This window comes from Cryptomeria japonica, chromosome 5 (assembly GCF_030272615.1).
Source record: "Cryptomeria japonica chromosome 5, Sugi_1.0, whole genome shotgun sequence".
Lineage (NCBI taxonomy): Eukaryota > Viridiplantae > Streptophyta > Pinopsida > Cupressales > Cupressaceae > Cryptomeria > Cryptomeria japonica.
In genome coordinates, this window is record NC_081409.1 from 662,986,514 (window position 1) to 663,058,602 (window position 72,089).

Sequence of the window (72,089 nt, forward strand, 5' to 3'; positions counted from 1 at the left end):
CACTTCAGTAAGAAAGAAACAAAGTTTCATTCTAGTGTCCATCCCAATTTAGGACATGGTGGTTAAATACATAGAGAAGGGTGCCAAATAGAAGAAGTACAAAATAACTACCAGATTGGATGCTGATGGAAAGACTGGGAGGTGGAGTGCTGAAATTGCTTCCTATAAGCCCAAAGATGAGAATAAGGAGGTGAATGCAAAGGATTTTGAGGTTACCAAAGTGGACCTTGAGAACATGAGAAGAGACTCTGACAACCACCTTTTCCAAGTATCAACTAAGAAGATGCTCACCAGGTTAGAAAAAGATGGGCAGGAGAAAAGAGAGTTGAAATGACATATCAAGATTCTAGCTCAATTCATTGATAGCATAGGCTGTTTCGAAGCACTTCCCATATACCATGCTCTAGAATTCTTTGACCCTACTTCACCAGAGAACAAAAAGCTAATGAATCAAGTTCAGCGAGCTAAGAGCATCATAGGGGTTGTAGAGAAATGGATTGAAGGAGTGATTAAAGATGGTGAAAAATATATCACAAGCTCCAAGAAGATATGCGACGAGATGCAAAACCTCACTGCGGAGATTTAGAATCAAATTGTGCCATGTGAAAAAGAAGAGAATAAATGGGAAAATGTATTACCCATGCTTACCAAGATAGAAGAATATGGAGCCACAAAGTTTATAGCAGAAAATTCAATTAAGCCAGTAACTGATGAGTGCCAACTCTTCGTATTGAAGAAAACTATAGCATGGCAGGTAATGACATTCAAGTCTATGATTTTTGATGCTAGGGCCTCTATTTATGAGCTTCAAGAACTTCAGTGTAGCTTAGTCAATGACAATAAAGTGGTTAATCTAGACCATGATTGGCAACTAGGACTTTGCAGGCTGAACACAAGATGCAGTGAAGGCATTTAGGTTGCACATGGAGAAAGTTAAGGCCAAAGGCAATTTTACTCGCGAATATATAACACAAATTGCCTGAATCGAGTCCATGACATTTATCGATAACGATCAGTTACCTAAGCATGCCAAGAAATTGGTGAAGCACAGGTGGGCAAAGGAAGCCCCAAAAGCAAAGATCAATGCCATGAAAAACCTGAGTCAGACTATAATTTAGGAGCTTGTAATTGCCCATGATGCCCAGAAAAGGGGAGAAGAGGATAGTGATGGAGAAGAGGCATAACAAGATGATAATGCATTGTTTTTATTTGTTATGTTTTTCATAATCTGGCAATGACTTTGGGACATCTGTCCCTCAAATACTCTGTTGGGTTTTATAATTATTTTAGAGGAGGTCGGGTTTTCAGGGAGACCTCCTCTATTATTTAAAGACTACTATAAATTAGATTAAGACCGAAAGAGAAGGGGTTAGAATTAGATACTTAGATTGTTAGAAGTTTTGTTTGGTTTGGAAGGAAGTAATCAATTTTTCACAATCTGAAGTTAGAAAGAACTTATACATGTATTGTTATGTCTTTGTTGGATGGAATACATATATAAAAATCATATGCGTTTTGAGGAGGAAAATCTTTGAGTTTTGAATCTGTGGAGTAGTATTTCTATGTAGATATTAATCTAAATCAAATGACTATGGTGACCTTTCTGATGGTAGATGTTATTGTTAATCTAGATCCCCCTTTCTATGTTGTTCTAAAAGGATATATGTTTGAAAAGAGACTTTATTTCTCTTGCTTATTTTCTATGAAGTGCTAAATTGGTATTTTTGAACTTTATTTTGATTACCTCTGGTTTACATGGTGAAGCATCTTGAAGAATAGTTTTTTTTTGAAATATTTGTAAACTATTAGCCTCTCATTTAAGAATGAAGTAGGCAGCCTTATGTGCTTTCAGGTTAAAAGCGTACCAGTTTATTTAGTTAGATTATTCCCTGAATAACTAATGGAGGGAGTTGTACCTATCAAAAATTTAGAGGGAAGTGATGCATACCATTACCCAACTGTTTAGTTGAGCTTTTGTCTTTTGAAGAGGGTGGCAGAGCTTTGAATGAATTTAATTAGAAGAAGGACAAAATCTATTCACTAACAGATTTTTGGCGACTCTACTGGGGAAATCATCAACATTCAATAGACCAGTATGTTATATATTTGTAAAACCTAAGTAAGTCAAGGTTGAACCTGCTGATAGACTGGATAACACTTACTTCAACCTGTATCTTAACCTAGCTTACATTTTTAGAGACCTTAGAAGAAATAGCACTGGATACTCGTCCATATACTAGATCACAAAGGAGGGAGGGAGTTGTTGATAAAATTTTTGAAGAACTACAAGGGCTCTCATCCTCTATAAATTTCACTCCCAAGAGGAACGCCAAGAGTAGACCTTCTTCCCCTACTAAAGCTACTCCCCAAGTACCTCTCTCTTCTAGCCATTGGCAAGCATTAACACTCTCTGGAATTCAAGCTCCTCCTCTTGTAACTATTTACCCTATTTTCATCATGGCCCAACCATGTGGTGCTGCAGTCAGCCCTCTTTCTCTCGATGCTCAAAATCCTCTCCTGAAAGGGGCTAGAGATGTTTTACCTAGGTTTAATGGAGATGGGAAAGTTTCAGTTGAAGAACACTTGAACTCCTTTAATGTAGCAACTAGGATACTGGTTGTGCAGCACGAAGATGTGGCTGTTAGGCTTTTCACCCAAACTCTTACCGAGGGAGCAATAGATTGGTTTAGTCATCTACAGGAGAGAACTATAACTAATTGGCAAACAATGAAAACTACTTTTGAGAAATGGTTTTAAAGCGCTGATGATGAGCATTCACTTTTAGCTCAGCTCACACAAATGAAAAAAGAGATTCATGAGCCAATGAGGGATTATGTGGCTAGGTATAATAAGATTATTTATAAGATTCCCCACGATAAAAGACCAACTATTGATAACCAACAATGTTTCTTTATCAACTCTATGCCTCCTGATGTTGGTTTCCATCTTAGAAGAAATAGGCCAGCTGATCTTGACACTACACATAATCAAGCTATAGAGCTTGAGGATGATTTAATAATAGCAGGGAAGTGGAGGAAAGATGTGCAAATCCCTCAAGGTCAATCTCAAGCTTCCACCTCTTCGACCAATCCAGATGTTCAAAGACTAGTCAATGATATGATTGCTTTGAAGAGGCAAATTCTAAAACCTGGAGTTTCCTACCCACAACCCTATCAAGATATAATTAGAAAACAACCAAACCAGTATAATTATGGGCAAACTTTGCAACTTCCCGCTGCCCCGCAAAGATTGCAGATAGAGGCCCCTCTCGATAAAGGCACTATGTGCTCTTTTCACCTAACCTCAGATCATGATGGGGAATTCTTGTCCTGATATGATAAGGCATGTTCAAATGGGAAGCACTAAAGATGAACTTGGAGAACTCACCAAAGCAGAGAAGATTCAAGAAGTACCTGGCGACTCTAGATCATTTTACCTTGAATTTGAATCAGATTTAGAAAGAGGTGGTAATATTTTGGTAACTCTTGAAGACCTTGCATGTGCAATCCTTACATGGAATCAACGAACCTCCCAACCTACTCCTTTTGCGAGTTTTGCTAGAACTAGTTTCAAGGGTAAGAGCCTTGCGAGTAATGATTCCTCCTTTCATGCAAAGACTCTTGAAGTTAAAATTTTGCAAAGAGATATTGAAAGTAAAAATAATTCTTCTCCTTCTCCTTCCTTTGATATAATTGAATTTTGTAAAACTTAAACTATTCAACTTTCCACTGCTGAATATTTGAAACTAAACCCAAGGGAATTAGACAAGTTGGTCAAATATGTTAAAGGAGATCCTACCTCAGAGTCCTTACTGCATAAGTGTCTGGTTGATAATTATTTTTTTGCTGTTGAAACACCTACATCTGCCACTTTCCCTTCCACTGATTCGATTAATCCCTATTCCTTCCACAATACTGAGGATAAGCTTGACATAGAAGTTCTGAAGCCCGAACCTTTTTATATCTCCCTCCTCCTGAATGGTCAGAAGCTTAGTAATTGTATTATAGATTCAAGGGCATTAGATAAAATAATGCCATCGTCTGTTGCAAGAGCTTTAGGTTTGACACTTACTAAGAAATTTGGGAGATGTTACTCAATGGATGGGAAGCAGGTCCCTCTCATTGGGCAAGTAAAGGATGCTTAAGCAATACTTGTAGTATGTCCTAATAAAAGGGTAAAGCTGACTATTTTGGTTGTTGACATTCCTGCAAGTTATGGGAAGCTCTTAAGTAGGACTTTATGTAGGGATTTGGGAGGTGAGATCAAGATGGACTGGTCAGAGGCTGTCATTCCACTGGGAAAACAAAAGATTAAACTTGAACCCAAACTGAAAAATAAATATACAATTTTTCCTTCCAATAATCCCAAAGCCTAGATTCTGTTCCAAGAATGTGAACTTGGAAATTATCTCATCCTTGCACCCGATAAAAAGGAGTTAGAAGAAGCAGTTGATGAACAAGGCAAACTATGGCAAATGGAATTTGATGGAAGTTGCACCAACTCTCGCTCTGGCGCGGGAGTAGTTCTGCTTTCGCCTAATGGTAATATTTTTCCTTTTTATTTCAAACGAGAGTTCAAGAATATGAATAACACCACGGAATATGAGGCCTTACTTTTAGGGTTGAATGAAGCTAAATGTAAGGGCATAAAATTGATTAAGGTGAAAGGTGACACTGAATTGATTGTCAAATAGGTGAGGAATGTTTATTCTGTTAAGAATGATAGACTAAAACATTATAGAAACAGAGTTTGGTATGAGATAGAATTTTTTTAAGCTTTCTCAATTGAAGCTATACCAAGAGAGCAAAACACTAGGGTGGATTCCTTGGCCGTGTCACCTTCTCTCTTGTTACCTCACCTGGACTTTAAGAATGATTCTTATAGAATTGAAATGATTTACAGACCTAGTGTTCCTGACAATGTGAATCCTTGGAAAGTTTTTGATACAAATGCTCAGATTAAGGATTTTCTGGAGTGTACCCTTTCCTTTGTCCAATCATATTTTGAGGGTTTTGAAAATAGTTGTAAATAATTTTGTCTAGACCTTGGTATTGATTCTTATAAGAATTTCATTCAGCTAAAAGGGAACAAAATCCTGAAAGGTTTGGTGACTCTAGAGAGGTTTTTCACCTGTAATGATATGTTCACTGGTAAGAAAACTCCTGATGAAGACAATAAGGTAGGTTGCTAAAAGATAAATATTGATGATGAATCTAATCCTAAAATGGTAACAATTGGCAAATGTTTCTCTTCTGAGGAGAAACAAATGCTCAATGAGTTATTGAAAGAATACATTGATGTGTTCGCTTGGTCTTATGATGATTTGAAGGAATTTAGGAATGGTCATTTTCAACATCGAATTCCATTGAAGCCTGGTGTCTCTCCTTTTAGGCAAAAACTGAGAAATTTCAACCCCATAATAGTAGAAGCAATTTTCAAGGAAGTAGTTAAAATGCTAAAAGCTAGGATCATATATCATATTCATCATTCTACTTGGGTGGCCAATACAGTGCCTAAGAGGAAGAAAAATTTAGAAATTCAGATTTATGTAGATTTTTGCAATCTGAACCAAGCAAGTCTTAAAGATAACTATGCTTTACCCAACATGGACCATATTTTGCAGACAGTAGCTGGGTTAGAAAATATGTCAATGTTAGATGGTTTTTCTGGCTACAATCAAATTAGTGTTGTAGAAAATGAACAGTATAAAACAACATTTGTCACCCCTTGGGGAACATTTGCATATAATCGTATGCCTTTTGGTCTAATTAATGCCAAAGCAGCGTTTCAAAGAGCCATGGATTCTTCTTTTAAGGATTTTCATGATAGGATTATTGTAGTCTACCTAGATGACTTGACCATCTTCTCCAAAGTAAGAAAGAATCATCTTCAAGATCTAAGGGTAGTTCTGCAACAGTGTCGAGAACATGGTATCTCCTTGAATCCAAAGAAGTCAGTTTTTTGTGTAATTGAGGGTAAATTATTGGGGAATATCATTTTGAAAGAAGGTGTCAAGATTGATCTAGAAAGAGTCAATGCAATCCAACACCTCAGCTTGCCTTCAAACCAGACCGGAGTAAGGTCATTTTTTGGTCAAGTAAATTTCTTGAGAAGGTTTGTACCCAAATTCACAAAAACTACTAAGCACATCATCAACTTGCTGAGTGAGAGGTACCCTTTTAAATGGTCCGTTGAAGCTAAATAAGCTTTTGGAAAGATTAAGAGCTCAATTGCCAATGCACCAACTCTCATCACCCCAGATTTTAAAAAGGATTTTATCATATATTGTTATGCCTCAGAACATACAAAATTGGGAATATTGCTATAGGTAGATGGATCTAGCGCTAAAGCACCCATAGCATTCATGAGTGTCCCCCTTAAGAAACATGAACTTAAGTATTCACTCTTAGAGAAACAAGCCTTTTCCATGGTTAAAGCTATAAAACAATTCTGATATTATATTTTGCATTCTCATTCTGTGGTTTTTGTTTTAGATTCCACAGTAAAAAGCATTTTGACTCAACAAGAAGTTGGGCTTAACAAAAGAGCAACATGGGTAACCAAAATTCAAGAATATGATTTGGATATTCATCCTACAAAGATGGTCAAAGAGTAGGGTTTATGCAAATTGATTGTGAAAAATAGGGTAGAAAAAGATGAGGGGCTACCATTGACTCTATTTGTTGGTTTGCAAGATACATGGTTTTTTGATGTGGCTTATTACCTGACCTATGGTAGCTACCTAGGTCATTTGTCAACCAAAGAACAGAGGAATCTCAAATTAAAAGCAACTAAGTATGTTATCTGGCAAGATGTTTTGTATAAGAAGGGCTTGGATGGTACCTATTTGAGATGTGTAGATAAGCCACAACAGCGAAAACTTCTGGAAGTTTATCACAATGAAGCCTGCGGTGGACATTTCTCATCCTTAGTAACCGCTTTCAAGATTTTAAGAAACAGTTTTTTTTGGCCTGGTATGTTTTGTGATGCATATACTTATGTTAAGGAATGTGAAAAATGTCAACTCTTCTCTGGAAAACCACATTTAGTTGCTCTACCTTTAAGGCCTATGGTAGTAGATGAACCTTTCAAGCAATGGGGTATAGATTTCATTGGTCCAATAAATCCTCAATCCAACGCCGACCATATGTATATTCTGATAGCAACAGATTATTTTACTAAGTGGGTGGAAGTTGTTCCCACTAAGAAGGCAAACTTAGAGTTCATATGTGATTTTCTCAAGGATTGCATTTTAGTCCGTTTTGGGGTCCCTTAGAAGATTGTAGTAGATAATGCATCATATTTCTCCTTTTGAAGAATTGACTATGTTTTGTTATGAACATCAAATTACTCTTTCACATTCCTTTGATTTCTTTCCTTAAGGTAATGGGTTGGCAGAATTGAGCAACAAGAACCTGGTAACCATCATGAAGAAGCTAGTTGATGATAATGCTTGAAACTGGCATAAAAAGGTATATGAAGCCTTATGGGTGGATAGAGTTACTCCCAAAAGAGAAATTGGAATGGCACCTTATGAACTAGTGTATGGCATTGGTGCAAGGTTTCTTTACCTTTGGAATTGGCAGCGACAAGGCTTCAAACTATAATTGAGGACTCCTTTTTCCAAAATGCTCTAGAAAAGAGAGTCATGTATTTGATGAGGTTAGAAGAGGAAAGAGAGATGTTAGTGGATAGAATTATTGAGCATCAGAATAGGGTGAAGAGAATCTTTGATATGAGAGCTCAACCAAGAGGTTTTCTAAAAGGAGATGAAGTACAATTGTGGGACAAGAGAAGGGAACCAAAGGGTGCCCATGGAAAATTTGATTCACTATGGAAAGGTTCATTCAAGATCCATGAAGTAGTGGGACTGAATGCATTTAGACTGAATTATTCTGATCGAATGGTTATGCCCTATACCTATAATGGGAAATACTTGAAGCTCTATAAAATTTGAAATTTGTGATCAAGAGTTCCTTTACAATAGTAGGTTAGTGGTTTGTTTTGTGTCTTTTTGGTGTGCATCCTGTTAGGTCCAATATGGAAAGGTAGTGTACTGAGAGGGGAGGGGTGAATCAATACTTCAAAACTTTTCTTCAATAATAACTTTACTGAAAAACATAAATTGAATATTGCTGAAACATGATATAAAGCTAAAACATAAAAATAACATTCATACGTGTTTCACTCCATAACACATATATTTTGGTTACGGAAAAACTCTTTGTTAGAGATAAAAACTGCAGTGGGGATGGCACCCACAATTTCACTACTGCAATAATAAAGGTTGCTCGGTTAGAGATACATGTTTAGCTATTTCTGATAGCTTACCCTGTTAGGAGTATCAAGATCTTTAGATCTACCTTGCTAAAGGATTTTACAACACTTATACTAAATGTTGTACCTGGTTAAAGGCTTTACAATTTATAGACTTTGTTAGAGTCTTTTACCATGTTAAAGGTTTCTTTTACAACTCAAAATAATACAATCAAAATCTTTACAAAATATCTGCAACTTCACATCTGAAATGTTATAGCAGATTCTATGTGCTCAATATTAAATTACCTTGCTCATAGTATACCTCGGTAATTGATAAATCAACTCAGTAAACCCTTCTGTTTACTCTGTCCCATAAAATGTTCTTTGAAGACTCTCTCGGTGACCTCTGAATATCTCTGTCAGTCGTAACAGTCACAACACATTGTGCTTTCTCATGATTTTGCCTTTCAACTTATCTATCACACATGTCTTGCTTCATACATTTTGATCCTCATTTCATGTTGTATAAATAGATCTCTTATGATGGTGATCTATTCATGATTCGATCTTACAAACATGATTCATCGAATGAATAACCATACAAATTATTTCATTGGATAGATGTCCTCAAAATCATACAAAATCTTAAGGTACAATTTCCTATGTGATAATGGTTCCCTGTTCCTCAATCTTGTAACACGTTTACACATATGTGTCCAGGTTCAATGAATCTGGTAACACATTTCACTTGGTTCATATTAACTTGGTATACCATCTTTGCTGCTCGGTAGACATAGAGCATTACTCGGTAGACAGCTCGGTGTATACTAAACTCTGTGACTTCTTTCTTCTATAACTGACTGCTTTAGTGCTTACCGACTAAGTATTTTGGTAGTATTAACCGACTAGAGTATATAGGATGACTTTGGACATAAAACTAATGACAACTTAGTAAATAGTAACAATCTCCCCTTTTGACATTAGTTTGGTATGTTTGACAAAACTCTTTTCAAAGTCATAACTCAAAAATCTATTTACTTACAAAATTTGACTAAATTGACAGTATATACAATTGTCAATAAATAGTATAGTCAGATATACTCCCCTTATCAATATACTATACATAACTCTAATTTTGCATGCAGCTTTATTGTTCTGTATTCACTACTCGGTGTTCACTACTCCCCCTGTCAAAATTACCTATACATCTGGATACTCTGATCTGCTCAGCATACTTCTTCTTGTATACACTATACTCCCCCTTTTTGACAAACATCTAAACTAGTTACCATTTGGTGGAGGTAACTGATCAAAAATAGATTTGTACTTAGTTCAAGCATCGGTGAGAGCATTGGTAAGGGCACTCTTGACACTGTCTATTAGGGAATTCTGAGTTGTAATATCTGCTAACAGTGAAATCAGACCATCTAAAGTGCTTCCCTCTTGTTGAGTGGATAAATAGGTAGCTCGGTTAATCTGCTCTTGGATGGAGGACAAGTGTGGAATGAATAAGGTTTGAAGAGTCATGACATCCATTCTTATTTTGTGCTCTTCATTCCGAAGTTCCAACTATTGAGCCATGAGAGATTGTAACTTGGTATAGAAATTCTGAATAGAATTTGGCTTGGTGGTCAATTTATTTGAGAGATCGGTGATCTAGTTTTCAATAACTTCGGTTTTATTCTTGATATCTTTAATGAATAAAAAAAATATACAGAGATTTTGAAATAAATAAAGAATATGTTTGAGTTGAGGGGACAACTCAGCAATGAGTCCGGCTAGCTTAACTTTACTGATAGCAATGGCTTTCTATACCTCTTCAATCATTTTGGCAGTGAGCTCTTTGTCCTTCAATTTTCTCAGGTATTCAGATGCGTCTACTCCAAATGCTTCTATTTTAGTGAGGAGTTCATCTAGTTGAATATGGATGCCTACATCTTTTGTCACGGTAGCTTCAGGTAGCATTTTCATTAATAATGCTTTAACCTTCTAAAGTACTTTGTTTTTCTTCTATATATCCATTTGTCTCTCTTGTTCTGCTTTGGCTTTGCATAGTTCCCCGAATTCAATGAGTGCTTGCCCTTTCAGTTTTGAAATTTCTACATTTGGCAACACAATTGGCTTTGACAGATCTAGCTTGAAACTATCCTTCTTCATTTTCTTCTCTTTAGATGATGAGGCTTTCATCGGTTAAACTATTACAATGTCTTGGGAGGCTTGTTCACCCTTGGTAGGTTGCTCGGTAGAGGCAACACTTTTGTCGGTTCCTTTAGCCTTAGATGTAGCCTTCGGTGATTCCTTGCTTGGGGTCTCGGTGGTAGCAGTTTCAGTGCTTGTTGGGGCTTGAGAAGTATGTTCCCCAGTGGTCTGAGAAGTAGCTTCTCCTTTGGTAGACTATTGAACCTCTTTGCCTTGTTCAGTGTCCTCAGGTGTCTCAGTTGAAATGTGTTGAGTTACTAGAGGATAGGACTTGACTTGTTCCAAAACTGAGTCACTTGATACCAGTTTGGCATACGCATTCCCTTATATCATCTCCTATTCCTGTACCTCAGTGTCCATGATATCCTCATCAAGTTGTATAGTACCAGCAGGATCTTTCTCGGTGATATCAACTATTTCAACTTCACCTTGCTCATCAACACTCTTGATTCAAAATATTTCTTGCCATTTTTCTTTTGTCTCTCTCTCTACTTCAAGGTAAAGGCCACTCATTAGTTTCAAGGCTCTTTGCTTGACTAGGAAGTTTGTCTGGTAGTTTTTCAGATGTTCACTTATCTCATCTACTGACATGTTTGGAAAGAGATGTACTAGACTTCTTTCTCTCATCTTCTTTTCCGAGTCCATAGCATATTTCCACTTGTTATCAATGTGTAAGTACAATGCTTTTGGAAGAGAATTAGTTACTTCCAATGGGACTAATTGGAATTTAAGCAATGTACATACAACTGACTCTTCTATTTGCCTCTTTTCTTCTTTTGTCCGAGAGTCATATTTTACATATCTGAATGCTCCAAATCCACCATATTGTTTCAGATTTGCACAAAAATTATCAACACTATGTACATCTTCCTTTGTGCTCTTGACAATCTGAAATTTATTTTTGTCTTCAGATTTTGTGTCACTTGACTCTTTATTCAAAATGAGTCTCTGAGTAGACTTCTTATAAGTTTTTGTTACCTTAGGCATTGCAACATTTTTCTGCTTCTTACTCGATGACACTGCAGATGACCTAGTATTGGGGCGCTTCACTGGAGGAGTAGGTGATACCTGTGATGTATCCTATTTCTTCCTTTTCAAAATTTTGCCTTCTGGTAATTGCTAACAGACTTAGTCCTACATTGATTAGATGTGTGACCATACTTATTGAAATTGTAACACTAACCATTAGACCTAGTGACATTCAGTTGCATACCTTTTCTGATTTGGTACATGTTGGCAGTATGTCCTTGTTTTCCATAGTAGTTGCAAATAGGCTTCTTTCTTTTGATGTTCTTGTTTCTAGCTTGTTTTGATGATTCTCCTCTCTCGGTGATGTGGATTCCTTTCTTGGTAGAGTCATTTCCTTTGAAACTGAGTCTCACATCTTTGTTGGGTCTTCTTGTAATCAGTTGCTCATCCAACATCTTTGATGCTTCATAACTTTTCTTTAGTGTTTCTTTTGAATTCTTTTCTGCTTCAAGTTCATTGGTCAATCTTGATAGTTCAAGTTTCAATGCTTGATTCTCATTTTCCTTTAGATTTGCTTCATGATGTGCATGACCCAATTGATCAGATAGATTTTATTGAATTCCAATCATCCTTGTGATTTCATCATTCTTTTTAGACACTAATGCTTCAAGCTGTTGTTTTTCTCTTTCTGTATCTCTTATGTTATCCTCAGCTGTCCTCAATGCATCAAGATTTTCAGTCATCTATGTGCTGAAATGCTCATGTTCTATTTTCATTGCTTTTAGCTGATCAATCAGTGCTTTGTTCTTTTTTTAAAATACTCCAATCATTTCTTCAGTCTCTTCAGATATACTGTTCTCAGATGATGTCTCAATTTGTTCCACCAGCTCTTGTGAGTCCTACAAATCATCAGACGATCTTCTTCTAACTTTTAGTGATCTTTGCATTTGTTTCTGCATGTCTACAATCACTTGAATAGCATGATCCAATTCATTTTGAAGATTCACAATTCTCCGAGATTGTTTGTAGCCTTCCATTGATAAGATCTTTCTCTTTAGGTAGTTAAACCCTTTTCCAGAATTAAAGCTCTGATACCAATTGTTAGGTCTAATATGGAAAGCTAATGTACTAAGAGGGGAGGGGTGAATCAGTACTTCAAAACTTTTCTTCAATAATAACTTTACTGAAAAACATAAACTGAATATTGCTGAAACATAATATAAAGCTAAAACATATAAATATCATTCATACATGTTTCACTCCATAACACATATATTCTGGTTACATAGAAAGTCTTTGTTAGAGAGAAAAACTGCGGTGGGGATGACACCCATAACTTCACTACTGCAATAATAAAGGTTGCTTGGTTAGAGCTACATGTTTAGCTATTTCTGATAGCTTACCTTGTTAGGAGTATCAAGATCTTTAGATCTACCTTGCTAAAGGATTTTACAACACTTATACTAAATGTTGTACCTGGTTAAAGGCTTTATAATTTATAGACTTTGTTAGAGTCTTTTACCCTGTTAAAGGTTTCTTTTACAACTCAAAATAATACAATCAAAATCTTTACAAAATATCTCCAACTTCACATCTAAAATGTAGTAGATTCTATGTGCTCAATATGAAATTACCTTGCTCATAGTATACCTTAGTAATTGATAAATCAACTCAGTAAACCCTTCTGTTTACTTTATCCCATAAACTGTTCTTTGAAGACTCTCTCGGTGACCTCTGAATATATTTGTCAGTCGTAACAGTCACAACACATTGTGCTTTCTCATGATTTTGCCTTTCAACTTATCTATCACACATGTCTTGCTTCATACATTTTGATCCTCATTTCATGCTTTATAAATAGATCTCTTATGACAGTGATTTGTTCACGCTTCAATCTTACAAACATGATTCATCGAATGAATAACCATACAAATTATTTCATTGGATAGATGTCCTCAAAATCATACAAAATCTTAAGGTGCAATTTCCTATGTGATAATGGTTCCCTGTTCCTCGATCTTGTAACATGTTTCCACATGTGTCCAGGTTCAATGAATTTGGTAACACATTTCACTCGGTTCATATTAACTCAGTATACCATCTTTGCTACTCGGTAGACATAGAGTGTTACTTGGTAGACAACTCAGTGTATACTAAACTCTGTGACTTCTTTCTTCTATAGCTGACTGCTTTAGTGCTTACCAACTAAGTATTTCAGTAGTATTAACTGACTAGAGTATATAGGATGACTTTGGACATAAAACTAATGACAACTTAGTAAATGGTAACACATCCTTTTTTCCCCTTTCTATTTTTGTTGTGCAAAACCAGAGATTTAGGGTTCTTTGCCTTTTTCACAAAATACAATCCCCAGTCAGAGCCAATGTCATCTCATCATTCATCCCTCATAGCAAGAGTAAGTCACCCTACAAAATTTTAGTTCAGTCTTTATCTTGTTGAAAATTCCTTGGTTCAATCCTTAATCCATTTTTAAATCATCTTTTAATTTGTAGCGCCAAGTTTTAATGGTCTGTTTGAACCCCATGAACTCATTGAACCATTTTGAAGGGAGTTCATAATGTTCATTAACATATCATGGGTTCAAGGTTATGTCTAGAATATTTCAGGCTGACGTTCACTCAAGTGTTTTGCAGCAGTTCTATTTCACGGTCACGGATAATGTTTTCATATCCTCTTTCCCCGGATCATGAACCGTTTGAACCTAGTTCAAATAGTTCAACAATGTTCAACATGTTTGATAAAGTTCAAAGGCTAACGACGGTTAACAAAAGTTGATCTTTTCAAAGTACAATTTCCTTGGCATGGCATATGCTTTGAACTACCTGAACCTTCATGAAGTTAGTTCAAGTTGTTCATGCATATTCAAATCAGGTCGGTCCCGTGGACTAAAAGACATGATGGTGCATTTATTGCTAAGTATGATGAAGATTGAACCATATCTCGGGTGACATCAACTGGTCAATTTTTCAAGGAAAGTAATTATTTTTGGGAATTGGCAGTTACTCCGAAAACATCTCCATGCATTCAATGCACATGTGTGATGTGAAATCCCAATGCTCGGCATATTTGAGTTGACAATCAGAATTAATGCACTAAATAAGTTCATATCACTTCTTTTCCTATAAGGTATGAAGTGATTGATTTTTGAAACTTGTTCTTCATTGCTCCAAAGTGTTTGATAGAAGGTTTGTTTGTTGGTAGTCGTCCGATTGGTCTCAACTGTGAAGGTGAGTTTTGTTTCCGATCTCCTCCAATGACTTTTAGCTGCTTTTCTCTCTCGTAGTAAAATTTGCTAGGGAAAGTAAGGGTTGTTGTTTATGAATTATGAAGTCCACTTTGCACCTTTTTGGAAATGTTTTCAGTCTTGCTTGCACAGAGCCTATTGTCAATGATACAAACTTGAAAGCGTGTTTAAAGGAATTGATAGTTCATTTGGTTTAGAAATTCTAAGTAGTGGTCTTGTAGAAGCAGCAACCTTTTCTCCTGCTAGCCCTTGCCCAAAACTAGTTAGGGATTGCATTGCGAGGTATGATCCTATTTCCAAAACTATCAAGAGAGATAATGGTGAAACCCTCCTCGCGATTAACAGGGAAGTTATTTCCTCTGTTTTCAAATTGCTTGATTACTAGTTCTCAAATTTTTCTCCCATCCAATCAATCACTGAGTTCAATGCAGATAAAATTGGACACCAAAACAATATAGCAAAGCATTGGTTGAAGGTTCCTCAGAGGGGTGGCTCCAGGTTGCCTGAATATCCCAACAAAAATAACATTCTTCCGCACATCCATGATGTTATGTTATTGTTGCATTGAGTTAGAGGTTCAGCTGAGGCCTACAACTTTGAGGTCAGAAAAAGATGGGTAGGAGAAAAGAGAGCTGAAATGACATATCAATATTCTAGCTCAATTCATTGATAGCATAGGCTGTTTCGAAGCACTCCCCATATCCCATGCTCCAAAAAGCTAATGAATCAAGTTTAGTGAGCCAAGAGCATCGCAGGGGCTATAGAGAAATGGATTGAAGGAGTGATTAGAGATGGTGAAAAATATATTACAATCTCTAGGAAGATATGCGGCGAGATGCAAAACCTCACTGTTGAGATTCAGAATCAGATTGTGCCATGGGAAAAAGAAGAGCATAAATGGGAAAAAGTATTACCCATGCTTGCCAAGATAGAAGAATATGGAGCCACAAAGTTTTTAGCAAAAAATTCAATTAAGTCTGTAACTGATGAGTGCCAACTCTTTGTATTGAAGAAAACTATAGCATGGCAGGTAATGACATTCAAGTCTGTGATTTTTGATGCTAGGGCCTTTGTTTATGAGCTTCAAGAACTTCAGTGTAGCTTAGTCAATGACAATAAAGTGGTTAATCTAGACCATGATTGGCAACTGGGACTTTGTGGGCTAAACACACAGGATGCGGTGAAGGCATTTAGGCTGCACATGGAGAAAGTTAAGTTTAAAGGCAATTTTACTCCCAAAGATATGACATAAATCATTTGAATCGAGTCCATGACATTTATCGGTAATGATCAGTTACCTAAGCATGCAGAGAAAATGGTGAAGCATAGGTGGGACAAGGAAGCCGCAAAAGAAAAGATCAATGCCATGAAAAACCCGAGTTGGACCTTAATTCAAGAGCTTGTAACCGCCCACGATGCCCAAAAAAGAGGAGAAGAGGATGACGATGGAGAAGAGACATAACGAGATGATAATGCATTGTTTTTCATAATCTGGCAATGAATTTGGGACATCTGTCCCTCAAATATTTTGTTCATTTTTATAACTATTTTAGAGGAGGTTGGGTTTTCAGGGAGACCTCCTCTGTTCTTTAAAGACTACTATAAATTAGATTAAGATGGATAGAGAAGGGGTTAGAATTAGATACTTAGATTGTTAGAAGTTTTGTTTGGTTTGGAAGGAAGTAATCAGTTTTTCACAATCTGAAGTTAGAAAGAACTTATACGTGTATTGTTATGTCTTTGTTGCATGGAATACATATATAAAAATCATATGTGTTTCGAGGAGGAAAATCTTTGAGTTTTGAATCCGTGGAGTAGTATTTCTCTATAGATATTAATCTAAATCAAACAACTATGGTTACCTATCTAATGGTAAATGTTGTCATTAATATAGATCCCCCTTTCTATGTTGTTCTAAAAGGATATATGTTTGAAAAGAGACTTTATTTCTCTTGCTTATTTTCTATGAAGTGCTAAATCAGTGTTTTTGAACTTTGTTTCAATTACCTCTGGTTTACATGGTGAAGCATCTTGAAGAATAGTTTTTTTTGAAATATTTGTAAACTGTTAGCCTGTCATCTAAGAATGAAGTAGGCGACCTTACATGCTTTCATGTTAAAAGCATACCAGTTTTTTTAGATAGATTATTCCCTAAATAACTAATGGAGGGAGTTGTACCTATCAAAAATTCAGAGGGAAGTGATGCATACCACGCTTACCCAACAGTTTAGTTGAAATTTTGTCTTTCGAAGAGGGTGGAAGAACTTTGAATTAATTTAATTAGAAGAAGGACAAAATTTGTTCACTAACAAAGTGGAGGTGCTTTCTACCTAGGAGACCAATTAGTATCATGGCACAACAAGAAGCAAGATTTAGTATCACTATCTACTACTGTAGCATAGTATATAGCAGCTGCTACATGTTGTTCACATGTTCTATGGATGAAGTAGACACCGAAAGACATACAAGAGGAGATACCGAAACCCATCCCAATCCGATGTGATAACTCAAGTCTAATCAACATTTCCAAGAATCCAGTAATGCACTCAAGAATAAAACACATTGAAATCAAGTATCACTTCTTGAGGGAGAAGGTAGCAGATAAGGAGGTCATAGTAGAATATGTTCCCATTGATGAGAAGATTAGCGACATATTTACCAAGCCACTTCCATTGGGTCCTTTTGATTACTTGAGACAAAAAATGGGATTTGTCTCACCATCTGGTAGCACTTAAATGCATAAGAAGATGCATGATTCAGGGGGAGTCATTTATGACTCTTGAATCATGAAGCATGGACATAAGGGGAGAGTGTGTCTTAACCAGATGCTATCAAGGGAGAGGTTATTTTGGTCAAACTAAGGTTACCTTTGCCATTGCTGTCAAAGGGGGAGAGAAACCAGAAAAGAAAATGTTGACGTCAATGCCAAAGGGGGAGATTGTTGGCATTGAGTTATCATTGATGTCAACCAGTATTATAGGAAGGCTATCAGTAGAGGTATGTCATCTAGTATGAAGGAGTGTGTACCGGTATGGTGAAAGACTTGTCAAATCGGTATGGTGGAAGACAAGTAGTTATTAAGACTATCAGTGACATCACTGGTATGAGGTGAAATGCGCATGTGTGTTGGCATGTTGAGTGATAACTAATAGACTTTAAACCGGTCTAGGTTTTCACTACCTATTTATGATGAAGAGGCGGAATGTTAAAGTAATCATAAATCACCAGAGGTGAAAATGTGCTACCAGTGTAGTGTGAACTACCAATTAGCAGGAGTAGGTCTCACTGGTAAAGGCATGTACCGATATGAGTTTATTGAATGTTCAAGTACGAATCGACTATGTGTCTATGAGCTAAGTGATTGACCATTGTGATGCCATGTGGAGCTGAGGTGGCAAACATGTAGAGGTCAGTGAATCCTCCATCGCCATGGTTATTGAAATAGCTAGTTGACATTAATGAAACAACCATAAATCACGGGCTTGTAGCTGACCGATGTGGCTTGAGGAAGAAAGAATAACAAAGGAAGATCAAGGAGCAATTGGCACCTGTATCAAAGCAAAGAAATCAGATTGCAAGAAGATCTCGAGAAGGAAACAACTGAGTTTTTTAAGAGTTGATAGATTTCAAGGTAGAAATTCATTTGGGTGAACTCACAATACTGGTTCCCACTTTTGGACCAACTTTGACACTTAGATGAACATTTTTTAAAAAAATTTCACTTTCCGAGACCTATAACTTCTAAATCGTTAAGAATTTGGAGATGATGTAAACTAGTGATTTGTAACATCTTGTTTGCACATTCTAAATATACTTTTTTCAATATTTTTAATAAAATTTAATTGATTTTTTTTGTCTCCCTCGAAAAGTAGTTTTTTACAACAAACAACATTTTTTAAGAGTGATGTGCATCTTGAAATGGATAACTTTTTTTTCTATAAATTATAACAACTTAATTCTTTTGAATTTTGGTTTTTAACATCAATACCCAGGGTATCCAATCGGTTTGATAGTGATATGTTGAATATTTTTTATTTTTCATTTTTCATTTTATTAATGTTGAACCTACATTGTGTGTTCACCCATGTACAAGATTGCTATCTTTAGCAAGTATGCATTGGATAATTGAAAACATGTACAGATTCATGTTGGCAAATGCACACTCCAATGAGAAATTGTAGGTGATTGAAGTCATTGTCATTGATGGCAACCTTACAACCATATGATACCAACAGGCACTGGCACCAACAGACTCTACAATGGTATACAGTTCACAGGCACCGAAAAGATTGATTACCGACACCCTGGCCGACATGATTTTATTTATTACAAAATGTAATTAATTGTAATATCTTTTTGTAAAGCCGACAAGGCATATTGCAATAAGGCTCATATATAAGTATGAGATCTTAGAGAACATTTTTAAGTAGGATATATGAGGCGGACATGGTTAGATTGTTGATGCGAATATTAAGGAGAATTTGGTATAAGGTTTTGGAAGTTGCAGAGCTTAAACCGGTACTAGATCTGGCATAGCAGATGCCCTTTTGTAGTAGTACATGACATTGGATTTTCATAATCCACTTTTTTAACTCAGTGAGACTTCTCTTTTTGTATGTAAGCAGTGAGCTTTAGGTAGTTGGCCTTCCTGCATGTGCAGGCCCCTATTGTAACTGTAATATTCTCTTATTGGCTAGTAAGCAAATATTGTGGGTCACAGATCCCACCGAGGTTTTTCCCACACCGCGTTTCCTCGTTAAAATATTTTGTTATGGTGTGATTTTCATGTTGTTCTTAGTGTTCTTATTTACTGCATTAATTTTGGTTTACCGGTACATAGTTTTGATATGCTTTTCATATAATAAGTTCAGAAAATTCATTAACCAGTCAGATACTGATTCACCCCCCCCCCCCCCCCCCCCCCGTCTCAGTATCTTTGGGAATCCTAACAATACATTTTTGGAGTACAGGTGATCGATCCAAGACAGACTATATTGGATCTCATGCAGATTATGTTGAGAAAAGAAAACCCTAACCACTCTGAGTTTGAATTATTTCTTGGCGAGAAAGCTCAATTTTAAATATGATGACTTGAGACTGTTGATTGTGCTACTGTAGAGTGAAGACAAGTGAAAATTTGTTGTCTGAAAGTCGAAGAGAAAAATACTTCAAGTGTTTATGAGTAAAGATCTGATTGATAAGGAGAAGAAGTATAAATCGGTGTAGGGAACAACTAGTAGAGTGTGCATTGATCATAGAAGGGAAAAACCGGCAGAGATTGTGCCTGATTAAGAGTTATCAAGTGTGAGTTGAGGTTGAAAAGACATTGTGAGAAGGGAGTTGTAAAAGTTATCAGCAAAGTCAAGTTGCAGAGTGGGTGGAGAGAATATGAACCGATAAGGGAGAAACCAATAGAGGAGAATATTGTAAGGTTGTAAAACTTCATTTGCAACCATAATTTCATTTGTATATTTGAGATTAATTTTGTTGTCACTAAGTTGTAGCGTAGTGCAGGGGTTGTAGCTCCTTTAGGTTGTAGCCTATAAATTGTGAAGGGGTTGGTGTTCCTTTGAGTTGGTTCTCATAAATCATTGGTTGGTGCTCCTTTGAGTTGGTGCTCATAAATCATTGGTTTGTGCTCCTTGAGTTGGTGCCCTAAATATTGTAATTAGAGTTTCATTGTGAGACTGGATTGGAGTAGAAGATCTCCAATAGCTATTCTTACCAAGGTTTTTCCCACATTGGGTTTTCCTTGTATATATCTGGTGTTGTGTGATGTATTCTTATTCATATGTGATGTTAATGTTTTATCTAGACCTATCACACACTCCACTTGCATTATTTAAGTTATCGCTTAGCATTCAACTTGTCCTTTACTTTACTGGTATCTCTCTGTTAAAGAAAAAAGAGTTTAAATCACTGATTCACCCCCCTCTCAGTGATCCATTGTGTCCAACATTAGGAATGAAGGAAGATGCCATGTGGGTCATGAGGAAGAGTGTCAAGGAGGAATATAAGTTCAAATAGAGGCATTCATGACAATGGCATGGTTAGGGGAAGTATTTATAGCCATAAATAAAAAAAATGGATACATTCGATTAAGTTCATACCACCATTGAGGCCCTTTCTAATTTGGGGGCAGCAATAGACTATTAATGTCAAAGGTAGGAAGCACACTCATTGGTTGGGAGTACATTATGGACTACCTAAGAAGTAGAGAGTAGATGGTGAATGTGTTGCTGCCAGATGAGCTGAAGAAATAAAAGAAGAAAAGTGTGTTCAAGAAGGAAGACTTCTAGCAGAGTTGTAAGAAACCAATGAATTATATTTTCATAGATTTTTGCTTCTTCCTTGCATAATGCTTAGTTTAGACTATTAAAAGTTTGTAATTTGTATAATATATTAGCAGCAGAACATGGTGTGTATGTATGTTTATATGTATGGAGTCAGTTATGGTGGTTGAATTTGGTACTCTTTTATGCCTATTGGGGTTTTCAATTTTCAAAAACTATGAATTGCTTGTAGAAATTTTGATGATATTAATAGACATATAATATTTACTGATATTAAAAAAAAAAAGATTTTTTATTTTCCAATTAATTTGAGTACACCCCAAAACTATCTCCCTTGCTAATGATTTGAATTCTAAAATAATTTTTAAATTTTTTTTTTTTAATAACATAAAACACACTCTACTTGTGGAATCCTTTCAATCTCTTCAAAAAAAAAATGGAAATGTTGGAATCAATGAACATTGAGAGGGGGGGGCGGGTGAATCAATGTTCTGCAATTTTTAACTTTGACAATCTATTCTTTAAACCACTTAATGTATATGAAGGAAATTAAAGTGCAGGAACACAAAGCAAAGATCAACAACACCATTATTGGCAAGAAACACTGTACCGGTTGAGTTAAGTGCTTATGAAATGTTTTAGGATTGTCATTGATGGAAATTCATATCAGAGATCACATCCGTTATGTGCAAAATTGTTCTATCGAAAGTTTGATATTCATTTTTCTTAAGTTTGGAAGGTGGAATACAGTATGTAGAAGACTATGAGTACATTGAGAAAAAATAAATTTTGGTTGTATAGTTTTGGTTGCGGTGGAAGAGTTATGTAATTGGATGTTTGAGACATCTTATTTTGCAATCCTAGTCTTTGGTATTGATTCTCATGCAAGATAGAAGATCCAGTATCTGATATTTAAAGAAGGACAGAGTTATTTTCGTGTAGTGTGTTGTGCAAAATCTTTGGGATGATTTATGTGATTGGTTTTGAGTTCAAGGAGGTCGTGCCAACATGTGTGAAGCATATTATCAATATTTTTAGGTCCGCATATGGATTTGTAATCAGATTGAGCCAACTTATTCTTACACATTTCATATTGTGTGTTATGCAATTTTCAGGCTGACATGGAATTGATTTAATCTGATGGTGCGAATATATAAGACTAATTTATTTAAGAATTTTGATGATAGATGCGAGTATGTGAATATTATATGAGCATTGGTGCGAATTTTTGCATGTGCTATCCTTGGACTGGTGCTCTAGTATTTGATAGAGAAGGAGAAAATATCAATTTGACAGATAGTGGAAGATAGTTAGCTTGCACTTAACTAAAACTGCATTTTGGCATTTGTAGATGCTACTTATCAGTTTAGGCACTCTTGTTATCATTTGTAAACATTTTTAGGATAGTGAGTCCTCCAAGGTTGTAGGCCTCTTTTGTAATTGAGCAATGAGCTCTAGGTAGTGTGTCTGAATGCATGTGCATTCCCCTCTTGTAATATTATTATACTCTTGATCATAGTATTATAATATTGTGGGTCTCAATCCCACCATAGTTTTTCCCTTTCTATCTTTCCAAGTAAAAACTTTGGTGTTACTATTTTGTGCTTGTTTTCATTTAGTTTCTACACTTTACTTTTACTCATTTGCATCTGACAGTTTAAGAAAGTTTTTAATTATAGAACATTGATTCACCCCCCCTCTCAGTGCTCATTGATTTGGACAACCATAACACCAATATTTCTACCTGGAAACTTGGCTAAGGGAAAACCATGGTGGGATTGAACCCACAATATTAATATAATTTGCTAAAAGTATAGAAGTATTACATAAGGGGGACGCACATGCATTTAGGCACACTTCCTAGAGCTCACTGCTCAAATTATAAGGGCTACAACCTCAAAAGTATCACTACCTCACAGATGTTTTTAAGAGATTACAATGAAGTTTGAACTATGAAGTAGCAACAACAAATACCTGGGTATAGTTTTGATTAATCACAAAACATATTCTTACTCTGCTCTACAATAATATTGTATTATGATATTTTGCAGCATACCAAAGCACCAATATTTACCTTGCACATGTGAAACTATGTACAATCGATCATTCACACATCCCACACAATAATCAATCTACAAAATAATCAGATAAACTTGTCTTATATATCTGCATCACCAATTTAGGTCACCACTATGTCAGCTCCAAGAACACGTCACAAAAGATGAAACATGTACACAAGTCCGCTCAATCTGATCCAAAAGAAACTAAGTGAACCAAAACAAAATGTCCACACAGTTCCCACATATTGGCTTGTACCAACCTTGAACATACAAACAATTGCAAAAATCGATCTGCAAGATTTGCATATTGAGTTACCACACATTACCATAGATATGCACTGGTCTTGCCAAAACATGATTACCAGATCTTCTAACTTATACAAAACTTATCACCAGAGACCACAAACTTGGAATAAAGTAAATTGCACATCCAAAACACATCTCCTATATCCACAAGGAGAAATACTCAACCAAAATAATCTGCCAACCAAAAAACTATACACTTCAATGGATACATTATTCTCACCGAACCTTGATCAATCTTTAATCAATCTTATGGAATGATGAAAAAATGAAGCACAGATTCCAACTTTGATATGATTTTCCATCAATTAAAACATATCAATGTACATGTAGTGTCTCTTGCTAACAATCTCCCTCTTTGGCATTGATGGAAACACTTAGTGAAAAGTGACTAAGTTGTTAAAAGTGTGGTTGTCATTGCACCAAAAGATTGACCTATTAATGTCTGATACAACCACTAGACTTATAGAATCCACAAGAGGCAGCTAAGCCATGTCACAAACCCAAGCGTTGTGCTGCACAACACAAGGAGATTAAAGGCGCACACCTTGCAATAATCCCCCAAATGCAACTGAGGGGTTTGAACCTGTGACCAAGCTATGATACAACTTGTTACAAGTGTGGTTGTTGTTGCACCAAAAGATCGACCTATTAATGCTTGATACAACAAATAGGCTTATAGAATCCACATGATGTGGTTAAGCCATGTCACAAACCCAAGCGTGTTGCATAACACAAGGAGAGCAAGAGCACACACCTTGTAACATAAGTGTCGGATCAAAACCAAAATATATACACTGCAACCAAAAATCTAATCACCAGATTCCAAAGAATCAAAGAATAAAATATCTCCTTCTAAGATCAAGATTTTTCACTTCTACACTCCCCCTTTGATATCAATGAAAAAGGTATGATACCAAAATATCAAGGATTGAGGCCAAAAATGCTATACAGTCTTCACAAAAACTTGAAGATATCTTCATATAGATTCTTCAAAGAGTCCAAGTGACTATCCCAACCCTTTTGCAGATTCTCAAAAATTGTTATAAACCCACTGAGAAGATAAGAATGTGCTTTTGTGGTCTTGAGATTAACAATATCATCAGTCTTTAGATCACTCTAAGCATCTTGAAGAACATTTAGTATTGCATTCAACTTAGGGACAATATGACTCCTAAGTTCTCCAACTCTGCCAATTAACCTTTCCCGATCATAGCTTAGACTCTGAATTTTCTCAAGCAATGAAATTACCTAATTTTCATGCTGGCTTAATGAATTTGACAAAGGATCAACTAACAGAGATAAGATTTCCAACTAATCCTTATACTCCTGAGACTTATTCTCAATATTCATGCAATTAACTTGTTCAGGGATAAGCATGATTTATACAAGTTTCCACCTATAGTTATTACATCTTGCATGCTTTTCACACAATTACTTTGTTGGTATTATGGATGTGTTGCATTGATTTTGTCATTGATGTCAACACTTATCAACACTTTTCCTTTTGAAAATCTTTGGTTATGTTGAACCGACACATTATGCTCACCGACAAGTTCAGTGACTTATGCATAGTCACTAGTATATCATTCATTGACAGGTTATATTGTTCACTGACACTGAGGATGACTTGTTATCATCTAGAGATCACTTGGTTATGTCAAAGACATGGTTTGGACACTTCATTTTGGTATTTTGGTTATTGGTCTAATCGAGTTGGCATATTTTCTGGTACTAACAAATGGGTCTAGGTTATGGACCGACATGCATTATCTATTCCAGATCAACGCGACACATTATGGAGATGATTTAATTAATTGGATACTATTGTAAATGTATTGAGCCGACATGATGCATTGCATCTTGACTCGTTTGTAATTTATTTAATTGTAATATTATTGGTAAGATGACCTACACTTTTGGTCTTAGGTTTTGGTATATATGTAAGATCTCATTTGTGAGATGATAGAAGCAGGAATAGAATAGAGAGACGGTATATGGTAATGATATTGTAACATGGTATGTGTCAATATTAAAGACCATATAAGAAGACCATAAAGAAGGTTCAAGGAAGGTTTGAAGGTGATTATCAGAGCTTAACTGGTACTGAATCCAGCATTGGAGATGCTACTTTGAGCAGTACATTATGATTGGATTTAATCATCCAATTGTAGTCAGTCTGACTCCTATTTTGTGATTGAGCAATGAGCTCTAAGCGGTTGGCCTTTTTGCATGTGCATACCCCATTTGTATACACATACTATCTATAGTAGTATCATCTCATTGTGGGTAAGGTTTCCCACCATGGTTTTTCCCCTTATAGGGTTTCCACGTACAAATCTCTGTGTTATGTGTTATGGATGTTGTTTCTCTTCATTTTTCATGCATTAAGTTTCACCGGTATTGATATTAACTGTTAATCTATTAACTAGCATTAAGTTTGGTTTACTAGTATTATGTATCGAGTTTTGATTAAGTTATATTTGTCTTGAAATTAATAGACAACTGATTTGCCCCCCCCTCTCAATTGCCTTTGGGTCCTAACAATTGGTATCAGAGCTATGTCCTCTTTTTGCAGAAGTTTAACAGCTTGAGGAGATTCAATGGCGACAAACTTTTTCAGGAAGGATAGTCTAAAACTTGATGGAACAAACTATGGTATATGGAAGATTAGAATGGAGACACATTTGAATTGCATTGGAAGAGACATATCAGATGTTTCAAAGAATGGCTATGTTGGTCCTACACTGAATCAACCTAATCCACCAACATTGGGTAAGGATCAAGAGAATGATTGCAAAGAAAGAGAATCACTCTTGAGCACCTTGTCAGATCAACAAATCATGGGATTATTAGACCGATCTACTACTAAATCTATTTAGGATAAATTGGAGACATTGAATGAAGGAGATACCACTGGAAAAATTGCAAAACTGGAATGCTTCTGGATCAGGTATGAAAATCTTAAAATGGAAGAAGATGAAAGAATTTTTGCTTTTATGGAAAGGGTTAATGAAATTGTTTTAGGAATACAATGTTGTGGAGGCTCCTTAAGTGAAGATGAAATTGTTTCTAAAGTTTTAATAGCATTGCCACCAACATACAAAATCAAATTAACTGTTATTAATGAATTGAGAACAATGCCTAATACATTAGTATCTAGAGATACCTTGGTTGGAAAACTTTCAACATTTGAGCTTGAGGAATTTGGTCCTGTCGCTACAATTAAGACAGATTTGGCCTTCAAAGCATCATAATCTATAGCATCATCATCATCATCTGATAAATCTGATTGGAAAGCACTTTATGCAAGAGAACTTGAAGATATCGGGAAGGAAAATGAAGAACTGGAAGAACTTGATGCACTATTTGCAAGGAAAATGCCTAAAGGTCCTACTGGAAGTAAGTATGAAGGTAAAGCACCATTTAAATGTTTTAACTACAATAAAGTTGGTCATATGGTATCTCGATGGCCTGAGAGACATGCAAGATTAAGAGAAGAAGCTAAAAGAACATATAAGACTAACCCTGAATATCAGAGATACAAATTTAAGAAGAATAGAGACAAATCATGTTAGTATGTTGATGAAGGAGTTACTGATGATTCTATTGAAGAACTGATAGACAATGGATGGGATTTAATTGCAATAAAAGAAGATCAACCAGAACCTACTGTTCCACCGGTAGAGCAAGCCCTGACAACTAAATTTGAATAAAAAGATGAATGGATTATAGATTCTGGATGTTCACATCATATGACTGGTGATAAAAGTAAATTCTTATCTTTTGAGGAATACAATGGAGGTCTAGTAAGATTTGGAGATGACAAAGCTTGTTTGATTAGAGGAAAAGACACTATATCTTTTGATAGTAAGCACAATATTGACAACGTTTATTATGTTGAAGGTTTGAAACATAATTTTTTTAGTTTTGGTCAATTAGTTGAAAAGGGATTTCAGTTACAATTTAAGAATGGTAAATGCATAATCATGAATAGAACTGGTTTGGAGATTGCAACCAGTAATCAGACTAGAGGTAATATCTTTCATTTGAACAACAATGAAAAAACATGCTTGATTGCACATATTGATGAAAGTTGGTTATGGCATAACAGAATCTGTCATGTGAATTTTGATTGCATTGTAAAGATTAGTTCATCTAAGGAAGTAAGGGATTTACCTAAGATTGTAAAGCCTCATAATTCGGTATGTAAGGAATTTCTAATGGGAAATCAAGTTCAAACAACTTTTAAAAGTATTTCTCAGAAATCCAATAATGTTCTTGATTTAATCCATATTGACTTGTGTGGTCCAGCATGAACAAGAAGTCTACAGGGAGATAGATACTTTATGCTACTCATTGATGATTATTCTAGAATGTGTTGGGTTACTTTTCTCAGGGAGAAATCAGAAGCTTTTGGGAAATTCAAATTATTCAAGGCAATGGGAGAGAATGAAAATGATAAGAAAATCAAATGTTTAAGATCAGATCAAGGAGGTGAATTTACATCTAAGGAGTTTAATACATTTTGTGAAGTGAATGGAATTAGAAGACAACTATTAGCACCTCAGACACCTCAGCAAAATGGAGTTGTGGAAAGGAAGAACAAAACTATTCTGGATTCAGCTAGAAGCATGATAACATAAGAAAATCTACCTCATGTATATTGGAGAGAAGTAGTGAATACATCAGTTTACACTTTTAACAGAGTTCACATCAAAGGTGAAACCAGTAAGACCCCTTTTGAACTATGGTTTGGTAATACTTCATAATATTTGGAAGCAAATGCTCCATTAGGAGAGATGAGTATATTGGGAAATTTGATCCTAGAAGTGATGAAGGAATATTTCTTGGTTATTCATCTAAGAGAAAGGCATATAGACGTTTTAAAAAAAGATTGCAAAAAATCATTGAGAGTGTAAATGTGAAGATAGATGAACAATTTAGAGGAAATTCAAAGTCTATGGATTCTGAATTGATAGTTGAGATGATCATAAATGAACCTATACAAAGTGCACCAGTACATAATGTGGATCCAATCACACTGGCATCATCGGAGAATTCTAGAGTGATTGAAGAACGATAGCAAGTGAACACACCCAGGTATGTAAGACTGAATCACTTTGAAAGTCAGATAATTGGGAATAAGTATCAAGCTGTTAGGACAAGAGGAAGACTGGCAAATGAAGAGTTATGTTTAATTTCTTAAATTGAACCAGCATCTGTTATTGAGGCATATGAAGATAAACAATGGATTAAACCTATGGAAGATGAATTAGAACAAATTGAAAAGAACAATACATGGACATTGGTTCCCCAACCTAAAGATAAAAATGTAATTGGAACTAAATGGGTATTCAGAAATAAACTTAATGAAGATGGTAAGGTAATCAGAAATAAAGCAAGATTAGTGTGTAAAGGATATTAATAGAAAGAGGGAATTGACTACAATGAAACCTTTGCACCAGTAGCTAGAAATGAGGTAGTCGGATTATTTCTTGCATTTGCAGCACACAAGAACTATAAAGTATATGAAAAGGATGTAAAATGTGCATTTCTGAAAGGTGATCTTGAAGAGGAAGTTTACATTGGACAACTTGATGGATTTTCATTGACAAATGATAAAGATATGGTTTGCAGATTAAGGAAAGCTTTATATGAATTGAAGCGAGCTTCTAGAGCTTGGTATGCTAGACTTGACAAATATCTTTTGAAGCTTGGTTACACTAAAGGTAATGTTGACAACAACTTATATTTCAAAGTGACTAATGAAGACATATTGGTTATTGAAGCTTTTGTTGATGACATCATTTTTGGAGGAGAAGATGGATTATGTATAGACTTTGCTAATAAGATGTAGGAAGAATTTGAAATGTCTATGATTGGTGAGATTAAATTATTTTTAGGATTGCAGATTTCACAAACTGATAAAGGTATATTTATATGTCAAACAAAGTACCTGAAGGAACTACTGAAGAAATTTGGTATGGAAAACTTTAAACCAGTAAGTACAAATCCGACAAGATACAAATCTATGATTGGAGGTTTACTATATTTGACACAAACAAGACCTAATATAATGAATGCAGTATGTATTGTTATAAGATTTCAGAGTAATCCTAGAGAAAATCATGAATCAGTAGTGAAAAGGATTTTCTGATATCTACAAGGCACAACAAATCTTGGTTTATGGTATCCTAAAGATGAAAATTTTGATTTATGTGCATACACTGATGCAAATTGGGTAGGAGATGTAGATGATAGAAAGAGCACCACCGGTGAGGCATTCTTTCTTGTTAGCAGATTGATTTCATGGTTGAGCAAGAAACAGAGTTGTACATCATTATCAATAGTAGAATCAGAATATGTTGCAGCAACAACTAATTGTACTCAGGTATTATGGATTAAGCAAATGTTGAAGGATATACAGGTAAAATTCAAAGAACCTATAATCATTTATTATGATATATCTAAGAATACAACGTTTCACTCTAAAACTAAACATGTTTCTATCAAATATAATTTTCTAAAAGAGAATGTTGAAGCAAAAGAAGTGAGATTGGTTTATGTGAATACTAAAGAGCAGATTGCAGATATCTTTACTAAACCTTTACCTAAGGAAACTTTTGAATATCTCAAAGAACAACTTGGGGTTATACCCTCACTGGTACAGACTTAGACAGCTAATGATTGGCATCAAATCGGTAGAATTTACAGAGAAAATTTTTTCCAGCTTTGATGAAGGAGAGCTACTTGTCAGGGGGAGAAGTTGGATATAACAATTGGTCATTGTAATTGGTTCTATGAATTGGTTGTATGTTCTAGTACTTATATTTCTTTGGCATTTGATGTCAAAGCAGTAGAGATATCTATGGAAAAATATACATTATCCTTTGGGGAGAGATTACTTATTGGGGGAGTGATATATACTCTCTACATTTGTATTTTGATTTATGGTATTGATCTATTCTGGAGATTGTTGGTTTTTGGTTTTTGGCATTTTGTTTTGGCACTTAGATGTTTTGCCATCTTGTGTTGCCATCAATGCCAAAGGGGGATATTGCTAGTATTATGGATGTGTTGCATTGGTTTTGTCATTGATGTCAACACTTATCAACACTTATCCTTCTAAAGATCTTTGGTTATGTTGAATCGGCACATTATGTTCACCAACAAGTTCAGTGACATGCACAGTCACTGATATATCATTCACCGGCAGGTTATATTGTTCATTGACACTGAGGATGACTTGTTATCATCTGGAGATCACTTGGTTATGTCAAAGACATGGTTTGGACACTTGGTTTGTGTATTTTGGTTATTGGTCTAATCGAGTTGACATATTTGTTGTTACGAGCAAATTGGTCTAGGTTATGGACCAACATACATTATCTATTCCAGATCAGCATGAAATGTTATGGAGATGATTTAATTAATTGGATATTGTTGTAAATGTATTGAGCCAACATAATGCATTGCATCTTGACTCATTTGTAATTTGTTTAATTGTAATATTATTGGTAAGCCAACCTACACATTTGGTCTTAGGTTTTGGTATATATGTAAGATCTCTTTTGTGAGATGATGGAAGCAGGAATAGAATAGAGAGACGATATATGGTTATGGTATTGTAACATGGTACGTGTGAATATTGAAGATCATATGAGAAAACCATAGATAAAGTTGAAGGAAGGTTTGAAGGTGATTATCAGAGCTTAATCAGTACTGAATCCAGCATTGGAGATGCTACTTTTAGAAGTACATTATCATTGGATTTAATCATCCAATTGAAGTTAGTGTGACTCCTATTTTTTGATTGAGCAGTGAGCTCTAGGCAGTTGGCCTTTCTACATGTGCAGACCCCATTTGTATACACATACAACCTGCAGTAGTATCATCTCATTATGGGTAAGGTTTCCCACCATGGTTTTTCTCCTTACAGGGTTTCCACATACAAATCTTTGTGTTATGTGTTATGGATGTTGTTTCTCTTTCTATTTCATGCATTAAGTTTCACCAATATTGATATTAAATGTTAATCTATTAACCGACATTAAGTTTGGTTTATCGGTATTATGTATCAAGTTTTGATTAAGTTATATTTGGCTTGAAATTAATAGACAACTAATTCACCCCCCCCCCCTCTCAGTTGCCTCCGGGTCCTAACATAATTAATGTGGGTCTGTTATTTGAGATTATTTTCTTCAAGGTGCAAATCCTTTTAGCATCAAATTCATTTATGATCTTCACCTCTGTAGATTTCTCAAAAGATTCAAATTGGGAGTCAACAAAACCAATTGGACTTTTGAATTTCTTTGTCGAATGAGGGCATAAACTTCTTGAAAGCACTAACTTTCATGTTCATCAATAACATATCTTCAGTGTGAGATTTTAAAAGATCTTCACTGGCTCTGGATTGAGAAAAAAATGCCAACTAAATATTTTGTATGGGAGATAGGAAAGCAAGGTTGATTGTTCCTTGTATAAATTTTGGGTCATCAATGACCTGCTTACCTTTCATAGTCTTTGCAGTGTCTCTTGTTTTAGTTCTGACTTCAAACTTGATCTCTTTCTTCTCCACATTTTCTTTCTCAACTACTTCCTTTTCAAGTGTTGGGGGGATCTCAACTTTATCTATTTTATTGGCTTCACCCACACCTGCATCATTGTCCACTCTAACTTTTTCCAAAACATTGACTTCTACATGTTCTGTTGATTAAACTTCCAGAACATAAGTATCACCCACTGTCTGCTCAACTAGTTGCACTTATAGAATTGAAGCTATATCCTCCTTGGTCTACTCAATTTCCGGATGAGTGTCATCTTGTTCCTTTGCTGGATTGACTTCATATTGATTTTCTTGCAAAAATTTTCTCCAAATTTTCTTTGTTTCCTTAGCAACTTCATCAATTTTATCGAACATGATCTTATTTACTCTATGCTTACCTCAAAACCTATCCTTGGATAGCTGGAGTAATCTAACTATCTCCTCCTTAGAAATAACTGAGAAAAATTTGACTAATATATATTCCTTTAATTTCTCATCTTCTTTATTTTTTGTTAGTCTCCGAGCATCCAAAATGTCATACAAACTCTTCAAAAATTGATAGAAGCAAATTTCACTTGATCGCCTTCTTTGCAGAGCTATCTATAATTCTTCTCTTAAATCACAAAGTGAGAAATGAAGATTAAAAGTTACCTTTTATTCACCGCAAACCTAACTTTTCACTGCAATAAATGCACTCTGCCCTAATTCTTCTGGATGATCTATGTCTGTAAAAAATTCTTCACCAGATCTTCAAATAGGTTCAAATCTTCTACAAATCTACCACAAACATCTGCAATCAAAGACACTTCTTCAACCTATAGGAAACACACACAAATCTTCAAACATGGGGTTTGAAACATTTTCATTATAGCTCCCCTAAGGTCAGATGCCTAGGTTCATTTACTAGATGTAGTTCCAACACTAGAATCAGGTGCATACCCACTTTCTACTTCTGAATAGATCTTCTTAACCCATGTCTTCTTCATTTGATCTCTAATGTCCTCAAATTTTTCTTTTCCCTTCTCTTTTGGCTTCTCATTCTTATTCTTGTCTTCTGATCCTCTCTTATTCACATTTCTGCTTCTCTAATACTTAGCAATGTGACTAGATTTTTTGCAAGCATAGAAAATAACATTTCCTTGCATAGGTCTGAAATTCATCTAATTTCTTCTTGATCCGCATTGATTGTCAACATGTCCAAACATTCCACATGCATAACATTTGATATTTCTCTTGTCTTGAAGGTTATTCATCATAAGTCTATATATATTTGCCTTATGATCATACATATTGCATTTTAAGCATTGACCGGTAAAAGATGGACCATTATTGATCATCTTATTTTTGTATTGACTATCCATATGACTAGATTTATTGGAAGCAAAACAATTGCCATTGAATTTATGAGCATTAGGTTGTCATACTAGAGGCCTTCTTGAATTGTTCTTCTGTTGTTGAGTCTTAGGATTTCTTTGACCAAACCCGGAGCTTTCTCCTTTCTCATATCCAAGACCTTGAGTGTCATTAGGATTCTTTTGACTTGCAAGCATTTCATCAAGATTAGCTGAACTGATTCAGAATATTTCCTTGTATTCATTTGAAACATTAAGTTCATATTTAATAAGAATGATTTGTCTTTCAATATCTTGCTGATGTTGTCTAACATCTTGTAGATCAAGCTTCAGTTTTCCATTCACACTCTCAAGTCTGCAACATTCTTTAGATTTGTCCTTCAGGAACTGAGAAATATTTTCTTCATTCTTCTTACTTTCTTCAATCTCTTTTGCCAATCTCATCACAATAACATCCATTTCATTTTTCTGGACTGTATTCTCTCTAGCTAGTCTATCACATTCTTCTGTCTTTTCCCTCAAGGCTTCTTCGTCAACACTCTGACTTTCCTTCTTCTTAAGTTGATCAACAAGTTCCTTTCTCTTTTTCTTTTATTTGTTCAATTGATCTTTCAATGTTTCAATGTATTCTTCAACATCTTTGAGATTTTCTTTCACTTTTCGGTTCTCATCTTGTGCATGATCAAGATCTTCAAGCGCAACAACCAACTACTTTCTAAGACTACCAGAATCCATTAATTCACCTTCCCAGATCTTCCTCAAGTTGTTAGACTTCCTCCGAGGAACAAGGCTCTAATACCAATTGATGGAATCAATGACCCCTGAGAGGGGAGGGTTGAATCAGTTTTATGCAATTTTTAACCTTAACAATCTGTCATTTAAACCACTTAATGCATATGAAGGAAATTAAAGTACAGAAACACAAATCAAAGATCAACAACACCATAACACCGATTTTTTTACATGGAAACCTAGTAAAGGGAAAAAACACAATGGGATTCAAAAATATTAATATACTCTACTAAAAATATAGAAATATTACATAAGGGGAATGCACACGCAATCAAGCACACTGCTTAAAGCTCACTGCTCAAATTAAAAGTAAGGGCTACTCTGTATGTGAAAAATGGACCTGTATCTGTATCTGAATACACAATACTTCAATTAAGTCATTACATGTATGGTTAGATAGATATAAGCATGAATAAGAAAACCATAACAAAGCAACCCATTTCCTTCTAAAAGATGCGAGTATAAGATTGCTCTCAGATTTGTATAAGCAATACCAGTGACTAGACTACACCAATACGAAGGATTTAATCTATATGATTTAAGCAATAAATGAATATTTAAGCTAAATGATTTAATGAAATATGAAATAACTAATATGCAATATCTCAATTCACAAATATCAATGAACCTAGAGAAAAAACAACATGATAACAATATATTCTCCAGGATCTTTTTGAATGAGAAATGAGAGCCTGAATTTATAGAAAATTCAGAAAGAAACCAAAGGTTGAGATCAAATGATGATGAGCGGTCAAGATTTTCCAAGAGGAAGCATAATCCAGGTGAAATGATGTGATTTGATGCTTTTCTCAGTTTTAAAGGAAATTGAACTAAAATTAAGATAAAATCAAGAAAAAACTGATTTATTCTCTATTTCATTCAATCTTGAGATTTAATTGTTTTAATTGCTTTCTTTGAGATTATCTATCACTTTTTAATTTGTTTTTTTCAAGATTATCTCCAATTGATTTCTTTTCTCAAATTTTATTTCTTTTTTTGTCAATTAATTCCTTTTTTTGATTTATTTCATTTTTTGAATATTTGTGCTCATAATTTCCAATTCCTCTTTCTTGATTTGTTTCCTTTTTTGAAGATTTATGGCAATTTTTATTTATTTTTCAAATTAATTCCTCTTTTTGATGATTTAATGGAAAATTGATTTATTTAATTAAATATGCTAGGATATTTAATAAAATAAATAAGATAATTGTTTAAAATGATTTACTTGGAATGATCAATTAATTAAATAAATATTTAATTAATATTGGTTTATTAATTTTTCCATGTGACATTTGATGATTAAAGAATTAATTGTGTGCTCAAGATTTATTTAATTTCCTTTGGTTAAGACCTTGGTGATGTTGTCGAGACTAGGGACTCATGGTTTAGATGACCATTTTTAGGGTATTACATTTTCCCCTCTTTAGATTAATGTGCGAGCAGCACGTTGGTTCAAAGAAAATTTGATGTCTAGGAGATACCAATTCTGAACTTGATTGATCATGAACCAAATGAAGAGTGAGGTGTTCATCTTGTTTTGAAGCGATGAAATTGAACAGAGATGATTAAAGCGATACCGATCCCAAACTTGATTGAACTAGGAATGATAGAGAGCAAAGATACCGAGCTTGAACTTGATTGATCAAGAAGCGGATCTTACTGATCTAGAACTTGATTGAGCTAGATAGAGTGAGTGAAGATAAAATCTATCTTGAATTTGATTGATCAAGACATGATGACAAAAGATAAACTGTCTAGCTTGATTCAATGTGATGAAACTGAACACCTCCTTAGATTGAGTGTGATCAAAGATACTCTTTAAACCCTTGATTGAGTTTAAACGAATAATCAGCTTGATGAAAAGTGATTAAACTGATTAATGTTAAGAGATTGATTCAGATGAAAACAAATATTAGCTTGATATGAAGTGATGAAACTGATATGCCCCTAGCGATTGATTTGATGAATCTTAGCTTCTTGAAGATTTGAAAATTTTCTCGATATTTGATGATGTGAGGTCATAAGGTCATGAGTATGGCCCCTCAGGAGCGAAATCGAAAGATGGCAAAGGTCACACAATGGTTGTAGGCAATTTTTTGTGTGTAGCAATGACAAGTTATTTGAGCAAAAAGATTAATGTTGAATATTTAAATCAAAGTTAATGTGAGAATTCAATTGAGATTTAGCATTGATTAACGAGAAACTGACCGCAAATTGAAGAAGAGAGTTAGAAGTTGATGAAAGCACTAAGTGGTCAACGTCATGAAATTTTGATGAGAGAATTGATGTCAGATTTCGATTTCAATCCCAAAAATGGACTCAGGATAGCCGATTTACGAGTTCTTGATTTGATTTCATCATACTTGTGTTGATTGATTATGATATGTTGTTCTATATGCTTTATTCTATATGTATGCATATATTTTCAGTATAGATGAATGAATGCAAATGGAATATGGATGTTTATTTTTGTTTCTTTTTATGCAAATAAATGAGGAGAATGGGTAATGAGTAATGCAAATGTTTATTTTTCTTCATGCAATAATATGAATGCAAAAAAGTATAAAATGAAAGGTATTGGTCTATAGTGTTAGGATTCCCAAAGATATTGAGAGGGGGGGTGAATTAGTATCTGACTAGTAATAGGAATTTCTTAACTTATAACATGAAAAACATATTAAGACTATGTACCGATGAAGCAAAAATAATGCAGCAAATAGGAATAACAAGCACAACATGAAAAGCACACCATAACACAATATTTTAATGATGAAACCTAGTGTGGGAAAAACCTTGGTGGGATTTGTGACCCACAATATTTGCTTATTGGCCAATAAGGGAGTATTACTCTTACAATAGGGGCCTGCACATGTAGGAAGGCCAAGTGCCTAGAGCTCACTGCTCAATTACAAAGGAAGTCACACTAACTTACAAAAATGGATTAAGCTAATCCAATGTCTTGTACTACTTCATATTAACATTTGCTATGTCAGATTTAGTACCGTTTTAAGCTCTGCTACATACATAAACCCGTATCTAATAATTCACATATTAGGTCTGCTACCTTTACATCATATTTCGCATCATACCTCTACTTACAACATTTAATGATATACAATGATCTCATATATATATGAGTCATATTACAATCCACCATGTCGGCTTACAAAATATTTTACAATTACAAAATATATTAACACAAAAATATTGTTGGCCAGGGTGCCGGTATTCTTCTTTTTCGGTGTTGGTGTTCTGTGTGCTGATGTAGAGTCTTCTTGAAGGTATCACATGATTGCAAGGTTTCCATCAATTAAAATACCTTCAATCACCTACAATTTCTCATTGGAGTGTGAATTTGCCAACAATCTCCCCCTTTGGCATTGATGGCAACACTCATGAGAAAAATTCAAGAATGTATCCAAAAACTAAAGTCCAAAAGTCTTTCCAAAAAAAACTGTGTCCAAAAATGTGTGCTCCCCATGAGAAAATAATCTCTACTTCCTTCTGACCATTTTTCTCATCACACTACTCCCCCTTTGACATCAATGACAAAGGTTGTCATTCGCTATCAGTGGAGTCCTGCCTAGATTCTTGTAACTGGTGGGTTACAATTTGAAAAATGTCTGTCAAAATTGAATTTGAACCATTACTGAATGTTATGTTGTCTTTTATTGCCTCTTGAGATCTCTGCACTGTACTAGTGAGTATGTGCATTTGATCTTCCAGTGTCTTCAGTCTAGGAACTAGAGCCTTAGATATTTATTTTCTCAAAGAAATGAGGTAATCTAGTTTTGGACCAAGTCTGCATTTTAAGTCCTTTGCTTTATCCTTTATTCTTTCTTTGTCCTTTTCTAACTGCTTGATTTTCTCTTCTTGCTCTGCAATCCTCTTCTCTATCTCCAAAAATGAGTCTGATGTACCTATTAGATTGTCAGCAATATTGATTATATTATCTTGTGCTTTGTTGATTTCCTTGTCTAGATCCTCTATCAGAATGTTTGATTTACAGGAATCTCTATACAGTTTCTTGAAGTAAAAAATTATCTCTCCAAGTTCCAATAATAAGGTATCCATTTTCTCGTTATTCTTCTTCACAATTTCTTCAAAGAATTTCTCTTTTTCTTTAATCATCCTCTCTTTAAATGTTTCCTCATTTATTTGATCAATAGTCAATATGTTGTCGGTGATGAACTTAGACAATGTGTCTGGTTGACCTTAAGAATCTTTGTTATCTACAATGCACTTTGGTGCTATCAATTTGAGAATGGGAATTGTATCATCAATAGCCTTATAGGCTTGTGCATTACATTCTGTGATCTTCTTTATTGAATCCAATAAGACCTCTATTACATTTTTAGGTCTGAATTCTACCATAGATGTACTAGATGTTTGTCCAACTTCCTTTACAATAGCCATGCTACCAGTGGTGGTAATCACCTTGCTTGATTCGATCTCTGGTAGGTCAGTCTATGTTTGTATTTCTACAAACAAAGGTTTAGGCTTTTCAGCCTGGGCTGGTGGCATTGTCTCTGTCTGAACCTGTGCTTCAACCTGTATCAGTTTCGGTTTCTCTATATCTGTCTTCAATCTCTTTACAAAACCTCATAGTCATATCTTGCATCTCATTCTTTGTTGTACTGATTTCTTGTCTTAGCTTGTTTACCAAATCATTTAGAGTTTCCTTTTCATCTTCATCATTTTGCATCTTTTCACAAAGTTCTCTCCTCTTGTTCCTTGCAATAGTAAAATTATCTTGAAGTGCTCAAATGATATCCTGAGCAGCCTTTAGATCATCTTCAAGTTTGATATTCTTCACCTTTTCTGCATCATAGTTTGAAAGAGTTGTTTCCAATTGCTTTCTCAAGTTTTCCATCTTTGCCAGTGTCAAGATCTTCCTCAAGCTATTAGGCTTTTGAAAATAGAGGACCAGGCTCTGATACCAATTGTTAGGAATCCCAAAGATACTGAGACAGAGGGGGGATGAATCAATATCTGACTGGTAATAGGAATTTCTTAACTTATAACATGAAAAACATATTATGACTGTGTACCGGTAAAGTATAAATAATGCAACAAATAGGAATAACAAGCACAACATGAAAAGCACACCATAACACAATATTTTAATGAGGAAACTTGGTGTGGGAAAGACCTCGATGGGATTTGTGACCCACAATATTCGCTTACTGGCCAATAAGGGAATATTACTCTTACAATAGGGGCCTGCACATGCAGGAATGCCAAGTGCCTAGAGCTCACTACTCAATTAAAAAGGAAGTCATAATGACTTACAAAAATGGATTAAATTAATCCAATGCCTTGTAATACTTTAGATTAGCATCTGTTATGCCAGATTCAGTACCGGTTTAAGCTCTGCTACATACATAAACCCTTATCTAATAATTTGCATATTAGGTCTGCTACCTTTACATCATATTTCACATCATACCTCTAATTACAACATTTAATGATCTACAATGATCTCATACATATATGAGTCATATTACAATCTGCCATGTCGGCCTACAAAAGTTTTTACAATTAATTACAAAATATATTAACACAAAAATGTTGTCAGCCAGGGTGTCGGTATTCTTCTTTTTCAGTGCCAGTGTTCTGTGTGCCAGTGTAGAGTCTGTCTGCTGGTATCACATGATTGCAAGGTTGCCATCAATGACAATACCTTCAATCACCTACAATTTCTCATTGCAGTGTGCATTTGCCAACATATAGAAAATGCTCATGTATGCAGCTAACATCTCAATACACAAGTACTCGATCAGAGAAACAATGATCATTTTGCATGAGATGCAGAATGAGATGCAACTAAAACCTAGTCACTGGATTTGAAAAGCTTAATTTTCATCATTGAGCATTTTACAAATATAGCAGGCAGATTAGAGATCCTTTCTTTTCATGTGCAATATTAATTATCTTGTCCATAATGACCCTTTTTTCGTTCATATCCTTGGACAGATTTCGCAAGGACTTAGATTGCATGATAAAGAAATTCCCTCAAAATAGACAAAGAAATGATGGGAACCTCCCTATAGCATACAAATAAGTGAAGTCGAGGTATGTGTGGCAATTTCACCTTAATGTGAAGGCACTTATCATAGACACCTAGCTGATTACATGTTTTCAGATCATCAGAATCATTCCTACAAGCATAAAACAAAGAAAATATTATGCCCCCAATCCTTACTCCTCTTAGTCAAGATATAATTCTTGGAGTTACTCAAAGGGAGTATTAAGTGAAAGCCAATGTAAAAGACATCACACAAAGAAAAATTCATGCATATCTCAAACAATTTAGTGATTGTTTTCAGTTTTGTTTTGCTTGTGTACTCAGTGATAAAACTCTTTAGTAGTCAGGAGACAGGTGACTGACTCAGAGTGAATGACCGGGTATCACTGATGTAAAGATGGCCTAGTTGATACTTCTTATGACATGTAAATTGATCAGTCGATTACCCTAAGACTAGGGCATTGATTAGTTTCAATCCATGAGGATTCCAACAAACCAGGATGTCACAAAAGTGACTGAAATATGTACAAGCAAAAGAAAAGATGCATGAAAGTGGGAATGCCAATGTTGCATTCATAGATGGAGCACTTGAGTACAAGAGGTACATGTTTGCCATGTTTTCACCTGCTTGGCAAAGATTTCCCTTTTTTTAAGGACTTTTTCTGATTTTTAGGATTTCTTCAGGACTTTTTATGATTTTTAGGACTTTTTCAGGACTTTTTTATGATTTTTAGGATTTCTTCAGGACATTTTATGATTTTTAGGATTTCTTCAGGACTTTTTATGATTTTTATGATTTTGTTGTTTGCTCCTAGTGTCTAGCAAGGTAAAAGGGATTTTGAGTACATGAATGGATAAGCAAATGTTGGTGGACGCTTTCAAGGACTATCTCACAACGTTGATCCAAGAACAGGGTCCAGATATAGCAATGTAAACCAAGGATTTTAGCGATGTAAAGCAAGGATTTTAGAAATGTAAAGCAAGGATATAACGTAACGAAGCCATATGGTCCAAAGAAGTTGCCATGTCAAGAGGTTTGTGGAAAACATGTTTTTGCATTTTGTCCATGGTGTTGATCAAGATCAAGGAATAGATCTGGAGAGGGGATAAATAGGATAATCAAGATCAAAGATGGTAATGAAGGATGTAAGCAAGCAATGGATAGGAGATAAAAAGTCTGGATCAAGTGTAATAGATAGGAAACATGAAGCCTACAAGGATCCTTAACCTTGTCAAGATCAAAGCTAGAAAAGGGATATGAATGTAGATAGAGAAAATGAGGGATAATGGAGGATGGAGGATAATGGAGGAAGAAGGATAATATATGGATGTACATGGATGGAACTTGCCCCCAGTGTAAAGTGTAAAAGGATAATGGATTACACATGATGCCTGTTTGCTAGGTTTCCATCATGGTACATGCCCAAGGCACCACAAGAAGTGGTTTTCACTCGTGGACAAAATTATTTCTCTTTACTTATTTTTTCATTTTTTCATCAATTTTTTTTTGGAAGATAATGGAGGCATGATAGGGGATGGAAGAAGGACCCAACTTCTCACTGCTTTGGATGGTACCCTTAGAATATGAGTTATTGTTCTTATGCCCCAAATTCTATAACCTTTCCGAGAAATGTCCCTAAGGACATGACCTTTAACATTTTATTTTATATGGAGGGGTTCTTGCTTGTGGAGATTTACCCCTTTGACTCGGAAGGTTTCGATGGAGGAACAATAATTTTGGATGCCAATTTTGATTTTTCTTTAGACTGTTGTGCTTCAAGCAGCCACTTACAGATCCACATGGTTTTTGATTTTTCATGCTTTTGTAGTTCCTTAGAGCACATTGCTTGTACAAGTGCCTTACGAACCCATATAGCTTTTCACTTTTCTTCTTTCTTTGTGGGCCTTCGTGGCATTTTGTATTTTTCTTTTTCTTTTTGGATCATATTTTGCTTTGTTTTGATATGTCAATTAGATGGGACATGTTGATCCATGAATACATGTGGATTGCTTGATTTATGACTTTTATGCTTGGCATCCAAATTGCTTGGAGGGAGAAAAGAATGTGTGGATAAATAGGAATGATATGGAGGTATTATAGATGGATGGAAGGTACTCAAAGATGTGTGCCTTTGTTGGTCTCACATAAGGGAGGAAGGGATATAGGGACCTAGAATGGATGGAAGAAATGAAGGGGAAGGTGTGTATTTGGATTTAACTGGAGAAATGTAGGTTTTATGAGGGATACCAACATCTTGAGAAATGTCCCTAAGGCCATGACCTTTAACATTTTATTTTATATGGAGGTGTTCTTGCTTGTGGAGATTTACCCCTTTGCCTTTATAAATATTTTGACTTTGATAACTTAATGATGAATGAATAGTACCAAATAGGTACTAAGAGAGGGGGGGGTGAATCAGTACATGCAAAAACTCAACCTTAAACCGGTTTGTCAACTAACACTTATGCACTGACAGACAAACAACAGCACCAGTGCTTCAACAAAGTTCAACCGGCAGAACCTAGTGTAACTAAGATGAGAAAAGACTGGTTGACACTTATCTTCTCATATAATCTAACTCTTCATTCCCATTTCACTCTAATGCATGAACAAGAAATCTACCATCAAAGATGTACATATTACGGTAAGATCAACATGCATCACAACTTAATCAGAAAACAATCATAACATCACACATGACACACATATTTTTCACATGGAAACCCAACTGGGAAAAACCATGGTGGGGATGAATACCCACAAGCTTGTTTTTGAACTCTTTGGAGGTCTGCTATTTTAGGATCCTTGTCTGGTTAAAGATAGATACAATAGGTTCTGTTAGGAATTGATCCTATTAGGGATCACCCGGTTAAGGGATGGCTACAATACCTAGTTAGGGGTTAAACCCTGTTAAGGGTACCTTGTTAGAGGATTTCAAGAATTCAATAGCTAAAGGATATCAATGACTCAGTAGGTTCAAGTTGCCTTGTTAGAGGATTTTCAACAAGTCGGTTAAGGCTACCCTGTTAGGGGATTTCACAACTGTTGAAGTAGTTAAAGATCAACAGGTATATCAATGACCTGATAATAGCACTCAATGCCAATGCAGATCCGCTTAAGCTCCTCTTCACCTTCTGCAGATATGACTTCTCTCCTCTATTCTGGCAAGAATCACGTATCTCTTCTCTTAGATACACACACACACAACTTTTTCCAACAAAACTCTAAAAGAATCACAACATCGACCTTATAGAAAACAATTAGGTTGGAAGCATAAACCCTAAACCCTAAACCTAATAGGTTAAGAAATTCAAACGGTTCAATCCTGACTATTGATCATAATTTATTGAATGCAATAGTCTTGGTCCAATCTCAAGACATTCTCCATTGTTCGTTTTCCACCGATTTCATGGTGGCTGATAACCCATCACACGTTATCACCGTTTACAAACTTCGCACATTCCCGAGCTAGATAGGAACACTCTTCTTTATGCAAGATCCTTCATGTGCACAAGGCTTACATGGAAACACTATCTGTTCTTTGTTATCATGCTAACTTCATCACATAAAGATCACCGATTGAGTCACACAGGCTTAAGATACTCCAACCGGAAATCCTGAAGTGGAAACTACCTACCAACCGGTAGTCATCCAATGCTTCCATGTGTCGGTTCCCATGACTACATGCTAGTTCACCTTGACATGTCGGTTCACCTTGAACAAATATACTGCTTTACTTTGGCATATATACCGGTTCTCACATATGTCGGTTCTCTCTTCATATCACATATTGACATCAATGACAACATACAATATCATTATGTCCTCATACTGGTTCACATAACGCCAACAATCTCCCCCTTTGGCATTGATGGCAATATACAAAGATGTCTTTCTGCAAACTCATCTTCTCCCCAATTTCTGCAGATATCTTCTCCATCTTCTCCGCTACACTTCTTCTCCCCCTTTGACAACAATTCCAAAGTGGAGGCACAAACATCCCTGTTCCATTATACTGCTCCCCCTGAGGAGTAGCATCCTTCAACACATCAATAAAAAAAAAATGACTGTGCAGTACCTGACTGATGTGGAGCATATGCTTTTAGTTCACGTCCTGAAGGGGCAGTACCCCTAATTCACCTCTTAAGTATGTAAATGTAGTCTTTGGGAGAGACTTGGTGAATATGTCTACTAACTGCTCCTTACTGGAAACATGTTCCAATGCAATCTCTTTGTTTTGAACCTCTTCCCTCAAGAAATGATACTTAAGCTCAAAGTGCTTGGTTCTAGAATGTAAAACCAAATTCTTGGAGATATTAATTGCACTAGTATTGTCACAAAATATGCTTACCGGTACAGATATAGGAATTTTGAAGCCATTCAATACATGCTTCATCCCAACTGTCTGAGTGCAGTTCATGAAAGCTGCAACATACTCTGCTTCCACTGTAGATTGAGAGATACAACTCTACTTCTTACTCATCCAGGAAACTAGTCTACCACCAAGGAAGAATGTACCACCGGTTGTGCTCTTCTGGTCATCTACATTACCAGCCCAATCAGCATGTGTGAAGACTTTCAAGTTGAAATCCTTGCTATATGGATACCACAATCCATAGTCAACAGTTCCCTTCAGATACCTAAGAATCCACTTGATTCCAACCAAGTGGGATTCCCTTGGACTTTTTTGGAACCTTGTAGTAATGCCAACTGCATGTACAATATCCAGTCTGCTATGCACTACATAATGCAATTTACCAATCATTGATCGGTATTCCTTCTCATCAACCAATGTTGAGTCATCCTCTTTGGATAGTTTAAAAAAGGTCACCATCAGTGTACCAAATGGTTTTCTATCTTCCATGCCAAAGGTCTTCAACACCTCTTTGACATACTTGGACTAAGTGATAAAGATACCATCTCTCATCTACTGGATCTGCAATCCAATGAAAAACTTAATCTCCCCTATGAGTGACATCTCAAACTCTTTCTTCATCTTATATGCAAACTCATGACTCATCTTGTCATCTCCTCCAAAGATAATGTCATCAACAAATACCTCATAGATCAGGATCTGATCTCCTTCAGACTTCAAGTAGATATTGCTATCTTCACTTATTCTCTCAAATCCAATCTTCACAAGATGGGAATGCAGGCATTAATACCATGCTCTAGGTGCTTGCTTTAGACCATATAAGGCTTTATGTAGCCTACACACCATGTCACTATCTTCAGATAGGGCAAACCCATATGGTTGCTCTATATACACTTCCTCTTCAAGTACACAATTTAGAAATGCAGATTTTACATCCATTTGATATACTATGAAGCCTTTAAAGGCTACATATGCTAGAAGCATACAAACTCCTTCCAATCTGGCTACAGGAGCAAAGGTTTCACCATAGTCTTCTCCTTCTTCTTGGGCATATCCTTTGTACACCAGTTTGGCTTTGTTTCTAATCACTGTGCCATCCTCATTCAGCTTGTTTCTGAACACCCATTTAGTGCCAATGACATTTTTATGTTCTAGTCTAGGTACCAAGGACCATGTGCCATTTTTCTCTATCTGGTCAGGTTCCTCTTCCATTGCCTTGATCCAGTCTTCATCTTTATGAGCCTCTTGGAATGACTTAGGCTCAAATTCAGAGATCAAACATGAGTTTTCTCTGATCTTTCTTCCTATAAGGATTCTTGCATCCTTATCTCCTATGATTTGCTTAGGATCATGATTCAGCTTGACATATCGAGGAATAGTCTTGACTGGTTCTTCTTGCTTTTCCTCTTCATCATCATCTTCATTAGTATCAACATTCATCGGTTCAGGAACACTGTTACTGGTACTTGGTTGACTAACAACTGGTTCCCAGAAGGTTGCAACCTATTCATTTACAGCTTGCTCACTACCTATTTCTTCCAGTTTCTCAGAGGTTTCATCAATTCTCACATTGATACTTTCCATAATTCTCTGAGTCCTATTGTTGAAACACTTGAGAGCTTTACTCTTGGTGGAATATCCTAGGAATATTCCCTCATCACATTTAGCTTCAAACTTTCCCTGATGTTCACTCCTCTTGATGTAACATTTGCTACCAAATACCCTAAAGTAGCTAACCACAGGTGTCTTACCAGTCCAATACTCATAAGGAGTTTTATCCTTACCTTTCTTGATGAGTACCTGGTTCATTATGTAGACTACAGTGCTCACCGCTTCTCTCCAAAAGGTGTGAGCAACCTTTCCTTGAATCAACATGGTTCTAGCTACTTCAACCACAGTTCGGTTATTCCTCTCTGCTAGGCCATTCTACTGTGGAGTCTGGGGGCCAGATAATTCCTTCTTGATGCCATGTTCTTCACAGTACTTGTTGAATTCATTGGAAGTGAATTCCCCTCCTTGATCAGTTCTTAGGCACTTGATCCTTTTACCAGTTTCCTTCTCCACTAATGCTCTGAAAGCTTTAAACTTTACAAAGGCTTCAGACTTGTCTTTCAAGAATGTGACCCACATTATTCTTGAGCAGTCATCAGTGAGAATCATGAAGTACCTATCACCCTGCACACTCCTAGTTTTCATAGGACCACACAAATCAGTATGCACAAGATCAAGCAAGTTGTCAGCAGTGAAAGATTTACCTTTAAAGGTTGAGGAAGACATTTTCCCCAATTAACACTCTCTGCACAAGGTATTATTCGGTTTTCTTAGCACTGGCAACCCTCTAACTGCCTTGATCTTACTGGCCTTTACAATGTTATCAAAGTTTACATGGAAGAGTCTCCTATGCCATATCCATCTATCATCAAACTTAGCCATAAGACATGTACTTAAATTTGCATTCAGATGAAATAGGTTACCTTTGGTCTACATGACAATGGCCACCAATTCACCGTCTTTTCCTTTGATTCTACAAACTCCATTCTTGAATTCCAGAGTGAGGCCATTGTCATTCAACTGGGCAACACTCAGAAGGTTGTATCTAAGACCATCAACCCGGTACACATTGTTAGCACTACTCTTTCCATTCAGAGAGATGGACCCTCTGCCTTTGACCATGCATGGTGCATCATTGCCAAAATGAACCACACCACCATCATACTCCTTCAAGGATAGGAACTTGCTCTAGTCACTAGTCATATGGTGAGAACAGCCACTGTCAATGATCCACTAATTGGAATTATCAAACCAAGAGACAAAAGCCTTCTTGTCTGACACTTCTTCCTTGATAGCCACAAACACAATATCTTCATTTTCTTCATCCTCTGATTCTTCATCTGTGACACCTTCATCAACTGCCACAAAACATTTTCTCCAGTTTCCTCCTTTGAATTTCCTAAACCTTTCCGCTTTGTCCTTGTTATCGCCATTAGGACAGTTTATAGAAATATGTCTTATCCGGTTACAAGAAAAGCATTTCAAAGGTATCTTACCTTTGTATTTACCGGTTCCTTTAGGAAGCTTCCTGGCAAGGAGAGCTTCAAATGCCATCAGAATCTTCTCATCATCCATTTCTCTGCTCTGTCTTGGTTCACCACTGGTGCTAGCTTCTTTTCCTTTTCTGGATGGAATAACAGAAGCTTTAAAAGCCGATTCAGTCTTTTGAACACTGCCATCAAAACTATTTAGCTCATAGGTTGTCAACTTGCTATGATGGAGTCCAAGGATACCTTAGTCTTGTCTACTGATCTCAGCTCCTGAATAGTGGCAACCCTTATTGCATAGACCGGCAATAGGGATCTCAGGAGTTTTCTTACCATAGTGGAGTCTTCTATTTTACCACCTGCACTCTTGATATCTCCAACAATGGTTTTGATTCTTATTCCATATTGTTGAATGGTCTCACCTTCAACCATCCACATATCTTCAAACTTCCCTCTCAGGCTTTCTTCCTTAGCCTGTTTACATGTTCATCACTAGCATAGATATTTTCAAGAGCATCCCATACCTCTTTAGGATTTACCTTGTCCTAAACTTCAATAAACTCAATGTCAGATAGACTACTAATAAGGGCTTCCATGACTTTCCCATTTTCTTGTATCTCTCTCTTTTGGTCATCGGTGAGAGTACCAATAGGGGCAGCATAGACATTCTCAACATAGCTCCAGTGTTGAGAACCCATGCTTCTGATGAATATCTTCATCCTATCTTTCCATATACCAAAATTTTCCTTGTTAAACTTTGCACCTTCCCTCTTCATCATTACAACAGGATCTTTCCCTCAAGTGGTTAAGCTTATAACACAGAGGACCTAGAGGATGCTCTGATACCAATTGATAACTTAATGATCAATGAATAGTACCAAACCGGTACTGAGAGGGGGGGGGGTGAATCAGTACAGGCAAAAACTCAACCTTAAACCGGTTTGTCAACTAACACTTATGCACTGATAGACAAATAGTAGCATCGGTCCTTCAACAGAGTTCAACCGACAGAACCTAATGTAACTAAGACGAGCAAAGACCGGTTAACACTTATCTTCTCATATAATCTAACTCTTCATTCCCATTTCACTCTAATGCATGAACAGGCAATCTACCATCAAAGATGTACATATTACAACAACATCAACATGCATCACCACTTAATCAGAAAACAATCATAACATCACACATGACACACATATTTTTCACGTGGAAACCCAACTGGGAAAAACCACGGTGGGGATGAATACCCACAAGCTTGTTTTTGAACTCTTTGGAAGTCTACTCTGTTAGGAGCCTTGTCCGGTTAAAGATAGATACAATAGGTTCTGTTAGGAACCGATCCTGTTAGGGATCACCCGGTTAAGGGATGGCTACAATACCCGATTAGGGGTTAAACCCTGTTAAGGGTACCTTGTTAGAGGATTTCAAGAACTCAATAGCTAAAGGATATCAATGAATCAATAGCTTCGAGTTACCTTGTTAGAGGATTTTCAACAAGTTGGTTAAGGCTACCCTATTAGGGGATTTCACAACTGTTGAAGTAGTTAAAGATCAACAGGTATATCAATGACTTGATAATAGCACTCAATGCCAATGTAGATCCACTTAGGCTCCTCTTCACCTTCTGCACTTACACTCTGCAGATATGACTTCTCTCCTCTGGTCTAGCAAGAATCACGTATCTCTTCTCTTAGATACACACACACAACTTTGAAAGAATCACAACATTGACCTTATAGAAAATAGTTAGGTCGGAAGCATAAACCCTAAACCCTAAACCTAATAGTTTAATAAATTCAAACGGTTCAATCCTGACCGTTGATCATACTATATTGAATGCAATAGTCTTGATCCAATCTCAAGACATTCTCCATCATTCGTTTTCCACCGATTTCATGGCGGTTGATAACCCATCACACATTATCACCATTTACAGACTTCACACATTCCCGAGCTAGATAGGAGCACTCTTCTTTATGCAAGATCCTTCATGCGCACAAGGCTTACATGGCAACACTATCTGTTCTTCATTATCATGCTAACTTCATCACATAAAGATCACCGATTGAGTTACACAAGCTTAAGATACTCCAACTAGAAATCCTGAAGTGGAAACTACCTACCAACCTGTAGTCATCCAATGCTTCCATGTGCCAGTTCCCATGACTACATGTCAGTTCACCTTGACATGTCGGTTCACCTTGAACAAATATACTGCTTTACTTTGGCATATATACCAATTCTCACATATGTCGGTTCTCTCTTCATATCACATATTGACATCAATGACAACATACAATATCATTATGTCCTCATACTGGTTCACATAATGCCAACAGACTTGTAGGATACACTTTGCTTTGGAAAGAAGGCACGAGTCCATTATGAGATGGAGGTGGAATGTAAGGAATGATAGGATCATGAAGGGGATTTGTAGGCATGGTGGATCCTTGAGGTGAATACGAAGCATTATGACAAGGAGATGAAGGGATACTTTGATCTTGACATGGAAGAGGACCATTGGATAGGGTGTTTGACTCTTCGTTTTGAATAGGACCATTTGAAAAGGTGGAAGAGGCATCATGATCTTTCTTAAGAAGGATGCTTTTCTCTTGAGATGGAAGGGGATCATCTTGGAAGAAATGGAAAGGTATAAGGGGATCATCATGGGATTCTAGTGAAATAGGATCTTTTTCAATCATTAGATGGGATCGAGGAGTTTTGGTGTCTTGATCTTGATTTATGATAGGACTTGCTTCTTCATTTTTCAGGTTATCCTCTTGACATGGAGTCACTTCTAAGGAAGGGATAGGATTTTTCATAGGCGTAGGGGATTCTTGGAAGATCTTCATATTTTGGCATGATGGGGAAGCATTTTGAGTGGGACTCTTTGGAGTGGGTATGTTTGGAATTGAAGTGTATTATGGCATAGGATCTGGGATTTTTAAATCTTTAGAGGAACTTGTATTAGTATTGGGATTAACTTGTATTTTCATAGGACATAGCCCTTGAAGGTAAACATGAGAAGTTTCATTGTTTGAAGGAGATGATATGGATTGTTGTTGAGACATTTTAGGAGATTAAGGTATCATGGAAAGGATGGAGGCCATATATGGAGCCTTGCTAGACATAGGTTCATGATTTTGATCATGCTTAGAAGTAGTTCCTTTTTTTTTTCTTTAGGTGAGTCATTAGGATCTTCAATTTCAATGACACCATTATCAATGAGATCTTGAATCTTATGTTTTAATTCCATACACATTGAAGTCTTATGTTTGTTATGCCTATGATATGCATAGTAACTACTCAAAACTTCACATCCCCATGTGGTCTTTTTAGGCAATATGATAAGATTGTTCTTAAGAAGCTCTTCCAAAGCTAACTCAATAGATTGCCCCAAAGGTGTAAACTATCTATCTAGAGGATATTTGGAGGAAATGTCTTTATGTCTTGGTGAAGGTATCTTGTGAGCTTGTTTGAGATTTGGATTTTGATTGTCAAGTATTTCTTGTTCCATCTTATGTAATTGTTTTAGTATTTCTTGAAGTCTAGTGTTCTTGATATCATGAATTTTTATCTCAAGAGGGGTCATTGAATCTCTTCACTGGGCTTGAATGTCATATATTTGTCTTCTAAGATCTTGAATTTGTTGAGCTAGGGCAGCGATGGGCTTCTTACTTTTGTCAGAATTTTTAGAAGACCTTCTAGATTGAATAGGCATTTATAATCGACGGGACCAAGAGCTAGATGTGTTACAGAAGTCAAGATCCAATTGTAGCTAGTTGTTCATTTAATGTAGTGATTGAGTGAAGTAACTAAGATCTAGTCTAGTTTCAAGAATGATCTATCCTGTGTAAGACGTTATCTAAGTTAACTTAGGTTTGATAAGTAGTTGATTGAACTAGCTAAGAGATGATTGACAAAATCATGGAACGCAATGACAGGGGTACACTATCAAGATTGTTTATGCTTCAAAATTATGATAACCAGTTTTATGCTTGTTGTAGACTGATCTGGGAAATTTTGACTGTTCTGGCTGACAAGATCAGGAATTCATACGACAGAGGATTGGACAGAGACAAGATTCTGACAGATAGAGTTTCAATGACTGATGACTACTAGTTTTTGATAAGGACTAATGTTTCGATGACTGATGATGACCAGTTTTTGATAAGGACTGATGTTTCAATGACTAACAATGACCAGTTTGGACATGGACATAGTTTATCACTAAATTGTTTGATATTGTTTGATTTGTTTTCTCCATTTTTAGTATTTTAGTTTCAGTTTCAAGAATGAAACCACAAAAAACACGCAAGATATATAATAATTCAATCACAACACTCTAACCCTATAGAAGTTGGCTTAGAGAAGAAAATCTTTGCTTGCTAACTTAGGTACACATCCAATAGCTAATCAGAATATGACCGTTGAGTCTCACGCAATGGATTCTCAAGGTCATATTAGCCGACTTCAAATGCTAATGGGGGCATGATATGGCAAGTGTCTTGGGAGAGTTACTATCTCTCTTGCACAAAGATTATCCCCCTTTCGAAGGTGAACTAGGTAGCTTCTATCTTATAGTTCTTAGTCAGGAATTTCTTTTGAAGTTACCCCTTGACGTCACACAAGCATGATTGAGGCCTATATCCCAACAAGGTACCAAAACAAGTTGTAGTCACGTAAACGTGATTGAGACCGCGAGGCCCTACAAAATGCTCGATATGAGAGATCTCAAAGAGAAAACTCAAATAATCCCATCCTCTGAGACTTTAATGACCAAAGGCCTATTTATTATAGTGAGTTGGAATGCTCAGGTCTAGCTGTACTCACTTGGGTCGTTCTCATAGGATGATTACTTTTTCCCTCTGTGACAGGCCCACTAAAGGTACACAAATCTCAAAACTTAGAAAAAAGCTTCGAGGGTCTAGATTTCTGATTGTCTGTAAAAGACAAGAGCATACTCTCCTACCTCTCAGATTTTTCTTAAAACACAAAAGACAGATTTGTTCTTTAACTAGATAGCAATTTAAGTGCCTAAAAATTAATTTAAAGAATACACGATGTTTGGTCGATTCTCTTTAGGCAACCTGCAAAACCAACTCATCAGTAGTCAAGTTGTTTTTTATTGTTTGGCATGTGTATGTTTGATTGATAAATTCTTTGTCAAGCGGACCTGCAAACATTAAAAGCCCAAAATTATTTGTTAGAATAACATAAAAAAAAATCATCAAAAGAAAATTCTAGCATGCAAACTGTAAATTAAACTATTCTAACAAGAATTTCCATTTTTTATGACTATCCTAGTTATGACAGTTTTGATAATACTGCACTCTATCATTTATAACTTTTCAACCAGTTCTAATTCGGAAGATCTCTTTGGTGGAAATGTGGGAAATGTCAGTTTACAGAACATATTAAAATTTTGTTTAGATCCAACAGTTCAATAAAAAGTTATGCCCTTCGAACAAAGACCATTTTTTACTATCACAAAAGAATAAGTAAAATGATAGTACTGCACTCTATCATTTCTAACTTTCAAACCATAAATTATTATGCAAATCACTTTGTGAAACTGTAGGAAACTCGGTTTTCAACAACATATCAAAAATTGGTTGAGATCCAACGGTTGAATAAAATGTTATGACTTCCAAACTGAGACCACATTTTACTGTCATAGAAGAACAAGCAAAAAGAAAGATTTTTATTTGCAAATTTAACACATGTTTATTAGTTATAAAAACAAAACATTAAATTTGTTCAAGAAGCATTAGAAATCTTTTAGTCATGGGTTCAAGCCCCACGGTGGATGCCAAAGATGCGTGTGTGAAAAGTGGACCTGTATCTGTATCTGAATACACAACACTTCAATTAAGTCATTACATGTATGGTTAGACAGATATAAGCATGAATAAGAAAACCATAATGAAGTGACCCATTGCCTTCTAAAAGATGTGAGTATAAGATTACTCTCATATTTATATAAGCAATACCAGTGACTAGACTACACCAAGACGAAGGATTTAATCTATATGAGCATGATATTAAGCTAAATGGATGTAAGATTAATCTAACATGATTTAGGCAATAAATGAATATTTAAGCTAAATGATTTAATGAAATATGAAATAACTAATATGCAATATCTCAATGCACAAATATCAATGAACCTAGAGCAAAAACAACATGATAACAATATATTCTCTAGGATCTTTTTGAATGAGAGATGAGACCCTGAATTTATAGAAAATTCAGAAAGAAACCAACGGCTGAGATCAAATGATGATGAGCGATCAAGATTTTCCAAGAGGAAGCACAATCAAGGTGAATTGATGTGATTGGATGTTTTTCTTAGTTTTAAAGGAAATTGAACTAAAATTAAGATAAAATCAAGAAAAAACTGATTTATTCTCTATTTCATTCAATCTTGAGATTTAATTGTTTTAATTGCTTTCTTTAAGATTATATATCAATTTTTAATTTGTTTTTTTCAAGATTATCTCCAATTGATTTCTTTTCTCAAATTTTAATTCTTTTTTTGTCAATTAACTCCTTTTTTTGATTTATTTCATTTTTTAAAGATTTGTGCTCATAATTTTCAATTCCTCTTTCTTGATTTGTTTCCTTTTTTGAAGATTTATGGCAATTTTTGTTTATTTTTCAAATTAATTACTCTTTTTGATGATTTAATGGAAAATTGATTTATTTAATTAAATATGCTAGGATATTTAATAAAATAAATAAGATAATTTTTTAAAATGATTTACTTGGAATCATCAATTAATTAAACAAATATTTAATTAATATTGGTTGATTAATTTTTCCATATGACATTTGATGATTAAAGAATTAATTGTGTGCTCAAGATTTATTTAATTGCCTTTGGTTAGGACCTTGGTGACGTTGTCAAGATTAGGGGCATGGTTTAGATGACCATTTTTAAGGTATTACAGCTACAACCCAAAAGGCTCACTGTCCTATAGATGTTTGAAAGAGAATACAATGAAGTTTGAACTATGAAGTAGCATCACCAAATGCTTGAGTATAGTTCCAGTTAAGAACAAAACATATTATTACTCTTCTCTACAATACTGCTCTATTATGATTTTTTACAACATACCGGATCAACAATCTTCACATTGCGCATGTGAAACTATGCACACTCGATCATTCGCACATCCCACACAATTATTGATCTATAAAATGATCAAATAAACCTGTCGTATATATATGCATCACCCATTTAGGTCACCACATAGGTTGTGGTCCAAGAAACCTAACACTCCAAGTATGAAATATTTGTTTTCTTTTAAGTTTGTGTATTATCTTTGTGTTGTAATAATGGACCAACCATTGAGGACTCAGTAGAGCCATGGTTGAGTTGTCCAAGTTTTGATTTGAGTTAATTATGTTCAAGATGCTAACAACCTGAGAAGTGGGATGCTTAGGTAGTTCACAGGTAAAGTATTTCAAATGAATATATTCATGTATTAGGGGTCAATTGAGTTGTTTTTGGGTCTTATAGGGTGTTTGAGGACCTTTAGGAGTCTTAAAATGCATTAGAATGCAAAATTGCATCTTGGAGCCAAAAGTTGTAAAAAGTTGTTATGCAACATTTTGCAATTTCTTGCAAAAGTTGCACTTTTGGTTATAAGTGTTAAAATTTGGTTGAACTGATTGAAGAAATAGCATAAAAGAAAAAAATCACTTCATTGTATGGGTTGGAAGATTCAAAATGCAAGAGAAAGTTTTGGGTTTGTGAAACAACCTTGTCTCCAAAGGTTTTTGACAGTCTAACTCTTATTTTCATTGCTTGTATGGTCTAGTACGGACTACATGGTGTAATTCCTTTCAATTCTAAGTACTCATTGTATTTATCTTCTTCAAGGTTGATTTTCTGGTTTGATTGTCCTAAGTTGTAGAGATCTCTTCCATTCTTTGAAACTAGGAGTGAAACCCTTGCAAGTAGGGTTTAAGAGCAAGAAAATGGCTCTAACTTAGGAATTCTTTTATGACACCTATTGAAATCAATTATAATTCTAGGTTAGGGTCTATACATATATTTAGAATAGGGTGTGTGGTGTTGCAAGTCGAAGAGGAGGAGAAACAATGAAGCCCTAGGTTCACAGCTAGGAGTAGGTGAGTTAGGACAACAAGAAAGGTGTTTTTTATGAGCACATGGGGATTGGTGTAGGACCAAGTTACACATGAATGGAAATCCCTCTGAGTACCCTTGAAGATTCCCAATTATTTTGGAGCAAGAGATTTGACCGGTGAAGAGTTTTAGTCCTATCTTGCCAACTCACCGGTGAGGCCTAAACCCTTCAAAATAGTGCATCATTAGAAACCCTACTTTTTTGGATAACCCAGATGCACTTTTCCCATATTTTCTGTAACTTCCAAAAGGGTACTCAAATCCATGATTTATTTCTATTCTTGTTTGGGACTTTTTCAAACTAAGACCCTAAAACCACCTAGGGAGGGCTAATGCAATTAGGCCTATTTTGAGCCGGTATGGACCTAGAAGGGTTAGGAAGCTAAAGCGATGGGTTTGGTGAGCCTTAAGTCTCAAAATACATTAAAGACACCTAGTAGATGCATTGGGAAACCATAGGAATTGGCTATGCGCTAAGATACTTGCAGGAGTGGTTGGAGCCCAAGAGAGAAGTGTGTGTGTGATTGAGGTGGCAACCTCAAGGAGTGTAGTTATTTGTCCAAAGACCTTTGTCTATACCTAGGAGGTGAGTCAAGAAGGTTTAGACCTTGGAGGTCTCATTAACATAACCCCTACTAAGTGCCATGGGAAGGACTTGAGTAGTTGTTGAGTTGATTAGGGCAAGTTACTCAAGAAGGTATATTGAACCAAGATCCAAGACTCTCTACATCAGAGTGGTATCAGAGCCATAATTTGAAAGATTTGGTGTATGTCAGATTGTGAAGAATCAAAAGCAAGTTGAATGCCTCCAAAGGAAACGGCTCCAGAAGCCATCAAACAGTTGGTGGTAGAGATCATAGAAGGATTGAAAGATACGGAAGGAAGCAGAGGAACCAAAGATGTTAAGAAGGAGAAGGGGAAGGTTAAGACAGAATGGGATGATGAGATTGATGAAGAAGTAGAAGATGGAGAGGAACCAATGGCAGTACCCATGGCTCAAGACCAAAAACTATTCTTGGATATAGTCAAATCCATTTGTAAAGACAACTTGGATGGATTACCCACCTATGGAGGAAACCTCAATGGAGAAGAGTTGCTAGATTGGATAGAGGCTCTCAATAATCACTTTGATTATAGAGAGGTAGCAGAAGAGAAAAGAGTCAATGTGGCCAAATCAAGATTGATAGGATCCGCATTGGTTTGGTGGAATATGGTGCAAGAAGAAAGGATACAACAAGGCAAAAAGAAGATAACTTCTTGGGAGCGTATGAAGATCAGAGTTAAGGAACAATTCCTTCCAAGAGATTATGAAGTTAAAATCCATAAGAGACTGCAAAATCTGAAACAAAGGGAGTTAGATGTTAATGCATACACTAAAGAATTCCACAAACTCAGTTTGAGGGCTAGGAAGCATGATAATGAAGTCAACAAGTTGGACAGGTACATGAATCACCTTAGACAGAATATTCAAGATGAGATAAGTATCCTCACACCAGATAGTATCCGTAAGTGTTTTCAGTTGGCCCTAAGGGCAGAAGAGAAGATCAAAAGGAGGAGTGAACAAAATCAGAAACATAGGGGAGGTAAGAATTTCAGAGGTAGAGGAAACTTTGGTAGAGGGCAGAAATCACCAAGAAATGAAGAGCAGCAAGGCCAAGAAGGCAGTGGGGAGTCTCAGAGAGGAGCATTTAGAGGATCCTATAAAGGAACGAGCAATTTTAGGGGCAGCTTTCAAAACTCAGGAAGAGGAAACACAGTCTTCACCGGTTGGTGTTATCATTGCAATCAAGTTGGGAATAGCGTGAGTAAGTTCCTGGGAAAAGCGTCAAGCTTAACTAGCTCATACATGGGGGAAAGAAGAACTCAATTATTGCAAGAGGAGGACACTCAAAGTGTAACTTCTTTAATCATCAAGGCAGGGCTAGTGACAAATGGAGAAAACTTGATGTTGAGTAGAACAATGCTCAAGATACCCCAAGCTCAAGAGCCACCACAAAGGAAAACTTTGTTTAGGACCATTTGTAGGTCACATGGGACAATTTGTAAAGTGATTATAGATTCAGGTTCCACTGATAATATTGTCTCAGTTGAAATGGTGGACAAACTCAAATTGAAAAGATTGCCTCATGTCAGTCCTTATAAGGTATCATGGCTCAACCGAGGTTAATATGTATTGGTTGATGAACAAGCATGGGTGGATTTGGAAATTGGTGAGTACAAAGAAATATTTCTATGTGATATATTGCCTATGGCACTTGTCATTTGTTGTTGGGCCATCCATGGCAATATGATGTAAGAGCTACTCATGATGGAGAAAAGAATAGCTATCTTATCACCAAGAATATGAAGAAGTATCAAATGGATCCACTACTTGATCCAAAGAAAGAAAAGAAAATAGGCTCCAGTGTGATGTTGATGAGAGGTAAAGAGTTTCTCAAAGTGTTGAAGCAAGAAGGTCATCAAGACCATGCTATAGTGTTGAAGCATATAGATGAAGCTAAGGCAGATCCAATGATTGAAGTTCCTCAAGAGGTGCAAAGTCTACTCAAAAAATATGCAGAAGTGATAGGGGATGACATACCTAATTCTTTACCTCCAATGAGAGATGTGAATCATCAAATAGACTTAATACCAGGGGCCAATCTGCCAAACAAAGCTGCCTACAAAATGACACCTAGTCAAAATGAAGAGATTGCCAAACAAGTGCAAGAACTCTTAGACAAAGGGTTTATCAAGAAGAGTTTGAGTCCATGTGTTATTCCTACTCTGCTAGTGCCTAAAAAGGGAGGCAAATGGAGAATGTGCATGGACTCTAGAGCAATCAAAAAGATTACTATAAGGTACTAGTTTCCCATGCCAAGGATTGAGGACATATTAGACAATCTAGGAGGTGCGAGCTACTTCACAAAGGTGGAATTGAAGTATGGTTATCATCAGATCATAATCAGACCTCGAGATGAATAGAAGACAACCTTTAGAACCAATACAAGCCTATATGAGTGTTTGGTGATGCCATTTGCCCTCACCAATGCACCTAGTACCTTCTAGAGGCTCATGAATGAAGTCTTAGTTGAGTTTATTGATAAATTTTTTATTGTGTATCTTGATGACATTTTGATCTACAATAGGTTCAAGGAGGAACACCTCAAGCATCTGGAGATGGTTTTGAAGAAGTTGAAGGAGGATCAACTCAAGATTAACCTTGAAAAATGTGATTTTTTGAAAACAGAGCTTGTATACCTTGGTTTTGTTATTTCTCATGGATGTTTAAAGATGGATCTAAGTAAGGTAGAATAAATACCTAATTGTTCTATCCCTAGTGGCATAAGTGAAGTTATAAGCTTTCATGGAATGACATCTTTTTATAGGAAGTTTGTGAGAAATTTTAGCCATGTTTGTGCTCCTATTCTCAATACCATTAAAGGAGGGATTAAGTGTCACTTCAAGTGGATAGAGGAAGCCAATAAAGGGGTTGAAATGTTGAAAACCAAGATAGAAGAGCTTCCAACCCTTAGATTGCCTGATTTACATTAGTTGTTTACAGTAGAATGTGATGCAAGCCAAAGGGCAAGAGGGGCAGTTTTAAGCCAAGAGGGAAATCCTATAGCTTTCTTCTCAGAAAAGTTAAATGAAGTAAAGAAAAGGTACTCCACATATGACTTGGAGTTGTATGAAATGGTTCAAGCATTGAAAAAATACCATCACTACCTGCTGCCCAAAGAATTTGTAGTCTTCATTGACAACCATACCCTTAGTATCCTCAATGGGCAAGAGAAGTTGAACCAAAGACACCTGAAGTGGGTTGAGTACTTACAATCCTATACATGCACTATCAAACACAAGAAAGGGATAGCCAACAAAGTAGTTGATGCACTAAGTAGGAGAATCATGACTATGTAGGAGATACAATTGCAAAGTGTGGGTTTGAGTGAGTTAAAAGACCTCTACAAGGATGATAAGGACTTTGCAGAGATATATAATGTTTGTAATAATTTTTCTAACACCTCACATGTCTCTTATTCAGAATACATGATACAAGAGGGTTTTCTATTTAAAGATCATCATCTTTGCATACCTCAATGTTCTATGAGGCAAAATATTATCCAAGAGAAGCATCAAGGAATTCTAGGAGGTCATTTTGGCATTGATAAGACTTTGGAGCAGGTTGGTAGGTTTTATTATTAGCCCAAGTTTCAATCAAAAGTGAGAAGGTTTATAGAGAAATGTATCATCTGCAAAAGAGAAAAAGGAAGCTCAAGTAATGCAGATTGATATCAACCCTTGGTCATACCTCAGAGGCCTTGGGAATGTTTGAGAATGGATTTTGTTTTAGGCTTGCCTAGGACCCCAAGAGGATTTGATAGTGTGTATGTGGTGGTAGATAGGTTCATAAAAATGGCACATTTCATACCTTGCAAGAGCACCAATGATGCCACCTATATTGCAGGCCTCTTCTTCAAGGAGATAGTCAGAATTCATGGTCTTCTAATCAACATTGTTAGCGATAGAGATGTAAAGTTTTTGAGCCACTTTTGGAGGACACTTTGGAGGAATTTGGGCACCAAGTTATCTTTTTCATCTGCCTATCATCCTCAATCAGATGGATAGACAAAGGTAGTCAATCAGTCATTGGGTAATTTGCTAAGATGTATTACAAAACAACATGGGTAGACTTGGGATCTTGTACTTGGATAGGTAGAATATGCATATAATGACTCAGTGAACCATAGCATAGGTAAAAGTACTTCTGAGATAGTGTATGGATTCCATCCTCGGGGCATATTAGAGCTCAGAGATCTCAGTTCAATGGCACCCCAGAGTGCACAAGGGGAGAACTTTGAAGAAGGTATTAAAGAGGTGCATGATAAGGTAAGGCGATCCTTACAACAAAAATCTAAGCAGTATAAGGTTCAAGATGATAAAATAAGGAGGAAGGTACAATTTAAAGTGGGAGACTTAGTGTTGGCATACCTTAGGAAAGAGAGACTTCCAAAAGGGCAGCCTATCAAGCTTCTGATGAAGAAAATTGGACCTCTCAAGGTGGTGCACAAGTATGGGCATAATGCATATGAGGTTGAACTTCCTCCTACCTTGGGGATATCTCCTATTTTTAATGTATGTGATCTCTATCCATACAAGGGGGAGTCACCAACAATTGAAATCGACATGCCATCACTGGTTCATGAAGATTGGATAAAGGATTTGCCACCTAGTCAACCGATTGAGTTAGAAGGTATCTTGGATACCAAGATAGTAAAGAAGACAAGGAAAGGAGTCTACAAGTACTATCTTGTAAAGTGGAAAGGGTTACCTAATTCAAATTCCATGTGGATGTTAGAGATAGATATACTTTAGCATGGAGTGGAGATTTCAAACCTTATAAATCAAGAGACTTGAGTTCTTTGTCCCAAGGGAGTATGGTGCAGGCCACCTAACACTCCAAGTATGAAATATTTGTTTTCTTTTAAGTTTGTATGTTATCTTTGTGTTGTAATAATGTACCAACCATTGAGGACTTAGTAGAACCATGGTTGAGTTGTCCAAGTTTTGATTTGAGTTAATTGTGTTCAATATGTTGAGAGCCTGAGAAGTGAGATGCTTAGGTAGTTCACAGGTAAAGTACTCTAGATGAATATATTCATGTATTCAGGGTCAATTCAGTTGTGTTTAGGTCTTATAGGGTGTTTGAGGACCTTTAGGAGTCTTCAAATGCATTAGAATGCAAAATTGCATCTTGGAGCCAAAAGTTGTAAAAAGTTGTTGAGCAACATTTTGCAATTTCTTGCAAAAGTTGCACTTTTGGTTATAGGCATTAAAATTTGGTTGAACCAACTGAAGCAAGAGCATAAAAGAAAAAATTAAATTGATTTTATGGGTTGGAATATTGGAAATGCAAGAGCAAGTTTTGGGTTTGTGAAACAACCTTGTTTCCACCAGTTTTTGACAGTTTTACTCTTGTTTTCATTGCTTGTACGGTCCAGTATGGACTAGATAGTGTAATTCCTTGTAATTATGAGTATTCATTGTATTTTTCTTCTTCAAGGTTTATTTTCAGATTTGATTTTCCTAAGTTGTAGAGATCTCTTCCATTCTTTGCAACTAGGAGCAAAACCCTTGCTAGTAGGGTTTAAGAGAAAGAAAATAGCTCTAGCCTAGGCATTATTTGATGGCACCTATTGAAATCACTGAGAATTCTAGTTTAGGGTTTGTACATAGCTTTATAATAGGGTGTGTGGTGTTGCAGGTCCAGGAGGAGGAGAAACAATGAAGCCCTAGGCTCACCACTAGGAGTAGGTGAGTTAGGACAACAAGAAAGGTGTGTTTTATGAGCACATGGGGATTGGTGAAGGACCAAGTGACACATGAATGGAAATACCTCTGAGTTCCCTCGAAGATTCCCAAATTTTTTGGAGTAGGAGATTTGACTGGTGAAGAGTTTTAGTCCCATCCTTGCCAAGTCACCAGTGAGGCCTAAACCCTTCAAAATAGTGCAGCATTGGAAACCCCACCTGTACGGATAACCCAGATGCAATTTTCCATTATTGTCTATAACTTCCAAAAGGGTTCTCGAATCCATGATTTATTTCTATGGTTGTTTGGGACTTTTTCAAACTAAGACCCTAAAACCGCCTAGGGAGGGCTAATGCAAGTAGGCCTATTTTGAGCCGGTATGGACCTAGAAGGGTTAGGAAGCTAAAGCGATGGGTTTGGTGAGCCTTAAGTGTCAAAATACATTAAAGACACTTGGCAGATACATTGGGAAACCGTAGGATGTGGTTGTGTGCTAAGATCCTTGCAGGAGTGATGGGAGTCCAAGAGAGGAGTGTGTGTGTGATTGAGGTGGCAACCTCAACGAGTGAAGTTTATTGTCTAGAGAAATTTGGCTATACCTAGGAGGCAATTTAGGAAGGTTCAGACCTTGGAGGTCTCATTAACATAACCCCTACTAAGTGCCATGGGAAGGACTTGACTAGTTGCTAGGTTGAGTAGGACAAGTTACTCAAGAAGGTATATTGAACCAAGATCCAAGACTCTCTGCATCAGGTTGGCTTACCAACCTTGAACACACAAACAACCACAAAAATTGATCTGCAAGATCTGCATATTGAGTTACCACACATTACCATAGATATGCTCTATTCCTGCCAAAACATTATTACCAGATCTTGTAACTTACACAAAACTTATCACCGGAGACCAAAAACTTGGAATAAGGTAAATTGCATATCCAAAACACATCTCCCAGATCCACAAGGAAAAATACTCAACCAAAATAATCCGCCAACCAAAACACTGTACACTTTGTTAGACACACTATTCTCACCAGACCTCACCAATACTTGATCAATCTTTAATCAATCTTCCGGAATGATGAAAACATGAAGTGGGGATGCCAATTCTGATACAAGTTGCCATCAATGACAACATCTCAATATACATGCAATGTCTCTTGCCAATAGAAAACATTTGAGATCTCTTATATTTAGCGGAAGAAATGATAGAAAAATCCTCATCTCATTGAATCATAAAATTAAAATTTAAAAAGTTGAAAGGGGAATCCCTTTATACAATATTCAATTCAAATTGTAGGAAGAATACACAACATTGAAATAAAAATACTCCACCAAAATCCAAAAATTTGAAAAATCAAATGATTTTTCTACCATCTCATAATATTTTTTAAATCTCTAGAATCATTAAAAGGTTATAAGTCAAATTATTATCAAGCTCTCAAAATCAAAGTGTGCAACATGAAATGAACTACCATTATCAAAACCTATAAGCAAATCCTACTTCAACATCAACCACTTTTCTTTTAAACTTAATAAGTATTATATGACATGTATTATTCTAAACCAATATTAACACTCCCTACACATTGCTCTGTGTGTGTGTATAGTTGTGCGTGTGTACATTTATATATGTATATACATATATCCATATATATATTTGTCTATATATATTGCATACATACATACATATGTATGTACACACACGCACATACACGAAATAAATTCGTCATATAAAATCAATTAAGACTTTTTTCATGATTGAAGGATTCCAAATTGTACACAATTAGGGTAGATGGTTTCATAAATACATCACATGTCATTATCTCATTATCTCATTATCTCATTATGAAGCTATATGAATGCATTTGAGAAAATTCATATCATCTTGTTGGCTTACACTTGTAACATGATATACAAGAAATATGTAAACCTTATAGACAATCTATCTTTAAAAACAAGCTATGGTCTAATAATACCTAATAAAGTCTAACATCAAAGGAAAGAAAAATCCTATCACAAAACCAAATACTCAAAAAATAAAAATAAAATTCTATGCCCATTGAGTTTGAATTCCTGAAAAGGCTGACAAAAATTTGATTGAGTAATAATAATTCTCTACTCATGGAGTTTGAATCCCTTAAAAGCCTTACAAGAATTATAATCAATCTAAACTTTTAGAAGCTAGAGCTAATGCCAATTCGCCATCTGCACTATCTACACTATTTCCAATCAATATGAGTAAATTGAACGTTGGAATAAATTGGTACTATTCTAACTTACGAGAACAATCTAACTTCTATTTTGTTACACATTAGTTGAAGATAAGTTGACATGGGAAGATTCATGAATGAAATCTTTGGTTGCTTCAGTTCTTCAACCATGAGATTATTTGTAAAGAGTCGACGATCACAAGAAGTTAACCGCAGTTTAATTTAATTTAGAGAACCAAATATGATCAATGTTCTGCACTGATCATAAGTGTGGCGAAGAAAAAATAAGCTATTTGATCTTAGGTAATGAATTATTAATGTTTCTTAAATTAAAAATAAATAAATGGTGTGAAAATAAGAGGTTGGTTTTAATAAGTTTTTTGATTTAATTGTTTTATTAGATCTAGAGTGTTGCGCAGTTGGCGTGCAAAAGAAACAAAAAGCTATTTGATCTTGTGTAATGAATTATTAGTGTTTCTTACCGAAAAATAAGCTATTTGATCCAATGTGTTTTATCATTAATATTTGCTACGAAAAAAAAACTATTAGATCTTGTATGTTGTATCTTTAAAGTCATGATGTGGTAAAGTAAGTTAATTAAAGGAAAGTGACTCATTCATTTAATTATACAAAATTAAATCTCTTTCATAATCATCCAATTCAAATGGTTGACACAAACATGAGCCAAAAAAAAAAAAAAAAAGACTTTTTTTGATATCAATCTAAGCCTTCTTTGGTATAAATTGAATCTTATAATATCTCAAATCTAAGATTGGAGACTTATCTAATATAACGTTATTGGTGTCTTGAGAGTTACTAAATAAAAAAGTTGTAAATAGTTGTCTTATTTTTATTGACTATTTAGTTAGTAGATATTTAGGAAAAATTAAGAATAACTATATATTAGTACAAAGTACTTAAGAACATATTTTATATAAAATTACATCCAATTTAATATAATATTAAATAAGAAGGGAGCTAGATGACAAAAAAAAAAAAAATCATTTGTGATTGTTATCTAATATGCCTCATTACCATGTTGAACCCAATTCTATGTATTCCTAAAAATTTCTTTTAATATCAATGTCTCGCTTGATCAAAAGAATTGAAATAAAATATTAAGATTGTAATCCAAATAATAATGGACATGATCCTTCTTCAAAATATAGCATTGCCATGAATAGTACACTACATATAGTGGGTGGAGAAGAATCTAGTGTCATGATCTAAAAATAATAGTTGAAAGGAAAGCTATTTAAATCTAACATTTATTCTTTTAATATAAGGATGGCAAAATAAATAAAATGTCTCTAGTAAAATAAAGTAAAGATCTGATTTTAAAAAAATATATAGTAATTAAAATGATTATATAATAAAATAAAGTGGATTTTTTTTCTTAAATATATAATAAAATAATGTAGTTCTTCAATAAATAAAATTAATTAATGATAATCTAAAGGATAAGGAAAGAAATTTTATGAAAATTATCAACAAATACATGTCTAAACACATTACAAAGCCCTAATAAAATTATAAGTAGGGATAACATATAGAAGATAAACAAGAACAAATGAAAAATAAATTAAAATTTTTATTTTTTTAAAATGTTGATTGGCAATTGAAATACTTGGATTGCATATTGTTGATAGCAAATTTTTTTATTACAGCTCTATAGAAGACCATTCTCCACATAACTCCAATGAATCCTCATACACCATTACTCACTCATAGTTATTAGCTATGCACACATGTGTATGTGCTTATAAACTATAGAAGTTTGATAGTTGTTACTATACATGTTCAAAACACTCTCCTCCACATGAAAATTTTACCAAATATTTTTTATCTTATTATTTAATGCCTAGTTGATGGCACTATGTATTTATAGATGTCTTATACATGAGTTTCAGAAAAGAAACTTATAGATGAAAATTGTTTCATATACAATATTGTATAGAGCATGTTTCATAAAATTAAACTATGTTGTGGTCTTACATTTCTCTTTAATGTGTATGAACATGAAAATTTAGAGTCGCTTACTTATGTTGTACATAATTTATAGGCTATTTCTTTAATAATTATGGTTTCCTCTTAATACTCCTATTAAATAGGATAATTGATATTGGAGATAGATCATTTTAATATTTGCATGCCTAATCAAATGGATTGACACAAACAATAAACAAAATGTTACATTGGCTCAACAATTAGAAAAAATTATTAACATTGAAACAACGTTATAAGGGCAAGCATTTATATCTACCTATATATCTACTAGAAAGACAAATGATATTTAAAACAACCTTGGAAACCTAGTCTTAATATCTCTTGAAAAAAATACATTATTCAACTTAGACTAGTGCCAATGCGTCCGAGACCATTGGCTATATAGTGCCTCATCAAAATTCTTTCAAAATGCATGTCAACATTAACATTTGAATAATTAAGAAAAAAATAGATCTACAATACTTGATAATGTGTTTGCCAAGAAAAAATAAGCTATTTGATCCAAGTGTGTTGCACTATTGAAATATTCCAAGCTAAAATACAAGTCTAATTGGAAAAAGATTTGATGTTTTATCATATCAATTTCATTCAAAAAATAAACAAATTAATTATTTTTTATCAAATCTGACATCAAATTAAATTTCTTTCACAAAAGATAAACCTATTTATATGAATTTCAATTTGATTTGATATAAATTCAAGCTTATAATATCAACAATTCCTTTTCAGATCTAGAAATTTTTTTATTTCAAAAGCAGTGAGAACAAGGGCACTGACCCGTAACATAGAAGAACTATTAACGAAACCACAGTGCACCAACAACACTATAACAACATTAATAATAATAATAGAGCCAGTCTTTGAAAATAAAAAAAACATCAAAGAAAAAAAACACAAAACACACTACAGTGTGGCCTTGTGCACCCTAGTAGCATCAATGACATTGTTCCATTCAGTAAATAGGAACTTGTACAGATCCTTAGCCCCCTTCTTCTCATCCTCTGTAGTCGTAGTATGTTCCCTCAACAGAGAGAGGGTGATCATCGAGCTATGTAAAATCTGCAGATAAAATTTGTTAAGGCCCACAGTTTTAGCGTCCCTGGCCTCCACCTTGCTCTTAAGCCACCTGACTTCATCCATGATAGCTTGTAGTTCAAGCACAGGGCCTAGGTTCTTGATCTTTTGCATGATGTCCAACACATCGATGCACAACTTTTCCATTTTCTCCAAGGTAGGGACGCCCTGAGGGTTCACAATATCCTTGTCATCCATATTCTTATCTGCTACCTTGGCCCCATCTTCAGCAAGGGAATAGTCGATTTCACTATCTAGGCTCATCAGAGGAATAGTGTTAATTACCTATTCTTCCATCTTTAAATCCGAGTCCACGTCCCTATAGTCCAATGCTTTAGTATCAAAATTTTCCTCAGTCGTGGCACCCGCAGTACCCATGTTCATAGGAGACCTATCAATAACATCACCAGAGTCCTTGGTTTGCATCTCAGCATTGCCCTTTCCAGTGGTGCCAATAGTGCCCAAATCCATGGGGTCCCTAGTCTTATGTGCTTCAGCAGCAACCCCACCGGGGGGCTCCATAGTGGTTTTAGGGTTCTCTTCTTCCTTGTCCTCAATGAGGTCCTCCTCTGAGTCAATTATTTCAATCGCAGGGGTCTTCTTTTTGTGCGAGTTTTTGAAAGCCAATCTAGAGGACCTCCTTTTTCCCTCGGATTCAGGGGAAGTGTTGTCATTCTCAGCATTCCCAGAAGATGAATTGTCATCAAAGACAATTTGTTTGCATTTAACAAGGATTTTGCCTTTACCCTTGGACAGGGAGCAGGAAGCGCTAGGAGAGGCAGGCAGAATCAAGCTAGGGGATCCCGGAAATAAAGAAAAAATGGAGGCAAAAGCAGGTAGAGTCATGCAGAAATTGAAATAATCTGGAGAAGGCCATAGAAAGGGCAGCAAGCTGTTGGGGAGTTAGCATAGGGGGCTAAGAGAGGGAGAGGTTTCGGGGGGAGGACGAGCCTCATGAAACTTGTACAACCTATAAATGAGGCCCTAGTGAAGGAGGTAAGGAGGCTTGTCCCCATGCTTGGGGTCCATAGTGTGTTTAACAGAGATTTCAATGGAATGTAGTAAATAAAAGGGTAGACAGAGAAAATCCTTATTGGAAAAATGATTTAGAAGGGGTAAATGATAGTAATAAAATACCTTGTTCCGGCTCTCGAGCATGAAGTATTTCATAATCATAAGGTAGATCACATTCCAAGGATGTTTAAGCTTTTCTCGAGAAAACCCACCTTGGATTTTGACAAGTTCCTCGTGATTGTGGAAGAAGCATTTCAAGCTTTCACTGTTGGCAACATGACTAGTGCACTTCCAGTGTTGTCCGTCAATGGCCAACCTCGTGGCCTGCGCAATTATTTCCTCAGAGACATCGAAAGAAATGCCACCCATCGAAACATGCCTCCTAGACCAGGAGGAGGCAAAGGCAGTTGAGAGCTTCTCATCATGGCCCTATTAACACTCCATAAAATCGGCAACCCCACCTTCAAGGCAGTAATTCCAAACCAGGGGGTCATTCTTGAAGTCATTCATTTTATTTGGTTCATATCTGACTCTTTCACCCCCCATATCCTCCGCCAAAAGAACTTCTTTAGACATGAAAATATTATCGCAGAGAAAATTGCAGAGACCCTTCAAGAAGCAAGCCATGAAAAAATAAAGTGAAGTGTGCGAGCCTGACGTCATTAAGTGAGATATGATGTTGGGTGCATGGGGAATATTGAAATCACTTTTGGAAAAGATTTCCAAATTATGAGGCATGAAAAGCCATCAAATACTGGCGACAATCAACACTTTATTTTCCCAATCATACCTCATCATAACGCAGCAAGCCTAAAGGATTTGTAACAAAGAAGAACGTCCATCACTGCCAACCTGGCTGAACAAGACACCATCAAACCATCATTAATCAAAGGATTATTTTCATAAAATGAATTATGAAACCAACTCCTTTCCGAAGACCCCAAGGGAAGAGAGGAGACTAAGGAAAGACTTAGCAATAGCTCAATCATTGATAGGAATTTCATATTTCTCTTTCTGAAGAAGGAAGTTAACATGGTTTGGGAGGGAATTATGGTTCCTCCAGCATCTCAAACCATAAAAGATTAGGTCAAGGGCAGCTAGAGCACTACCACTCTATTGCCTTCCCTATAGACATACATAATTTTGAATGAATCAAGCCCGAAGATGAGCCTCAAGGTGTCCCTGATGGCTCCCTCAATGGTCCAATTGAGCCTATTATGCACTTTGACATCATCAATGATGAGCTTAGAGTCACCCTCAATATCCATAATTCTGATTCCCATGGTGAGGGCAAGATAGATTCCCCAGGCTAAGGCCATCGCTTCTGCAATATTAGAGGAATGTCCATTCAGGTTGCCCGCATAAGTAGCAATAGGCGCCCCCAAGTGGGTTTTGATAATCCCCTCCACTAGTAGCCAGACCTTGCCTAGCAGCCCCATCAAATTTGAGTTTGAAATGGGAGGTCAGAGGGGACCAAACCATGCTATTCCTTAGGAGTCTCTTAGAGCAATCGACAAGAGAGAATGAGGGGGGGATGTTACAGCATCTAGCAATTTCCCAAACCCAAGTAGAGAGAGGTTTGGAGGCCAGTGGGATTTTAGAAATTGAGATATTCTCAAGAAGCAACTTAAGGAATCAAGAAAACACAGTTTCCATAGAGGTCTCTTTGTCCCTGAATATCCCGTCATTCCTCTCCTTCCAGAGACTCCAACACAAATGAGGGGGGATCTGCTTCCATAGTTGTTGGATAAGGGGGTTGGATGAGGGGCCTCGGAACTCAAGGGACAAACTTAAAAAAATGTCATTCATAATCCAACAGATTTTGAGCTTGTTGTAGACCATCCCCCAGAGCTCTCTAGCAAAGACAGTGGAGAAAGAGATGAGTGAGGCTTTCCTCATCTTTTTTACAAAGGATGCATCTATTAGGTAATTGGAATCCCTAGTTGATCACATTGGCTTGAGTCAAAATTTTGTTGAGGAGAGAAGTCCACTAGAAGAAATTGATCTTGGGGATGAGTTGGGGATTCCAAACCTCTTTTGAGATAGTGGTGTTAGCAAGCTCTCTTATCAAGATATTGTAGGTAGTTCTGACAGAGAAGTCCCCAGAAGGGTCCCACTTCCAAATGAATCTATCTTCCCTGGGAAAGAGGGGGATAAAGGTGCTAGCCAAGAGCTTCTAGAGCTCTCTAGCAATAGGGAGGAGGAAGAGATGATCAATGTAGCAGTCCTCCAAAGCCCTCCAAGTGTTGTTGATGAAATAATCATTGATCCTTTCTCTAAAGAAACTTTTGGCAGCATCTTGGAGCCTTCTAAGGAGGGGGGAGGAAGCAAGGGGCTTCTCTCCCAACCAACATTCCTCCCATAAAATAGTTTTACTTCCATTTCCAATAAGCCACCTCATACCATGGGATAAAGGGTCCCTGCAGCTCAAGATGTTGCTCCAAATTTTTGAACCCCTGGGGAGGCCCTCCTCCTTAAGAGCAGAGGATAAGTCCACATTACCTAGGTATTTATCCTCGATGATCCTACTCTGATCCACATCATTATTCAAAAGCTTCCAGGCATTTTGGTCATAAGGGCCTTATTGAACCTGGAGATCTTGCGGGTTCCCAATCTGCCCATGGCCTTAGGGAGACAAACTCTATCCCAGCCAACCAAAGTGAGACTCTTCTTTTCTTCCATCCCCATCCAAAGGAAAGCCTTTTGGAGATTCTCCAGTTTAGTAGCCATAGTCATTGAAATATTTAAAAGGGAGGGGAAGTACACAAGGATCCCCTAAAGGGAGGAGGAGAGTAGCTACAATTTCCGAGCACTACTGAGGAATCTATCTTTCCAACCAACCAACTTCTTTTGCATTCTTCAAGGATTGAGATCCAAAAGGAATTAGAGACATCTTTGATAGTCAAAGTGAGACCAAGGTAGGTGCCAGGGAGGGAGGCTCTTTGACAACCAAGGATTCTGCAGACTTTATCTTAGAGTTGAACATGAGTGTGAAAGAAGTAGATGCTACACTTCTCATAGTTAATGTGTTGACCAGAGGCCTAAGCATAAGAGTCAAGAAAATATTTCCAAGCAGTAGCTTCTATCACAGAGGAGATTCTAAAGAAAATAGTATCATCGACAAACTATTGTAGAACATTAGGAGGTGTCATTGAGATAGGTTTAATACCTAGGAGAGCTCCTTTGTTGATCATGGAGTTTAGATTAGAAGCCAACATTTCAGCAAGGATGATGAAAAGGTATGGGGAGAGAGGATACCCTTGTCTCAGACTTCTAGAGGCCTTGAACTTTTCCAAGGGACTCCCATTGAGAAGAACAGAGTAGGTGATCGTAGATATGCATTCCCTAATAATTTTAATGAGTTTATCTCCAAACCTCATAGTCTTCAAAACTTTATAGAGAAATTTCTTGTTAACTCTGTCATAAGCCTTAGAAATATCAAGCTTGAGCACCATCCATGAAATGTATTATCTCATGAGTAGAGATGGCTACATCAAGAATTTGTCTACCAGGGACAAAACATTTATGGGTAGAGCTAATCAGAGAATCCATGAAATGTTTGAGCCTATTAACAAGAACTTTGTGAAGATTTTATAAATAACATTGCAAAGACTGATAGGGCAGAATTCCTTGAGCCTGGTCGCCTCCTGCACTTTAGGGACAAGGGTAGTGAAGGTATTATTGAGCTTGTTCAAAATCCTTCCAGATATGAAAAATCCCTAGTGGCAAGGATAACATCAGGGCCCACCACCTCCCAGAATTCTTGGAAAAAATTCAGAGGGAAACCATCAGGACTCAGGGCTTTGAAGGAACCCATAGAAAAAAACACCTAACTTGAATTACTCCTCAGA